The 72,089-nt window shown below is 38.0% G+C and overlaps 1 long non-coding RNA gene across 1 annotated transcript; it reads right to left on the reverse strand.

The window, feature by feature from the left end:
* Positions 1 to 968: 968 nt before the first annotated feature.
* Positions 969 to 59,867, reverse strand: LOC141584252 (uncharacterized). The gene is made up of 4 exons (XR_012517168.1): positions 59,426 to 59,867; positions 29,531 to 29,580; positions 13,564 to 13,618; positions 969 to 5,865 (listed from the first exon to the last, which is right to left on the reverse strand). It is a non-coding gene; the product is annotated as an uncharacterized LOC141584252 (long non-coding RNA).
* Between the last annotated feature and the right edge of the window lie 12,222 nt (positions 59,868 to 72,089).

A 72,089-nucleotide genomic window follows, 5' to 3' on the forward strand; every position in this document is an offset into this window, starting at 1 on the left:
TTTCTGATGAGATTGGTGGTGATGTTAATGATGCCACTTACGATATTGCTTAGCAAAATGTGTTAACATTTGGCAGATCTGCCTAACTTAGGGAACCAGTAGGAGTTTATGAATGAATAAAAGGGGAATAGATATGTAAAACTTTATTGATATGATGTGATTCTACATTGCAACCACCTTTAAGAAATTACCACTTGTCTACTTTTGAAATTCACAAATATACAGAAAGAATATTCACAAATCAAAAAAGAATATTCACAAGTATCTAGAAAGCTAATTTAAATATTCCTCTTCTTTTCAAAGGAATTTCTGCATAAGGCTGGATTTTCTTCATATACTTTAACCGAAACAATAAATGTCAACAAATTGAGAGCAGAAGATATGAGAATTTAGCTGGTTTTTATTCAGTCAGATATTAAAGCAATTTGCAAAAATATTTTTAAATGCCACTTTTCTCATTGTCTGGTTTCCAAAAATATAGCAATTTTTTTTCAAAATATGTAATTTATGTTACCATGTAATTTTTGTTGTGATTTTAAAATTCATTGATAACTACATATTTAAAACTTCTTAGTTTTTATTTTTAAAATCATAACATTGATAAATATAACTTGTAAACAAAAGTTATTTGTAGTGATCAACCATTTTGAAGACTTTGAAGGGGACCTGAGGACAAAATATTTGAGAACCACTCCCACAGGTTTTACTCCATTTGAAAAATAAGATACAACCACATACAGAAAAGTGAATAACATATAGCTATATCACTCAAAAATAATATTAAAGTGAACTTCTGCATAATCTCCAGCATGGTCAAGAACAACATTACAGGTATCCAGAAAGCCCTGTCTGCCTTCCCCAATCACATTCCCCTCTTTCCCATTTTTTATTTTTTCTTAAATATTTTAAAATTGTTTACATATATATATATATATATATATATATATATATATATATATGGTGCTCTATGTGCTTTAATTTATTTAATCTTTATGTCAGCCGTAAGAGGCACTATCATTAACCCACTCTATAATTGAAAAACTTGGGTATAGAGAGGTTAAATCCCTAGTCCAAAGTCAAGTGGTGACTTAATATTTACACCTAAGCAACCTGGTCTAGCATCAAGTTAGCTGGTTACTTTGATCTATAATATACTGTCTCTCTCTAAAACTTTAAATTCTTAACTTGAAGTCCATAGGGCAAAAGTGGTCTTGGTGTTCTGTTTGGCACTTTGGGTTTCTGTGTCAGTTTATTAATAAAATCTTGCTTGCTTTTCAGTGCTTTTAGAAATATCTTAAAATATGCTTTCAGGAAATTTTAGATGCTTTCAATGATAGGCTTGGTCTGATTATCTATCTTTCTTTATGACATGTTAATATGAGATCCCATTCTGTGTTAATATTGAGCCCCTGGAAATGTAATGAATGTTAAAAGATATGCTTGGGGCTTTGATGATATTCAGTATTTTTCTGGGCTTTATAAATAGTGCTTCAAATGGTCAATATCTTTAAGGTCTTCAGTCACTTATTCATTTCCTTTTGCCAAAAGAACTTTAAGCATCACATTTTCACAATACCTTTCAAAACTTTCTAAAACCATTCCCTGGGCTATAAACTATAGCTCAATGTCTGTAAGTATATATATCTATGATTGCAGTACTTTATGCTTACCCACAGAGAAATTTATCTGCAATTTTTCTCCATTCATTAGACCAAGTTAAATCTCCTGTACTCCTCATTAGTATGGTGTTTTCATTACTCTAAAGAGTTTAATGCCATCTTTAAATGTCCACATCACCCTCCTGACTCCTCCAAGATATTTACTTATTACATGAAACTAGTTAGAGTACTGATCTTCCATGGTGTAAAGTCCTTCATCCATTTAAGGGCACATTTATCCTTACACAAGGCATTTCTCTGTTGATAAATCGACCTTCTTTTCTAGTCACCAGAGACAGTAAGGATAGTCACACTGGAATGCAATTTCCATGATAGATTTTTAAATAAACCCTTTTAAAGGACTTTTGGCTGTTGAGATCATATTCACCAAGTTCCCTCTTTATCTATGAATTTCCTTCTTTCTTTCCTTTCTTCCTTTCTTCCTTCCTTCCTTCCTTCCTTCCTTCCTTCTTCCTTCATTTCTTTTTCTCTTTTTTTCTTTCTGTTTCTTTCTTTCTGTCTTTCTTTCTTTTCTTTTCTTTCTTTCCTCTTTCTTTCTCTCTCTTTCTTTCCTCTTTCTCCCTTTCTTCTTTCTTTCTCTCTCTCTCTCTCTCTCTCTCTCTCTCTCTCTTTCTCTCTCTCTTTCTTTATTTATCTTTCTTTTTCTCTCTTTCTTTCCTTTCTTCCTTTATGAGAGAGAGTCCCAATCTGTGCTCAGGCCGGAGTACAATGGCATGATCATGGCTCACTGCAGCCTCAACCTCTCAGGCTCAAGTGATTCCCCTGTCTCAGCCTGTGGAATTCCTGGGACTAAGGCATGCACAACCATGCCTGGCTATTATTTTATTTTATTTTTGTAGAGACAGAGTCTTGCTATGCCCAGGCTGGTCTTGAACTCCTGGGCTCAAGTGATCCTCCATCTCAGCTTCCCAACTTGTTGGGATTATATGCATGAGCGACTGCATCTGGCTGAATTGATTTTCTTTCACAACTCTCTGATGTATTTGTTGTAAACTTCATTCTTTTCTCTCCATAGGTAAGGTTTTTGTAAATATCCAATGATTTTTACTCTCTGTTATGGGTTCCACTAAAACAGAAAATAGCTTAGTGCTTATACTGCAGAATGGGCTCCTAAATGTACACTGAGAAAGTATCTTCCACAGAGGCACATTCCCTGAAGACCCAGTGTGTTGCCACAATGATCTCATGGTAGTGAAATGCAAGGGGTCTTTATTGCTGTTTTCTTTTGTCCACATTTAGATATTATCAAGAAGTGATTGTGTTACTGTACAGCCACTACTATTTTACCTTTTTTTTGAAGGGAGCTAGTTTGATCAAAATTTTTTGTTTGTTTGTTTCTATATCCATTGAGCAGAAAGAGGCAGAGGTAAAAAAAAAAAAATCATCATAGCTATCCAGTGACCCTTTAAATGAGGCTTGCATCAACTCATTCTCTTACATGACACAAGTGCTGATGATGCCCCCACTGAGTCAGAGGCCACCGATCCAATAGCCCCTAGAAACCCCTGCCCTTCTCTGGCAGGGTTAGGGCTGAGACTAGGCCCTTAGACAATTTGGAGTGACCCATGACTTCAGCTCTCATCCCCTTCAGATCAGCACATATATATATTCAGCACTGTAAGTTTCCAGTACAGTCACCCAGGTCTGGCTCTCAGACCTACTGATATTGCCAACATCAATATCTGTAACAGGTCACTTACTTGTAAGTCCAAAGTGTTGGAAAACCATGCTGAGAATAGGTATTCCACTAACCAGTATTTTCCCAAACATTTTATGTTTCTTAAAGGGAAAGAAAGTGATTACTCCCACCTCTGCTTTAATGGTAAATGAACAAAGTCTTTCTCTGAATGGTCAGAATTTTGTCAAGATTTTGGGAGATGAAGGGAAGGAATACCCAAAGGGCTGGAAAATATAGGAGTAGGATGGCTAAAGAAATCAGAATCACTTAAGAAATATTATGTGGTTAACATGTCTTCATTTATACAAAGGCCTAATTAGCAAGGTGCTCGACACTGGTACCGACCGATTCAACTGGAATAAAGAAAACAGAATTGTTGAAGTTGAAGGTTTACATTAGACACAAGAGGAAATTATCTTACTAGAAGTAGTAGTATCTACTAACAAGATAAATATGTGGTCATCTTAGTCCCCCAAAAATTCCTTTTTTTTTTTTTTTTTTTTTTTTTTTTTAAGAGAGGGAATCTTGCTCTGTCCCCCAGACTGCAGTGCAGTGGTGCTATCACAACTCACTGCAGCCTAGAACTCCTGGGCTCAAGAGATCCTCCCACCTCAGCCTTCCTGGTAGCTGGAACTACATGCACATGCCAGTCACCATCCCCAGTTAATCTTTTATTATTTTATAGAGATGAGATCTCACTATGTTGCCTGGGCTACTTCGAACTCCCTGCCTCAAGCAATCCTCTCTTTCAGCCTCCCAAAACACTGAGATTACGGGCATAATCCATCATGCCTGAGACCCCCAAATTATTTATTTTGGCCTTAGGCCTTGTTATGGCCTCAGCACAGTCCACTTGGCCCATGAACTACAGCAGTCATGAAGCTCTGGAGTAGTCAGTCAAATTGACCACTGACCAAATGAATAAATAGCCACTGTCGATGCTAAGTAGATAATTACAACTATTTCTTCATAAATCCCCAAATCCCATTTTTGCTTAAGTTTTCCAGAAATGTTAGTTAATGATAGATACACAGTTCAAATTTTCTACATTATTTCAGTTTTCCAATTGATAGAGATAGAAATGCAGTCCAACCTATTGTTAAATAATTCAAAGGGTGGTTAAAAGCCTAAAAGAGGACACCTTGCACAAAGAGAGAGATGGCTGGATTTTGTCTGAAAATATTTGAGAAAGGCTGCCTGAAGATTGAAAACTGGAATAAATGACTTCTGCCATTTCTAGCAGCCTTATCATTCTGCAGTCTATATGTTGGCTTTCAACACAAATAATAACAGTTGACTGACTGTTGACTTAAAGCAATATGTGGGTCTGCATCTGCATTTCCTCTCCCTGGACCCTTCTTCCCCTTCTCTGACTTCTGGGTCAGGTATATGTCTTCACTTGTGTGAGGAGGGGCCCTGGCTTCTGCAGGATGTCCATGCTACCATGACAGAGCAGGAAGAGGGGACAGGAGTTTCAATCAGTCCCTGTGCCTTTGTGTCTGGCTCCACGCACTTGAGCTCCAGCTCTCCTCCACTTTGTAACTGCCTTAGGCCATTTGGGCTTCTGTAACAAACTACCATATACTGGGAAGCTTATAAACAACAGAAGTTTGTGTCTCACAGTTCTGGGGGCTGGGGAGTCCACCATCAAAGTGCCGGCTGATTCAGTGTCTGGTGAGACATCTTTGGAAGTGGGGAGAGAGCTCTCTACAATTTCTTTCATGAAGACAGTAAGTGCATTCATGAGGGCTCCACCCTCATGAACTAATCACCTCCCGAAGACGCCATCTCCTAATACCATCATATTAGGGGTTAGAATTTTAATAAATAAATTTTGTTGGGACACAAACATTCAGTCTATAGCAGTAACCTTCCTATTTGCCCTCTGGACTTCCTGCACTGGCCTCTGACTTGAAATGTAACCAGCTTCCACAGCTGTGAAATCCCTTACAATATACTCATGCATATAAATCTCCTAGTGTTTCTGCTTCTCTGGTTGAACCCTGCCTAGTACACATGATAAAACTCTTCCAAGAAGGTGAGACACCAGGTGAACACTTAATGAGATAAGTAAATGCCTCCACTAAGATTAGAAATGTGCAGTTGGTAGAATCCCACATCCTTCTATAATCAAACCACTTCCTTAAACTTTGCTAGAGCCAAACCATAAGAGATGAACTGATAGAGAAAACTACTTAATCATACTCAAGGTCATTTGGTACCAGCTTTTAAATATTGATAGAGAAATACTCCCATCTCATACATAGGGAAAATAGAAGATCAAAAGCTTAAATAAACTTGAGCCCCTGGCTGCATTAAAGGGAGTTCAAGGTTGAGATTTTATAATATCCATATGGTTCGAGTTAGAGTTGGATGGATGGAGGAAAGCTGTGATGGTTATCAGACTGACTTCCTGGATTCAGATGGAAGGAAGTCATATATATGGTGTATGCTAGATACTTGCTGATTTCATTCTCTATTCTGGGCAGCAATGACTTCCCACAGAACCTGTAAGAGAAAAACAATCAGAGAACAATGTCACATATAAGTCAGTGTGGGTATACACACATGTGCACGTGCGCATATAACAGCTAACACTTCTATAATCCTTTGGTTGTAGCAACGTAATTAGTCACAAGCATAACTTGTAACTAAGTAATATTATTACAACTGTTTATCAGAGAGGAAAGGAAGTTGTGGGATTAAGTGTCTTGAGACGGTCATGCTGAGGTAACTGATATCTACAGCTTAGTAGCCAATTCAGTCTTGCTCCAGGGCCTCTCTGCCTATTAATTCCACTGTGCAAGTGTATAATCCATGTGGGAGTGCAGGTGTGCAAACCTGACATTTGTAGTTCATAACCTGGCTACAAATTGCTTTTTCAACTACATCTTTGTTCTTTCTTACATGTTCTAGCATTTAAAATTTCCATAACATTCTTGTGTTTAAAAAGATTTTTGAATGTATTTATAATAGCTGTTCTGAACTCCTTAAGTTTATCTCTCTGTTATTTCTGTGTTGGTGTCTATTGACTGAGTCTTTTATGGTTTTAGGTCACATTTTTCATGCCTCTTCACATGTCTGGTGACTTTTTAATGAAAGCTGGACATGGTGACATCACATTGCTGCAAGTATCTCTCTCTCTCTCTCTCTCTCTCTCTCTCTCTCTCTCTCTCTCTGTCTCTCTCTTTTATTGAGATGGAGTCTCGCTCTGTCACCAGGCTGGACTGCGGTGGTGCAATCTTGGCTCACTGCAACATCCACCTCTTGGTTTCAAGTGATTTTCCTGCCTCAGCCTCCTGAGTAGCTAGGACTACAGGTATGTGCCACCACAACCAGCTAATTTTTGTATTTTTAGTACAGATAAGGTTTCACCATGTTGGCCAGGATGGTCTCGATCTCCTGGCTTCATGATTCATCCACCTTGGCCTTCCAAAGTGCTGGGATTACAGATGTGAGCCACCCTACCTGGCCCTCTCTCTGTCTGTTTATATATATATATATATATATATATATATATATATATATATATATATATAAAATGAGAAAGAGTGAGAGAATATATACACACACATATATATAACATATATAATACAACATACATCCATATATTAGCATATATTATATTACTGAATAATATATTTATATATTATGCTTGCATATATTATATTACTTAAAATATATATAAATATAAATATATCTCTTTGGGGTTTTACTTTTCTTTAAGTAGCATTAAATTTTCTTTTGGCAGTGAGTTAAGTCATTTATATGTGAGCTCAATCTTTTTAAAGCTGATTTTAAAACTTGTTAGGATGGGTTTAGGCCAACCTTATTCTAGAAGTAGTTTAGCTTTATTATTGAGATTGGAGTCTCTTGAGTCTCTCCTGAATATTCTGGATGTTTTAGCAGTATACTCCACTAGCTGGATGGATGAACCTCAAAGATGTCCCAGTCCTGTGTGAGCTCTGGGAGTTATTCTGCACATAGCTACCTGCTTTTTGTTGTTTTTCTTCAGTTTTTTATTGCCTAGCCTTGTGGATTCTCATAGTATGCTCATGTTATTTAGGCAAAGACTGGAGAAGATTCGATGCAGATTTGGGGGACTTTTTTTGAGACAGAGTCTCACTGTGTTGCCCAGGCTGGACAGCAATGGCGCAATCGAGGCTCACTGCAACTTTTGCCTTCCAGGTTCAAGCGATTCTCCTGCCTCAGCCTCCTGAGTAGCTGGGATCACAGGCGTGCGTGCACCACCATGTCCAGCTAATTTTTGTATTATTAGTAGAGATGGGGTTTCACAATGTTGGTTAGGCTGGTTTGAACCCCTGACCTTGTGATCCACCCACCTTGGCCTCCCAAAGTGCTGGGATTACAGGCGTGAGCCACTGTGCCCAGCCAGGGGACATTTTTATCTGCATAGCTTGCTTCTCCAGCAACTTGCACCACACATTCCAGTCTCCCGATCTCCCCTGAACTCCAAACTCTGTATCCTTAGCTCAGTGAGAGTGCTATGCTCCTTCTCCCTGTATTGTGGCCTAGAAGGAAGGAAGGTAAGGTAATTCCAGGGGTCACTTCATTTGCATATTTTCTCTCAGGGATCGTAATCCTGTACTGCCCTTTCTAAGATCTGATAACAATCCTTTTCTGTACTCTGCTCTGTTTTCTAGTTGTTTACAGTGAGAAAGCAAATCTGATATTGGTTATTGCATCATGACTAAAAGTGGAATTCAATCACTTTGTTGTAAATGAATTATTAATAGATAAAATAGTTTAAACAAAACTGAGTATGGATGAATTGACATAAAACTACATTGACTAATGCTTTATGTTTGTGTTTTTTCAAAAGCCCATTCTAATGTATATAGCTTACACTGTTTCCTTTCTAGGTTCTCAGTTGGATTATGAGAACTTTTAGGCTTTTAGCATCTTTTCCTGCATGTACGTCATCAAAGGGCCCTGATAAGTGGTTTTGCAAGGCACGTCTGTGGATTTTTACAGATATTTCAACCATATCAATGAGTACTATTTCATGCTCAGATCAACTGTGGATACATATAATGAAAATTTACTGGTCTGTATTTTTCTCTCAGTCCAACCATCCCAGGAGATTGATGAAAAATGAAATAAATCCTGTCAGCATTTTTACAGCTCTTAGGGGCAAAAACCATTACACTTTTAAAGAAAACAAGAAGTGTATTTAGTGGTCAAGGGACCAGAAGAGCTAGAGGTACTCCAAGAACCTCACCTATCCTAAGACACAGATGTCCTGGCTGCTGCATAGTGTTCCTAGGCACCTCTTTAGCTGAATGCTTGGATATCAAAGGGGAGTTCCCTAGAAATGGAACAAAACTGATCATTCAAGGAGAAGGCTCTGAAAGGAGGTCAGGTGTCTGAAAATCTGGAACTACTTGTCAATCTCACTCCTACTTTGAAAGAGTTTTCTTTGTATGGAAAGTACTTTCCTATTATCTTTGAGCATTCAGTAGGTGCCCAATACATGCTTGTTAAATAAATCATTGTGAAGGGTGAGCTTAGGCCCATGTAAACATCTCCCAGCCTTGTGCACACTCTTCCTCTTAGGTTTTAATTTGTTTTTTTCTCACCAAACAAATAGAGGCCTTTTTATGAGAGGATCATTTTCTAAAAAGTACCCAGAAATCAAATGTAAAGTGGATACTTGGCAAGTTAACTAACATTTCCCAATGCTATGGGGACAGTGTTACTTATTTATATTTATTTATTTGTTTGTTTGTTTGTTTATTTTGAGACAGTGTTGTTTTGTTGCCCAGGCTGGAGTACAGTGGTATGATTTCAGCTTATTGCAACCTCTGCCTCTCCGGTTGAAGCAATTCTCATGCCTCAGCCTCCCAAGTAGTTGGGACTACAGGCACGTGCCACCATGCCCAGCTCATTTTTTGTGTGTGTTTTTAGGAGAGACAGGGTTTTGCTATGTTGGCCAGCCTGGGTCTCCAACTCCTGAGCTCGGGCAATCCACTGCCTCGGCCTCACAATAGTGTTCTTTATAATCCAAGTCAAACTGCCATCTCTGTAATCTATCACCTGGACTGAAGAAGAGCCTAAGGGGCACTGTGTTGCCATACATTGAGTTGCCACATTAGCACTTGTGTCCAAGTATGCTGTAGGTACATCGAAGATGCCGTGCAAGCAGTTTAGATGCAAAGTCAGAATCACCAGCTTTTCTGTCATTCCCGAGAGTGGGGTTTGGGGGAATCAGTCAGTTACGAAGCACTTCAGAACTCCTGGGAGATATCAATAAAATGAGACATCCGTGTATAAAATATAATTATATAGCTCCCAGTAGGGTTCTTTTGAAAGACAATAACCCATTTAACATTTTGAAATGGCTTGCCCAGACAGCATTCTTTGGAACATCTTCAGCTTTTCTTGACCTCCATCTCAAAGGTCTTCCAGCTTTTAAATAATTCCACAGTTCTCTGGACTTCGTGAGGAAAGCACCTAAGAGGTCTCATTGTTACAAATGAGATTTTTTTCAGAATTTCAGATTGCTGGTATCAAAAATGCAATGAAACAAAATGTGGCTTAAACTTGTTCTTCACTGGTCACGTTCTCTTATTCCATGTCTTCCTTACACATTCAGAGCATGACTGTAGATCCAACTAGACTGGGCTATTTCTTAATCTATATTCTTGTCTTTGGAAATGAAATGTGAAAGTGTACCATGACTGCTACTGATTGCGGCCTGCTTATACAAATACTTCACAGTTGCCCAATGCACACTTAGAAATCATTTGAGCAACAGAAATTAAATCAAGCAGGAATGTGTGATTATATGAAATATAGTTTTAGTTAGAAGGCCTGGATCAAAGCCCTGGAATTAGTAGTTCCTTAGTCATGGAAGGTGGCTCCATAGATAGATAGTCTAATCATGGTCTCTTTATGTAATGGGTGGAATACTTCCCACTTTATGTACTACATAGGATTAGTAAGAAGATTAAATAAAATCACATATAGCATGCATATATTTCTCTATATATGTGTGTTTGTATCCCCTATTCACATTAGCTAGGCAATAGTTTCCAATTTTTTCAGGAATTTCATAAAACAATTTTTATATAAGTAATTTATTGGTAGTGAAGTAGATAAGAGTAATAATCATGATGATGATGATGACGAATAACTACCATTTTACCATTTTTGTGGTACCCCTTTAAATGCTTTTCATACATTATTTTCTTTAATCTTAGCTTGTCTAGTTGAGAAGATCACTTTTCCCCAGTCACACATACACATCATGGAATAGTATGCAGCCATAAAAAAGGTTGAGTTTATGTCCTTTGCAGGGACATGGATGAATCTGGAAACCATCATTGTCAGCAAACTGACACAAGAACAGAAAACCAAACACCGCATGTTCTCACTCATAAATGGGTGTTGAACAATGAAAACATGTGGACACAGGGAGGGGTACATCACACACCGGGGCCTATTGGGGTGCAGGGGGATTAGGGGATGGAGAGCAGGGAGTGGGGAGATTGAGGAGGGATAGCATTAGGAGAAATACCTAATGTAGATGACAGGGTGATGGATGCAGCAAACCACCGTGACACATGTATACCTACGTAACAAACCTGCATGATCTGCACATGTACCCCAGAACTTGAAGCATAATTTATAAAGAAAAGAAAAAAAAAGTGAGCATCTCAATGGAAAAAAAAAAAAGAAAAAAAAAAAAACTTTTCTCCAGTCACACAGCCAGAAAGCCCAGCCGAGATTCACACTCAGGTCTTATTGGGGTCTACATTTGTGTTCTGTATACTACTGTGCCCCTCTCTCTCCCTGTCTGGTAGAGCCAAAAGAATCAGCAAGAAAATAAGGAAGAGTAGTTTGAGACATATTTAAAAATAAATTCACAATACAGGAAGGATCTCTTGCCCAATCATTAAAGAATAATAAATTAATAAATTATGCAAGTAACATATGTCAATATAAATATGGAGTGTGACTAGAAACCAATGACAAAAAGTAAAATTTACTTGATTGGAGACAAGAATCCTTTAAAAAATAAATCTTGGCCTGCTGCAGTGGCTCACGCCTGTAATCTCAGTGTTTTGGCAGGTCGAGGCAGGCAGATCATGAAGTCAAGAGAAAGAGACTATCCTGGCCAACATGGTGAAACCCCATCTCTACTAAAATTACAAAAAAATTAGCCAGGTATAGTGGCGTGTGCCTGTAGTCCCAGCTACTCAGGAGGCTGAGGCAGGAGAATCACTTGAACCCGGGAGGCAGAGGTTGAAGTGAGCCCAGATGACACCACTGCCCTCCAGCCTGGCAACAGAGTGAGACTCCACCTCAAAAATAAATAAATAAATAAATAAATAAATCTTGAATAAAAGGAAATACACAAATCAAAATTACAGAACTTCTAGAAAAACATGCTTATAGAAACCATGTTAAAATTTTTAGGAAACAGCTAAAAGAAAGAAAATAAAAGCAATAAACACACAATTCAAAAGTTAAGAAAACACACAAAGACACTAAAAAGTCAAAACAAGGAAAGAGTAAGAAATACAAGTGGAAAAATCAGTAAATTAGAGAGAGGAAAAAAAAGAAAAATGCCCAGCTTATTTGTTGTTTATAGTTTAAAACCCAGGATGTATGTGTCTGATATGCAACAGGGGCTTTTCAGGGCCCTGGCCACTTAAATAGTTGCATGCTCTCATCAGAGCAAATTGGTTAGGAGAAAGCATGAAAGGCAAAAGCATCCCCACCCTTCCCCAAACTCTACTCCAAGCATAAGCAGAGCCCGAATGGTGTCTCTGAATGTGCACCCTTATGGGTCCTGGCAGCAAAAGATCACAAGATTTTGGAGGCCAGTTAGAAGAATTATAACCCCCAGGGTATAGAGTACTGTAACTATTCAAACAAGCCAGCAAATAAAAATTTTGTCTGGATTATAGCACAGTTAAAACCGGTAATAGAGAGTTAACCTCAGAGGCAACCATAGAATACATAAAATAGCTTCGATTGATGATTTCATTACATGAGAACTTTCAAGCTAATGGTAAAGAAAAAAATTAATGAATTTTTCAATTGCTTTACTTAAAAAGGAATTAAGTGCCAGGCATGAAATTGTACAAGTGCCTGTTTCTTGGCATGAGTTTTAGAATAATGCTTGTGAAAGTCTGACTTTATGTTAGGTTTCAAATTAATTTTACATGTAAATTAAATTTTATAGGGAAAGAAAATTTCCTTTTATACTTGGGCAGTTTTTAAAAGACTGAATTTTAAAGTGAGTTTCAAGGACAATGGTAAAATCCTTAAGACAAGGGCCTTGCTAAAACATGTTCCTTGTACTAAAACAAATGAAACAACTTGATTTTCTTGCTGGAAAGCATTTGGTTTGGTTTTAAATATCTTATTAGGAAATAGTGCAGGGTCTTGAGCTATAAGAATATATAGACTTTCACTATAAAATGAAACCATTTTTAAATTTACAATAACTTTCTGATTCTAGTATGTCTTTATTTAACATATGTTATAACAAATTAATACGTTGTCATAAATATGATCTCTTTTCTCTCTATATATATATATGTGTGTGTATACAAATATAACTACCATTATAGTTATATATATATGTGTGTGTGTGTGTGCATGCATGTGTGTATACACACAGACATATAAACACACATATGCAAAATTTTAATTCATGTATATGTATTGTAATATACATATTCCAATATAATAGTACTTGGTCATAAATATTACCCCAAGTGTTAATGAATTGTAGATATCTGATTAGTATGAACTTAAACATAATCACAGATACTTCAAAATACAATATTATCTGCTTTTTGAAAGTCACAGACTTTACTTTAGAGCTGTTGTCTATACAGGGTAAAATTTAAACATCAGAGGAATAGATATTAACTTGTTGATATGATTTGAGTTGTGCTTCAACTCACTTTTCTCCTCAAAACTATGTCCTGAACTCAAGTATCATAGCAACTGAAATTAAATGTATGGGTAGAGCATTGCAATTCTCTGGCTAGAGCTTCTTTAAAATGAAATTGCTTTGGAGAAGGATTAGCTCATTGATTTATTAGGATCTTGTCATGAATTATTTATGTATCAGAGGCTTTCTATTATACTAGATAACTTAGGGCCACAAATAGACAGTGTTAAGGGTCTACAGAAAAGGATTTGATGTGAGAGACACATCCTTACCTGTACCATGGGCAGGCCCAGGCACGGCGATGCTTTGCTTGTTAGAATGCTGGCCCTGAGAGGGTAGACAAAAAATGCTAATAAGTCATATCACTGTGGGTGACTTGAAATCATCAAAATACATCTCTTTTATTTCTCTCCAGATGATCTAAAACAGGGATCATTAACTAAAATATTTAGAGGGGACCCCCAGTGACATTCATGAGAGAAGCAGGCCTCATAAAGCTATTACAAACTTGAGAGTGTGCTCAGCTCTAGTTCAATGAGTAGCACCATGTCTTCAGGGTTTACAAAATAACCGGAATGCTGTATCTAATGTGAATTTCCCAAATTTAAAATTTTGGCAATTAATACAAAATATATTTGTATTAGCTGCATAGGTCCTCAAAACTACACCATTAGACTAGAGTTGGTTCTTGGTTTCAATGCCTTATGCTTTTAAAGAGCTTGGTTTCAGGTCTTTTTATATGAATAAAGACAGTGGGGAAGATTAAGTAGTACAGTGGTGAGGGTGTTGTTGATTATTTCTTCATTAATTATAAATTTAAAGGAGGATCTACTGTATTCCAAGCCTAATTCTACTCATTGTGGGTAAAGTGGCAAACAAGTCCCCACCTTTATAGAATTTATATTCTTAGGAGTAGGAGTAGGTGAGGTTGCTATAAAAATGGATAAGGAAAGATGAGAAAGAAATGCCATGAAAAGTGCAGATCCATAGAGTTTTTGAGGGGTCTGAGAGTTTGTTCCTTCTTATTTTGCAGACATGGAAAATGACTCCCACAGAGATCACTGGATTGCTCAGGATGTAGTTAGTTACTGGAAGAATCCAGGCAAGAACCCAGGGCTGTGTTTGCCGTTGTGCAAACTACGCAATTACACAGGGCCCCATGCTTGGTTTCATGCTCTGCTGTCACTGTTAGAAATGATTATCTTGGAACTTGTGATTTGTAACAGAAGCGCAATGCGGTGGTGAAGCTTATGCTGTTCCTTGACACTTTATGTGCCCAGAGCATGTCGCGGTTCTGAGCACAGAATTCTGGTATCTACCACAATGTTTGGAGTTCAAGGAGACTCCAAGTGATTGCAAGGTAAGCCTGTTAGGTTCATTCTGAGTGATTATGAGTGATGGTGGTGGGGGCTCCTGACAGCCCTCTTTCCATTCCAAGGAGAACTTGCTTAAAACACAAAGAGATGAGTGTTCTAAGAAACTCAAACCACCCAGGAACCCTATCGTGTCCTTTACTGTGTGTGTTACTCCCTTGCAGTAGTCAGCCACTTATGATGAACATGATGACATGGAAGGAAAGGGAAACACAGGGCAACTCATCGTTCTTTTTCCTTTGAATCTTTCTTTAGCCATCAGTAACATCAGGTAGGCAGAGCCCGTAGAATGTGTGTGCATCAACAGTTGAAATAAACACAGTCAAGTTTGTTCTGTGCAGTGTTTCCACTGTCCTGATAAGGACAAAATAAATATGCATGTAAAAACTGTGAAACATGAGTTGTTTGATTTCAGTGATTCTGCATACACATCAAATGCTCTTACACTGGCATTTAAAACGCATCACACAAAATTCACTATAATATATATATATATATATATATATATATATATATATATATATATGAAATGAAGTCTCACTCTGTCACCTAGGCTGGAGTACAGTGGCACGATCTCAGCTCACCGTAACCTCCACTTCCTGTGTTCAAGCAATTATCCTGCCTCAGCCTCCCGAGTAGCTGCGACTATGGGTCCACGCCACCATGTTTGGCTAATTTTTTTGCATTTTTAGTAGAGATGGGGTTTCACCGTGTTGACCAGGCTGGTTTCTAATTTCTGAGCTAAGGCAATCCACCAGCCTTGGCCTCCCAAAGTGCTAGGATTACAGACGTGAGCCACTGTGGCCAGTTGATTAAACATTTTGATTTTATTTACTTAGAACCACATTAAACAACATTAAATAGAATTTAAAACCCAATGATGAAGAAGGAAGAAAACTTTATGTCATTTTAGTGCCTTCGATGACTCTTTTCCTGCTTTTTACCAGTGAGCCCTGCATTTTCATTTTGCACTAGCCCTGCAAACGCAGGTTAGAATTCATTCTTTTCACATGTAAGTCATAATGCCTCCCTGAGTGCTGGTTTCATGTTCCAGAATTGAATGGTGATGATTATAAGCCTAGAGCAAGGAAACAAGGAAGCCTTGTTTAAATAGTTTTCACTTTATAAGTTGTCATAATCATAATTTCATAGTAAGTATTAATGCACCCAAATTTGCCCATCTTTTGTCTGTTCTGGCTTTTAATTAATTTAACTCATAGCCCTGCTCATGAGATAAAACGAGGTAGTGTACAAGCAACTCATAAGACAATTTATGTTAATTACTGCTCTTTTGGCTTGATCATCGAAACATGGTTATCTGCTGTTGAAATGAAAGAGCAGTTCTTTGTCTCAGCTGGAAACACATGATCAGGATATAGGGTGCCTTTTCCAAAGAGAGGAGCTTTTCAAGGAGCACAGTGTCATTATTTTGGGAGAATTATTCTGAAGAAACAATATGTACTCTTTTGTCTTCATTTTCAATGCTCTTAACATAAATTTGAAAAGATTTTGATAGGCATTCACATCTTCTATGAAGTAGCATATGAACCTGGATACAATTTGGTTTCCAGAACAGTTGGAAGCATTAGCCTTGTGTATCAGCTTACTAGGTTTGCCAGAATAAGGTAAATACCACAAACTTAATGGTAGTCTTAAACAACAGAAATTTGTTTTCTCATAGTTCTGGAGGCTGGAAGTCTGAGGTGAAGGTGTCAGGAGAGTTGGTTCCTTCTCAGGGCTGTGTAGAGACCCTGTCTTATGACTCTTCCCTCACTTCGGGTGCTTTGCTGGCAATCTTTGGTGTTCTTTGTTATGAACAAGCATCACCCGGATTTCTGCCTTCATCCTCACATGGCTTTCTCCCTGAATGCGTGTCTGTGCCCCCAACTTCCCCTTTTTATAAGAACACCTGTCTTATAAAGTTAGTGTTCAAACTAATGACTTTAACTTGTTTACGTCTGTGAAAACCTTATCTCCAAAGAAGGTCACGTTCCGAGGTACAGGAATTAGGACTTCAACATATCTTTTGAGGGGATACAAGTCCTTGGAAATATTAAACTTGACCAGGACAAGGATTCAAAATCTGCTTCCAGTCTCCATCTGTCTCTGGCTTAATATTGAATTCTTCAGTGGAGGCCAGCCTGTAGAGGCCTCATGAGGCTGACACCAAAGGTCTCCTGTTGACAAAGATCAGGGAAGGATATGTCCGTTCTACTCCAAGACATTGGTCGTCTGAACAGAAGGTCATGCTCCTTTCACCCCACCACACCGTAGTTCCAGGCACGTGTGTGTGTGTGCGTGTGCATGCGTGTGCACACGCTTATTCAAAAGGAGTCAGAAGGACTTGGAAATGTTGCAGCAACTTACCCCCAGAGTACAGTAGACTTGTATGGATAACAAATACCACTCCTACCGCATGGTTTAATTAGGATATTTGACAGAGCATCTAACAGTCCCTGAAACTTGGAGGACATTCAGGAGTTTTTTAATTAAATAAATAAAACTAGTGAGTGGGGCTCTGTTTCTTACATACTTTCTCCAACTTTTCACTTCCTGATCTTTTTTCACTGGAGTCTAGATCATGAGTAGAGGATGGGGATATATTTATACGCTTAGTTCCTGGTCCACAGTAGGTGGAGTCCATCATTATCCCCAACCACTTGTACCCACAACTCATGTGCTTTTCATAAAGAAGGTTGATGCTTGCAGAGCACATCCAAGTTTACTCTGTATAGATCGTCTAGTTTCTTTCTACCCTTGGAAACTGCTTGGACTTAGAGCAATGATTATGTAGGTGTCTTTGTGATCTGCCTGTGACTGAAGTTGACAATCTGTCCTCCTTCCATCTCACTATTTTGCTGCCTAAGCCTTTTTGCTGACCTTGGGTGGCAGGGCAGGTTCTTCACCAAACCCCACTTTTAGACATCTATTCCAAATGAAAGAATGAAGTCAGCATGTTATTTTTCAGCTAAGTTTGACTTCATGAATGGGAAATAGTGTGAAGGCTTTTTATATGCTAATCTTAGTCTAAATTGAAAAACTGTTCACAATTTTTATTCATTCACTCTTTCATTTACATGTATATGTTTGCATACTTATTTGACCATATCCATTTAAATACAAATATATTTATACTTCTTGTAAGTGAAGATTAGACACTAAGATGAAGGCAAAATACAGTTTCCTACATTGGAAGAATGTTCAGGCAGAAATATTTTTCACGATGTTGGAAGTATGGGTCTGGAGTTCAGGAAAGATATTTGAGAGTCAGTCTCTCAAGACGATGGCTGGCCTCTTGATATTAAATGAGATTACCAGGAGGAAAGTGAAGACGGAAGAGCAAAGAAAAGGGACAGTGATAAATCATGATGTTGGGCCAAAAGAGACAAAATTATTCAACTGATCTCTGATTTGGGACTTTGATGTCTTTTTCTGGAATGTAAACAAGTTTGACTTAGTGTTAAAATAAAACCACAGTCCTATCTCTTATAAATTTTGTATGTTTGTAAATCCATGAGAAACTTTTACTACTCACCATGACCGACATCCTCACAACCTAAACTGGTTATGTCTTGAAAGCCAGGGCTAAAAATAATGGCTACAACTTATTTAGTACTTTCTCTTGTTTTAGGCATTAAACTGAACAATATTTACATGTGTAATGCCATTTAATCTTCAAACAAATGATATAAATCTATCAATTATCTCCATTTTTCATCGAAATAACCAGGAATGATGAGGTTAATTTGTCTAATGACAAATTAACTGAAAACTGGCAGAGTGCAGGTTCACACCATCAGCATCTGATGTGAGAACCTGTGCCCTTAACCATGACCCTGAATGGCCTCCCATGCCTGTGTTCTGAAGATTAAGGCAGAGTCTCATACACTTTTCTAATCTCCTGTCTAGACATTATAGAAACTAATGAAAAATAGTTATTATTCAATAACTATTATCCAATGGCACAGACTTTAATTTAAAATGGTTCAAGTGAACATTTTTTAATATAAAGAGGAGGCCAACATAGTAAGCATGGACCCTTGAGTAAACTAGCATCAAGTCTTAAGAAAAACTAGGTGGGCCAGGTGCGGTGGCTCATATGTAACACTTTGGGAGGCTCAGGTAGGGGTATCATTTGCAATCAAGAGTTCAAAACCAGCCTGGCCAACATGGTGAAACCCTGTCTCTACTAAAAATACAAAAATTAGCCGAGCGTGGTGGCATGCACCTGTAATCCCAGCTACTCCGGAGGCTGAGGCAGGAGAATCACTTGAACCTGGGAGGTGGAGGCTGCAGTGAGCCAAGACCGTGTCACTGTACTCCAGGCTGGGTGATAGAGTGAGACTCTGTTTTGAAAAACAAAAAACAAAAAACAAAAAACAAAGAAAAAGAAAGTAAGTTAGGGTTGTAAAAAGGTGCTCATATTGTATCTTCATATTAATAGCAGCTATCCCAGACCTTTACCTCATTAAAGGTCACAACTCCACCCCCATTCCCATCACCCTTACTGTGCAGCCACAGCAGGGGAAAACAGAGTCGTTCATGGGAAATGCAGGTTGCCAGTGTGTTATGTCTTCTGCTTTCCCCACGTCTACCTTCCTTAGGGCTTATTTAGATGGTTATTTATTCTTTTGATCTTTAAAAATTGTATTTATTATTTTATATTTATTTATTTAAGACAGGGTTATGCTATGTCACCCTGGCTGGAGTGCATCAGCATGAACACAGCTCACTGTAGCCTCAACCTTCTGGGCTCAAGTGATCCTCCTGCCTCGGTCTCTCAAAGTGTTAAGACTACAGGCATGAGCCATCAAACTCTGCCAACTTTCCCACTTTTTCTTAAGGAAAAAATGTGCCTGTCTATTTCCAAGGCTTGCCCTTAACACAAATTACATATAAGACTACAATAAATTTTCTAAGTTAAGATGATAAAAATAATTGTAAAGTGTCAGTTCAAGAGGAAATTCAGTGACTTTGTTGAAATCATAGTCATGTCTGTGTTCTCAACATGGAGTCTGGCATACAATAAATCTCCCAAGAGTGCTTTCTGAGGCAAACTGCAGTAAGATGGAGGACAGATTTCTAGCTCAGAGTGTCACCTAGAGAGGGCAGGCTGGATAACAGCCAGAAACTCCGTGCAATTCAAAGAATGCTGGAGACCCAAAGCCTTAGAAGGGAAGGAGAGAAAAAAGCACTGATTCTCAGTGCTTCCTCCCTGTAGTTCCATGTTTGGAAGGTTTTGGGATCTGTGTCTCCATGGATGCTGACAACTAGCTTCTGTTCTTGTTCACATTTAGTTTTGGTGGTATCCTTAGAAATTCTAAGATGTCATCATCCTTATGGTAAAAGGAAAGGTAAAAAGATAATTAATGCATCTTAATCATTTCAAGCATCTCATAAGAGCTCTTCATTATTCAAACTTGCATCAATATTTGGTACTTTTGACATATATATCAATACTTTGAAATACTTCTCTGCACATATTGGGAAAATAGTGAGCAATGACAGTTTGTTGAATGAATTAAAGAAAAAGTGTGTTTCTGAGAGATAAACTAAGACCAGAGACCATTATTCTGTAGTATAGCCAACTGAATCATCTAATTTGATTTTTTCAGCACCCAGGATGCCAGACACAAGGAAAAATCAGTGGTTCACTGACCAAAAATAGGAGATTTGCTAGGTTAAGTGGGGTGGGGCACATGAGATTACTGATGAGAAGGCAGAAGAAAAGGTGGGTCTATGCAAGACAGGAAGTTAAGCCTGAGAGGAGCCCACATGAAAGAATCCCGGGACTGAAGATGGACACTGTCCCAGAGAAGATATGCTGAGAAAGCAGGGTAGACTGGAGACTAGGATTTGAAAGTCCTCATCTCAGAATTAATTACACTAAAGTGGAAGACTTCAGAATATTGATGAGGGGAAAGAGTAGCTATGCATTGTTGATGAAATGGAATTTTGAGAGTGGGTTGTAGGAATCTTTCTGAATGCTCCTTGAGGTTCTTGTCTTCATCGTAGTTAAACATAGGGAGACATGCCTCCTGACTAGTCCATTTCAAGTTATCCTACACAGCATTTCCAGAAGCGAGAAATAAGAGAGGCTGATCGAGGCTTAGTATTCATATTCTCTTATAGGAGTACGTCCATCTGTGCCATGGTGTACACTGACTCCTCTTGGCTAGCCCAGATCTGTTCTTAGCAGTCCAGAAATGTTTTCTTTGGAATATGCTAGTTTTGGAAGATACTCACTGGACTGTGTTTTTGGAATCTGGGACATCTTTGGTTCTTCTCTTAACTCTCAGATGCTAAATTTAATCTCTGCTTAGAAACCACTTACTTTCTTCTCTATATTTTGGCCTCGACTCTTCTCTCTTAACTCCAGGTGACTTTGCTCCCTTCCCTACAGTGGATGAACTCATAGCTGTGGTCTCCTGTCTTCACAGAACTTTATTGTCCATCAAACTCCTTTGGTTTAGCAACACAGTTTAGGCCTGCCTTTCTTTGAGTTTATTCCATTTAGCTATTTTCCAAGACCTTATTCAGTATCTCTCAGGGATCCATTCCTAAAAGCACCTGTTCTTTACTTCTTACTTGGTAAGGTCTAAGAGATGAACTTCAAATATTTGATCTCATCTTAATTCACCTGAGATGAACCCAAGGGGCAGTATGTGTCTATAATGATGGCAACAACAGTACCACTCAAAAAGTAGGGTGTATGTTTTAGGGCAGAAATCTCTTTCCCTGTGTCCTTAGAATAGCTGGAAACACTATGGGTTACAGAGTAAGCCATTGAGGCCTCTCCCTCAGCTATTTCAGAGCAAGACTAGGCTAGCCTAGACAAAGAATTAGTCTGGCAGATAATATTTCTTATAAAATACAGAAGTACAGAATGTCTAATAAGTAAGTTCAAGGATGATTTCTCTTCCTTGAAAATTGCAGCTTTAATCTTTTGACCTTCCTTGGAACATGAAGACAAAGCATATCCGGCAATGGGAAGTCTCCTGTTGTCAGTTTAATGTGTGAGCTCCCCTCCTAATAGGATGCTTGTGTGTATGAAAATGGGGAGCAAAAGGGCTCTGCTGCAAGAGAGAAACTGACTTTGAAATGAGGCCTGCCATCCCAGCAGGCACTCAGGAACCCAGCATTAGCAGGTCTTATCTGTGTTTTAAGAGACAGCTGGTCTAGTGAAGTGAGAAGCGTTTTGTTCTCTAAGCAAAAAGCTTCAGGGAAGAAAAGTTTGGGAAACTGTGAGGTTACTTTGCACATTCAAAATTAGTTGCTTTTACTTTCACATAAATTAATTGTTTTATTCTGTCATTGTGTGTTTTGAATATGTCTGTTTCTAAAACCTTTGTTTGGGGTTTTTTTGTTTCTAAGTATTTATCTAAAATTGTTTTTATTGTGAACCAAATAAACACCTTTGTTTCTTCAGCTTTTCTTTCTTTCTTTTTTTTTTTTTTTTTTTTTTTTTTGGAGATGGGGGCAATGCTGCTGCAGATTAATGCATTTGACTACAAACACATCTACTGCTAACTAGTTTGCAAGGATGAAACTCAACTCTTCGGCCTCATACACCAGAAAAAGACAATGTCCTCTGATGCAGAGCCTGGACAAAGGCATGCAAGCTAGAAATAAGGTTTCTCCTGGCCTCCTTTTATCCTTTATTCTTTACATCTCATTCACAACACGCAATCCACAGTTTGACAAGAGCTGTAGCACTAGATGGATGTATTGTTTCTCTGGATCAACTTTAATCAAAGTGTCGTTAGCAAAATACTAGCTTCTACAGATACTCTAAAATATTCCCCACATAGTTAATTTGAGAAACATAATTGGGAAATTAATTCCAGGCAAATTAGTTTGATAGTATGGGAAATAATGACTTTAAAAAAATCACAATATACATTAGTGAATTAAAGGCTCTGAACAGTCCCACAACAATGAACCCTCTTGAATGTTATCTTTTTGTTTTTTTAAAAAATCAGACAGTGGCATGAAGAACTGGGGTTTTGTGTTTTCTTCTAGAAGAACCACGGTTCTATTCCGTAAGTACTACCTAAATGAATAAAGGTTAGGTTCACCACACTTTTACTAGGTTTACTCTCTTAAGCATTTTTAACCCAGAGTCTCTCAAACCTATTTGAAGAGAAGATCCTTTTTATTTTCTTTTGTATAATATCTATTCATTTCAGATAAAACTCAATTATTAGCTAGCGACATAGACAGTTCTCTGACTCTGTAGAACTGGCTTTATTGAGGTGCACTTTAGCTCTCGTTCATCTGTCTACACTGAGGGGCATCCTGAAGTGTCCTGGAAATTCTTTGTTAAATTAATGGAAGGACTGATATTGAGGAAATGTTCACTACAGACCACTTTCTCTTCATGAAGACTCAGGGAGAATTTTTTCCAAGTCTCAGTATCAGGAAAACTATGATTCTTTTGGGTAACAAGTATGTTTTTATTTTATAGACACTTTAAAATTTTATGGATACTAAACATATTATGTCCTTTGTGCCAGCAGATAGAAGAGTCAGATTTTAAGATACCAGACCTGAGACTCCCAGCATGCAATTTATTTACTAACCTCTCCACTGGCTTAAGTTTTCTTAAACACTTTATTTCACTATCCTCACCTATTTGATTAATATAAAGTTTCCTATTCCAGTGTATGCATTTTATAAATTGGAGTACATTTCTGATAATAAAGAGGGTATAAATACATCCGGGTTAACATTTTCCTTCAACATTTAAATGAATGAATGAGACAATGAGGTGATTAAACTCTCACATAATTCTCTTACATCACACACTATACTAGCTGCTTTGAAGAATATCAAATTCAGAAAAATACTGACATTAGTAGCTTTATAGTTTTAACTTTTACATTTAAGACTATGATCCATTTCAAATTAATTTGTACATGCAGTGTGAAATAGGAATATCTTATCTTTTTCCACATACATAGCCAGTGCTCCAGTACAGTCTGTTGAAAACATCTTTTTACCATTTAATTACACAGGTAGCTGGAGTGGGCTGGACAGTGACCCTCTCTCAAGTTATCAGCAACTGATCTATGGAAAATTTACCTTCTTGGTAAAGTTTTCACAGGAGTGATTAAGTTAAGGGTCTTGAGTTGAGGGGATTGTTCTGCATTATCTGGGTGAATCCCAAATGCCATCATAAACCTTCTTCTAAGAGGCAGAGAAAGATTAGACACACTAGGAAGGCAGAAGGAGATGTGATTATGGGAGGAGACAGAGTGATGTGAAGATGCTATATTGCTGGCTTTAATGGTGGAAGGGACCATGAGCCCAGGAATTAACTTCAAATATGGAAGAGGTAAGGAAGGAATTCTCCCCAACAGAGTACAGAAGTGGCCCTGCCAACACCATGATATTAGCCTATTGACACTAACACTAGACTTCTGGCCACCAGAATTTTTACAGGATTTGAAGAAACTAAAAAAAATCTTTGGCTATGGTATAAATCACAGAGCAGGGAAAATTGAAGCTCAGAAAGGAAGTCCCCCCACCATTTCTACAGGGTGGGAAACAAAACACCCTTTGGAATTAGGGAGAAGTTTAGGGAGCAAGTTAGAGAAGACTACTAAAGGCAGAGACACTACTTGAGTTCCTTGTAAACTAGCCTATGTCATTTCCTGGCTTTGCACCATGATGAAAGGATGTGAAGCAAAATAAACCTCAGACAATTGGAAAGCAGGTGCACTCCACTTTCTGTTTGGAATTATGAGAGTCCCAGAAATCTGCATAGTAAAGCAATGGTCAAGTCGTCATGACCAGGGAAAGTTCTAGCAAGTGGGCTCAAGAGAAGATTCAGGAGAGTTTCAGGGAAAGTAGCTGATTGTTTCTGAGCACCTGAGGAGGCTTCAGGGAAGTACAGTAAGAGCTGAGTAACTGAAGCCAGATTGAACATAAAGAAGCTGCAGAAGGCAGGGAGCTGCCTTCTGGAGGCAATGACTAAGTTCATTGTCTTTAGTGGCTGATGTTGGCATAATACCCAAAAGGCCAGTGAGGCCAGACCAACTTCAGTGGTATCAACTGAGAATGCCTAGTGACATGGCAGGCTCATGCCTAGAAATCTCCTATTCATGCCCATGGGGATTGCTAACTCTTCTCTGGTGCCAGAAGAGGGCACACATGAATCTCTCTGGTAACTTAGATCAACCTAGGAGTTGACAATAGAGATGGGGAAAGGGAATAAACCTCCAAAGACTGAATATGTTCCCCAAAGTGGCTAGGAATTGGAAAGCACTGAAATAATTATTTGATTTTAAAAGTCATTGATTGCTCTAGATTTATTAAAATTGGATAGAATAATATTTTTTTACTTTGTGGAGATTGGAGCTTTAGGAAAGAGTTTAATTTATGTATACATATATATGTGCACTAACAACTGAATTGCCTTTATTCTTTATATATTCTTTATATATATAACAGGGTCAAAATATTTATGTATTTATATATAAACAATATTTAATATACATAATTTATATATATATAAATAAATATATATATTTTTTACCTAAAAATGTTTTATTACACAAGCCACATGTAGGTCCCAGGCCCTGGGGCTCACCCTATAGCCCCAGCCAGTCCCTGGCTCCAAGCCTGGTCCTTGCCCCTGACCCCCGCCTGGAGAGCCAGGGTCTCCTATGGAGTGTGTGTGTCCACGAGTGTGCAGGCACAGGGGCCTCCTGGGCTGCAGCATTCAGGCACGGGGGCAGCACTGAGGTAAATACAGGCATGGGGGAGTGGGGTCCCCAACTGCTCAGGCTCAGGAGCCACAAGGGTCTGCACAGTCCTTTCTGCTGTGGAACATGCGGTAGATGCTGACAGGAGGGAACATGGAGACAGCACCCAGCAGAGAGCCCACCTGGATGGCCACCCTGGCTGCCAGCAATATAAATATATATTTATATAAATATCTATTATATATATCTAATATAATATTATATATTATGTAATATATATAATATATATATCATTATATATTTTATACATTATATATTAGATAGATATATTAGATATATTAGATATTATATAATTATATATTTATATGTAAATATATATAATTTGTACATATAATATATATTAAATATAAATTTAATATATATTCATAATATTTAATATATATAATATTTAATATATATAAATATATGTATAGCAGGGTCAAAACTTGTGCACTAACAACTGAATTGCCTTTATTATTTATATATATTTAAAATATATGTAAATATATATAAATTTATATACATAAATTAATATATATAAATTTAAATATATATTTATATATATATTCTTTTTATATATATAAAGATAAAGGTTTTATATATAAATATAGAATAAAGGCAATTCCGTTGTTAGTGCACAAGTTTTGACCCTGCTATACATACATCTGATTAATTTCTATTACAACTATAAGTAGCTAGCTAACATTTCCATTTTATGGTTAAGGAGTGTGAGGCTTAATGAGTTAAGTAAATTGTCCATGTACACACTGTACATGGATACAGACTTCAAATCTTCACATCCAGGTTCACCCAACTCCAAAGTTTGTGCCTTTTCCATTGTTAACACATTGCCTGGGATGGAGACACCATCATGAAAAACCTATTAACACCGCAGAGAGTTTTCTTCACTTTCCTGAGTTCTCCATCTGTAAAACAAAGGTACTTCCCAAATCAAGCAATGTCTGATTCTATTACATGGTTTCGCAGAGAGAAGTCAGTAATTTATTTCTCTGTAACGTACTTTGAGAGTCACCATCTTAATTATATTAAAGTTGAAATGTGAAACAGTTGAGAAATTGAACCCGAATTCGATGAAAAGTTTGGCATATGACATATTCATTTCTTTTCTTGTTGGTAGAGAGCGGGAACAAGGAGTCAGAAAAGTTTTATCTAGCCACCAGCATTATTCAACTTGAAGGAAGATAAAGTAATTGGAGTTTTGTTTGTTGGTTGGTTTTGGCGGGGCAAGGAAGAGAACTCTGCAATGTTTTGCTCAAAGCAGGTGGTGAGAGCTAACTTTTACCATAACGAAAGTTGTTAGACTTCTGGCAAGTATCAAAATCTCTTTACAACAAACCTCTTATTATATAAAGTTTGTTTTGGAGACACCTGTTCCAAATATAATAGGAATCAAGATGGGAGAGAGAAAATAGAGTTTCTAAATGACTATTCTTATTCTAGAGTCTTCTGTAAGCATTGAGAAAAAGGATATTCTTCAAATGATACAACTAGCTGCAGAGATCTGTTTCTCATTGCTCAAAAAAACCTGTAATTCATAATTAAGCCTTTTCTGTACCCCTACTTATCTTTTCTAATTTTAGGTGGCCTTTTATTTGAAAGAAAAAAATGTCTAAAGGTTATCCTAAAAGGTTGAGAGTTTTGTCTTTCAGAACTTTAAGGAGATTGCTCCACTGTCTTGCTTGCGTTGTTTCTGATTAGAAAGTTGCCATCATCCTTATCTCTGTTTCTCCATATTAATCTGTCTTTTCTCTCTGACTGCTTTTAAGATATTTTCATCATTACTTTTTTTTTTTGGCTGTTATAGGCTGAAACGTGTTCCCTGAAAATTTGCATGTTGAAACCCTAACCGCCAGTGTGATGGAATCAGTGCCCTTTTAAAAAGAGACAGAGAAACCAGAACATTCTCTCTGTTTGTGCATATGGTATCATGGAAAGGTTATGTGAGGACATAGCAAGAAGTTGTCCATCTTCCACCCAAGGAAAGAGTTCTCACTAGACACTGACCCTGCTAACATTTTGATCTTGAACTTCCAGTCTCTAGAACTGTAAGAAAATATCTTTTGATTATGTAAGCAACCCAGTCTACGGTATTTTGCTATGGTAGCCAGAGAAGACCAAGATATTAGTAATCTTTCTGTGCTATTCTTTGCTGTAATGTCCTTTATGTTCTGTGTATTTGGAGTTCATTGAGATTCTTGGACATGCGTGTTTATTGTTTTTTCAAACATGAAAGATTTTTAGCTATCATTTCTTCAAATATATTTTCTTCCAATCCCCCCATCTTTGAGAACTCCAATATTACATATATTAGACTACTTTCACTTGCCCCATAGTTCACTAATGCTCTTCAACTTTTGTTTCAATCTATTTTCTGCTTTATATATAAACCTTTTCTTTTGCAATGTCTAACCTACTGTTAATCCCGCCCATTGTAGTTAGCATCTCTAGAAGTCTTTTTAAAAAATATACTCTTGGCCAGGCACGGTGGCTCACACCTGTAATTCTAGCACTTTGGGAGGCCAAGGTGTATCGGTCACCTGAGGTCAGGAGTTCGAGAACAGCCTGACCAATATGGTGAAACTCTGTTTCTACGAAAAATACAAAACTTAGCCAGGCATGGTGGTGTGCGCCTATAGTCCCAGCTACTAGAGAGGCTGAGACAGAAGACTTTCTCAAAGCCTTGAGGCAGAGGTTGCAGTGAACGCAGATGGTGCCACTGCACTCCATCCTGGGTAACAAAGTGAGACTCCATCTCAAATATATGTATACATATGTGTGTGTGTGTGTGTACATGTATATATATATATATATATATATATATATATATATATATGTCTCTGTTTCACATACTCAATTTTTCTCTATTGAGCATATGGACTGAATATGTACCCCCCAAAATTCATATGTTAAAGCTTTAAACCCTGTACAGTTTGGAGGTATGGCCTCTAAGAGGTTTGGACCTCATAAGGGGATGAAGACACACCTGAGAGCTCTCTCTCTCTCATGCTCTGCCATGTGAAGACACAGTGAGAAAGCAGCCATCTACAAACCAGGAAGAAGGCCCTCACCAGAACCTGATCATGCTGGCAATCAACTTTCATACTTCCCAGCCTCCAGAACTATGAGAAATGAATTCCTGTTGTTTAAGCCACTAAGTTTGTGGCATTCTCTTATAGAATCCTTGACTGACAGAGACAGAATCCAATTGTAATAATATTTTTAATTTTATTGTCTACTAATTCTATCATTTTCAAAGTTTCTGGGTCTCATTCATTGATTCCCCCCCAAATTATGGGTCATGTTTTTAGCTCTTTTGTATGCCTGACAATTTTTACTGGATGCCAGACATTGTGATGTTAACTTGTTTGGTACTAGATATTTTTGTATTTCTATAAAAATGCTTGAATTTTTCTCCAAGACAAAGTTAAATGATTTGGTAATACTTTTATTCTTTTGAGGATTACTTTTCAGCTTTATTATGTGAATCAGAGTAGTCTTAGTTTAGGGCTGATTTCTTCCCACTTGGAGATAATGCCTTTTGTGTTCTCTACTCAATGTCCTGTGAATTATGAGTTTTCTCTTCCCTTGCTAGAATGAACACAAACAATTCCCAACTCTGTGAGTTCCACAGATTGTTCCTTCTAATACTTTAGGGTGTTTTTTCCTCCCGACCCAGGTCATCTTCTTCCACTACTCAACTGTAGATTTGCATGAGATGCTAGGGGATTTCTGAAATTCTCTTTCTATGCATTCTGCCTTCTCCCATGATCCAAACTCTTCTCTCCTGAGCCTCTCCAGGCTTTCAACTGAATGTTCTCTCAGTTCACAGAAATTGCTAACCTCCATTTGGGCTCTCCTTCCATCCCCTATGATGTAGAAACTCTCCCAACTGTAAGCATATGCCTTCATAAGTCTTACCTTGTCTATTTCTTCCCTCTCAGGATTTATAGCCTGTACTGTATATATAATATCTAATATATAATGACCACTGTTTTATGTGTTTTGTCAGGGTTTTTTTCATCTTTCAGTCAGGAGGGTAAATCTGGTTCCTGTTACTCCATCATGGCTGGAAGAAAAGTCAATTTACTTTTACTTACACTTATCCTTGGTTCTCTCTTCATGGACTTTTTCTGGCTTCTGTCCTGGCCTAAACAAATTACGAACAGTGTTTTAGTCAGATTTCTTCAGAGAAACAGAACCAGTAAGATAACTGCATCTATCCATCTGTCCGTCTGCCTATCTATCTCATACATAAATATATGAGAAGGAATTTCTTATGGGAACTGGCTGATGCGATTATGAAGGCTAAGTCCCACTGTATCACTCATGAGCTAAAGAACCAGGAAAGCCTGTTTCATGACTCAGTCCGAGGCTGAAGGCCTGAGATTCTAGGGGGCTGCCAAAGTAACTACAAGACTCAAGGCTAAAGAATCTGGAGTCCTAATGTCCAAAGACAGGAGGAAAAGGGTATCCCATCTCCGAAAGAGTGTGCCAGAGAAAGAGCACACACAAATTCACTTTTCCTCTGCCTTTTTGTTCTATTCAGGTCCTCAATTAATTGGATGGTGTTTTCCCATATTGGGTGAAGGCAGCTCTCCTTCCTTAGTCCACTGACATAAATGTCAGTCTCTTCCAGAAACACTCCTACAGACACATGCCAACCTTTTCCTTTACTAGCTCTCTGGGTATCTCTTAGTCCAATCAAGTTGGCACTGAAAATTAACCATCACATTCAGTAATGTTTAAGTTACATTTGGTCGTAGTTTCATGATTGCTGCTCTTAAATCTCAAACATATATAACTCTGTCATTATTATTATTATTATTAGGTATTTCCATCACAAGATTCTAGTGCTGCATTGTGCACTACGATAGCCACCGTGTTATAGTAAGGATTCAAACTTGAATATTTCCCTCCAGAAACCAGTAACTTACTAGAAGGGTAAAACAAAACATCAAAAAACATGGTAGAATACAAAAGAGAGAGAAATGAAATTACAAGTCAAAACAGGTGGATGTTTTGTTTAACTTGGCAACAGGGAACCACTGCAGTTTGGAAAAGTTTGAAAGCCTTCCAGAAGAAGAGGGGCTATTGAGTACTTATTTTGTGTCTAGTCCAAGTTGAGATGCCCTGTAAGTGTAAAATATACACTCGATTTCAAAGACTTAAAAGAAAAAAGTAAAATATCTTCTTAATAATTTGTTATATTTACTGCATTTTGATTGAATATATTTTGCACATAATTTCATCTTTCTTTTTACCTTTTTGTTCTTATTTTAAATGAATGTACTAGATAATTTAAAAGTTATATATGTAGCTTGCATTATGTTCCTATTGGATAGTGCTTTCCAGAACACTTTCAAAGTCATTTGGAAACATCTACTCCTTAGGATAGTTGCTATGTCATTGACATGTTAAGAACAGAAAATGTGTGACAATGAAATGGAGAGAAATGTAAATCAATGATTAAGTTGTCATTTGTTTCTCTGAGAAGATGCCCACAGTGACCTTTGCAAAACTTTGTCACTATTCTCTGGGCCCCATTGGCTACATTGCCACTCTCAGGGGATAACCTTTTTCTAGTCCTGCATTTTCCTCTGTCTGTGTCAGCCGAAATATTCTTCCAAGACAGTGGATCTCAAAGTGTAGTCTCCGCTCCAGCAGCATCTAAGCTACTTGGGAATTTGCTAGATATGCAAAATTTTATGCATTTATGATTTGAAAACTCTTGCAGGTGGAGCCCAGAAATCAGTGTTTTCATGAGCACTCCCTTTAATTTTGATGCACGAGAATTATTGAGAACCATTGCTCTAAGGGCTCATATTTAACATACTAAACACATCATCTTCCAGGTCACCAACCTACTCCTCTTCCTGATGTTCTTATTTCTATTCATCTTTCTCCTTGTCGCCAAGGTGCAAAACATCAGTGTCATCTTCACTTCATCCTTGTTTTCAATGTCTAGATTCAATAAGTCATCAACTCCTACTAGATTTACTTCCAACTGCCTTAGCTCGGATTGAATTGAATACAACTCATTCAGTGTTTCCAATTTTTTTTTTCTCTCTCTCTCTCTCTCTCTTTTTGCTCTCATTGCTGTTATGTCCTGGCCAAATTGAACTACTTCTTTCTGTAATACTCTTCCCAAAGAGCATTGTTCTACTTTTTCTGCAAAGTCCTAGCCACTGGTTAGAAAGCATTCCTCATTCTTGAGAATCTACCTTATATCCAAATATTACTTGGATAAATATTATTTTGTTCTTAAAGGTAAGTTCCAAAGACACTTCTGGGAGGTTTTCAAACTTTTCCAACCCACAGTGGTTCCCTGTTGCCAAGTTAAACAAAATATCCATCCCTGTTGACTTTTAATTTTATTTCTATCTCTTTCGTAGTCTACCATGTATTTTGATATTAGTGCACAAGTTTTGCCCTTCTAGTAAATTATAAGTTTCTTGATGGAAGGATTCAAGTTTGATTTATCTTATCTCCTAGGAAATGGGAAACAGAGAATATTTCTTATGTATACTCTCATCCAGGGCCTTCATTATTTTTATTCTTGTGCCACAAATATTCTTCCCCCAAATGACTCTTTTCCTCACTTTCTTTAAGTCTCTCCTCAAGTATCACCTCTCAGAGAGACCTTTTTTCTCTTCCTATCCTATTGCCTTACTTTTTCTTCATACCACTTACTCCTACTGGATATATATATACACACATAAGTATATTTCAAATAGCTTGAATTAGAATTATTTATTGAATGAATGAATAATATTTTTAATTCCTAAGCTTCAACCACTGCATCTTTAATATACGGATGATTAGACCTACATACCGGAAGTTTGGAAGAATAAATTAGGTGACAGAAATTCAACACAAAACACCACATTTAAAACATTGCAGCTTATGGAAACTGGAAACTATGATTATCATTATCATTGTTATTCTATTAATACGTGCTGTTTTGGGGCTCCTGCCCTTTCTCCTTGATAGATTTTATGATATCTGAGTGCAATGACTTTGGCGCGTCTTTGTACATCAAAAAGAGATATCTGGGGCCTGGCACAGTGGCTCACACCTATAATCCCAGCACTTTGGGAGGCTGAGGGCGTGGATCACCTGAGGTCAGGAATTTGAGACCAGCCTGACCAACATGGTGAAACCCCATCTCTACTAAAAATACAAAATTAGCTGAGCGTGGTGGCAGATGCCTGTAATCCCAGCTACTCAGGAGGCTGAGGCAGAAGAATTGCTTGAACCCGGGAGGCAGAGGTTGCAGTGAGTAGAGACTGTGCCATTGCACTCTAGCCTGGGCAACAAGAGCAAAATTCCATTTAAAAAAAAAAAAGAGAGAGAGAGATATCTGGTAAGTAAGTAATCTGGTAAATAATTGCTGACTGCATGATGACCTCAGCATATCATGCAACCTATCTGGATTTCAGTTTCTTGATGTGCAAACAAGGGAATTAGTCTCCCAAGTCCTTTTGGGCAGCACTTTTTCACTGAACAACTTGTTAAAAACTGCATCGTCTGATAGTTTTGGGATGGAGGTTAGAATCAAAAGACTGTGCTCCTTTTAGTGGTATATTCTTTCCTACTTCATATCTTTACAATATTCTCAGTGAGAGACAGACACAGCCTTCTTAGATTTGATGTTTACCAAAAGGCTCTAAATATCCTCTCCTTCTTTTCTATATAAAAATACATATATATAATTTTCTCCACTTCCTCTTGATTAAACACAGTTCTTCTTTCTGCCTTTCTGGATTTTACTCCCAACATATTCTTATGATAAGTAAACCAACTTTTTATAAACCACATTTGGTGTGAATTGTGCTGCACAGTGTTTCTGAGAAGTTTCTGACAATCGAGGTTCATTACAGCCTTCTAAATTAGGTATCCTCCATGTGAGAGCATAAACAATTGTTCTCAGAGCTGGGCTAGAATTCTGTCTTTGCTGGTTCTAAATCTCTGTGTGTTTATTGAGCAAACATGTGCTCCTCTCTGCTGTAATTTTAGTGAACTTTTTGCCAGTTCCTGCAGATCTTACATTCTGTCTGGCTGACTAATGATATCTTCCCTTTTTTCTTGAGCCATCCTATGATTTCATCACATAAATGGTAGCTCAGTTTCTTCCCCTGAATACTCAGAATGCTGCCTTTTATATAGATTGCCGCAAGCATCAGTTGAATGGCATCTGACTTGTAATTTATTTGACCTGTCTGAAGATGGAAAAGCAGAGGCACATTTCTGTAGAGAAAGAAGTTTTGCTTCTTGGAAAATGTTATTCTAAGATCAACCAGAAACATTATTATCCCTTCAGAATAATTCAAAGAGTCGGTGAGATAACCCCAAATGGCTATTTAGATCAGGCAACTAATAGAAAACCAGAGAAGAGAGCTGAGAAGAGAATATGGTGAAAAACACCTCAAAGGGCTAGCCATGTTTGAGTCAGACAATTGTTGCCATGCTAAACCACATGGACCCAGTATTGCCAACACTTCTGGTTTTTCAAGAGAAGGTGAAAATGTAGATTTTAATATGAATTTTTCTGATTTTCAGAGATTGGCAATGAATTAAGTAAGAATGCAAACAGCATTATTTGAGTGCTGAACACATGTCTGTGTCCAAAGGCTAATAGTTTGTAATCTCTGATCTGTGTGTTTTCATAGATTTTTTTAGGTAAAGTTATTAAACAGAATAATTTTATTTTCTGCTAAGTTTTCATGGAGAAATGCATCTCTCAGGATCAAATGTTTTCCAGAGGTATTTCCATTTTTTTCAGAACTTAAAAGGCTTACCTCAGTTGCCTATGATGTTCAAGACAGTATGAAGATGCAGAGCTGAGGCACTGTCTTCCTCTTTTTTCAAGGAGCTCATTATTCAGTTAGGAGAAATCGACAGAATATCTTCCTCCACATAAAGTGCTATTTCTTACAACCATGACAAATGAAAATGTCAGGAAACAATTTGTAAACATTACAAAAATTGTTCAGGAATTCAGGGCTGAGCATGGTGGCTCATGCCTGTAATCTCAGCACTTTGGGAGGCCAAGGCAGGAGGTTTGCTTGAGCTCAGGAGTTTGAGACTACCCTAAGGAACATGGCAAAACCCCACCTCTACAAATAAAAAATAGAACAAAAAAATTAGCTGTGTGTGGTTGTATGTGCCTGTAGTCCCAGCTACTCAAAAGGCTGAGGTGGAAGGATCAGTTAATCCCAAGAGGTTGAGGCTGCCATGAGCTGAGATTACAGCACTGCATTCCAGTCTGGGTGATATAGTGATACATTCTCTAAAAAAAAAAAAAAAAAAAAAAAAAAAAATTCAAAGCAAGAGGGGGAGAGAATATATGGCTGTGTTGATCAGGGTAGACATTTTGAAGCAGAAAGCATGGATTTGGACATAGATAAAAAGACAGGAGAGAATTGCAGAGAGGGAGCAAAACTGCAAAGATGGGATTGCATGTGACACTATTTGTGAGTAAATAAGAACACCAGTCTCTTGGTAGTTAAAAGTTTTATGCTGAGGAGTAAGGTGGTGAAATTCGTATTCTAAATCTGGCAAAAACAAAACAAAACAAAACAAAAACAAAAACAACAACAAAAACAAAAACAAAACAAAACAAAACACTTTGAAAACATGAAATAAGAAACCAAAGAATTTGGGGTGTCTAGTCTTGGCTATGAAGAGGAACACATCAGCCTTTTAGGTTGCTTCTATCTAATATTAATACTTTATTCTGAATTAATTGTTTTCCTTTAGACTTTGTGCTTAACAGACAATTATCTGATTCTCACTTGACATTCCTGTGAGCTGGTGAGATTAGCCATAAAAGACAACACCTGGGTCACAGAAACTTTTGATTTATATTATTTTGACACAGCTGATTTTACTCTTTTTTCCAAGGATGTTGACACACTTAATTAAATATGTATTACATATATATAATATATATTGGGGTATGTGTGTATATGTGAATATATACATATAATATTTAGTAATAAAATGATGCCAAAATTTTCCAGGTAAAAATTTATTAAGCCAGCTTATTGTTTAATTATCTCTAAAAGCAGTCAAATAATTTTGAATTCTTATCTTTTACCATTTTTGTCTTACTATAATTATTTTCAGTGGGCTCAATTGTACTATGGATTTTACTCGATCACTTTTGAACTTCAAATTAACTTTTATCAGATATGTCTTTTCATTGAGAGTTTTCTCTTTTATAGTTATTTCTACTAAGTCTGATTTTCTAAAGTCAAAATTTGCTACTCTAAATTTTATGTTTAATTTTTTTCCTATAAATATTTTGATAATAACAAAATTCATAGGTTAGTCTAGCTATTTATACTTCTATTCTATGTTATCTCCATTAAATCTATTTTTGGATTTCATGATGTTATGAATTAAGAGACGATTAGCTTGTTTTTCTTTCTTAGTAAGTCTATTACATAATGGTCAACAGTTGCATCTAGACATTTCTGTCTGGATTAGATTTCTTTTTTTTTTTTAGAATGAAAAATTCTGTTACTATGCTGTCAACAAGCATATAAATAAAAGCTCAGTATCACTAATTATTAGAGAAATGCCAATAAAAATCCCAGTGAGATTTAATCTGACATTAGAATGTCAAAAAACAACATGCTAGTGAGGTTGCAAAGAAAAGGGAACACTTATGTACTGTTGGTGAGAGAGTAAATTAATTCAACTTTCGTGGAAAGCAGTGTGGTTATTCTTCTAAGAGCTAAAAGCAGAACTACCATTTGACCCAGCAACCTCATTACTGGGTATATACTTAGAGAAATAGAAATCACTCTAGCATAAAGACACATACACATGAATGTTCACTGCAGCACTGTTCATAATAGCAAAGACATGGAATTAACTAAAATGCCCATAAATTACAGATAGGATAAAGAAAATGTGGTACATATACACCATAGAATACTATGCAAGCTACTAAAAAAATGAGATGATGTCTTTTATGAGAACATGGATGGAGCTGGAGGCCATCATCCTCAGCCAACTAACGCAGGAAGAGAAAACCAAATGCTGCATGTTGTCATTTATGGGAGCTAAATAATGAGAACTTATGAACACAAAGAAGGAAATAACAGACATGGGGGTCTACTTAAGAGTTGTGGGTGGAAGGTGGGAGAGGAACAGAATATATAACTATTGGGTACTGGGTCTAATACTTGGGCAATGAAATAATCCATACAACAAAACCCCATGACCTGAATGTACCTATTTAACAAACCTTCACATGTCTCCCCGAACCTAAAATAATCATTGAAAAAATTATGTTATTAATCAGTTTCTTCATGAACTTCTGATCAGATTAAGTACCATGCAGTCACTGTCCCTGACATTGGTGGAACAGAGAACAAACAACAGGATCAAAGCAGGATTGAAGGTACTGTTTCATGGGCAGCTACCTGAAACCTGAGACTCCCTGGTTTTAGGTGGTTATCTTGGGCTCATTTGTTCAGCAAGTATTTATTGAGAACCTACATGTGTAAGACATAACACTTTGCAAATATGAGGGTGAGGCTGTTCCCATAAACCCTGTGCTCATGGAGCTCTCAGTCCAGTAGGGAAGACAATACGGTGGTCAATTACCGTAATGTTTGATGGATATTATGACAGGAAAAATGCTAGGTGCAATGGAAGTGCAGAAACATAATGTAGCCTGAGGGCTGGGAGGCCCCTCTAAAAGAATGATGTTGGGGTTGAGGCCTAAAGGATGAATAGCAGCTGGCCAGAGGAAAAAAAAGAAAATGTGGAGAGTAACAGCATTCCAGGAAGCTCTGTCACTGCTAGAGCCATAGAGTGGGAGGAGAGTGGATCTGATGAGGTAGGAGAGAGGACGAGATCAGATCATACTGAGCTTTGTAAGCTATTTTAGAGTTTCAAATTTATCTAAAACACACTATGAAGCCATTAAAGTATTTTTAAAAGAAGTGTGAGATGTGAAACTCTGAGAACAGTATGGAGAATTTGTTGAAGACCACAGGCTGGAAGCAGAGAGGCCAGTGAAGGTTGACTACCACGATGATGGTGAGAAATGACGTTTTTGTGGCCAGGAGAGTGAAAGTGAGAATGGAGGGAGTAGAGTAACTTGAATAATATTTATTTATTTATTTATTTATTTATTTATTTATTTATTTTTATAATTTCAACTTTTGTTTTAGATTTAGATTCAGGAGGGATATATGCAGATTTGTTACATGGGTACATTGGGTGATGCTGGGGTGAAGGATATAAATTATCTGTTCACCCACATAGTGAGCATAGTACCCAAGAGTTAGTTTTTCAACACTTGCCCCACTCTCTTCTCTCCCTTACAGTGTATCCAGTGTCTGCTTTTGCCATCTTTACGTCTATAAGTGTCCAATGTTTGGCTCACAGTTATAATTGAGAACATGTGGTATTTCGTTTTCTGTTTCTGCATTAATTCATTTTTGATAATGGCCTCCAGCTGTATCCATGTTGCTTCGAAGGACATGATTTCATATCTTTCATGGCTACATAGTATTCTATGGTATATATGGACCACATTTTCTTTGTCCAATCAACCACTGATGGTCACTTAGGTTTATTACATGTCTTTGCTACCATGAATAGCACCATGATAAATAACAAGTGCACGTGTCTTTTTTTCCTTTGGGTTTGTACCCAGTAATGGGATTGCTGAGTCAAATGACCTCTGTCTTAAGTTCTTTCAGAAATCTCCAAACTTCTTTCCAAAGTGGCTGAACTAATATACATAGAATAATTTTTAAAAGGTAAAATTGATTAGACACTTGATTAGCTGCAATGGGGAATGAGTGAAGGAGGAAACACACATTGGTGTTGAGCTCCAGGTGTTTGCCTTGCACAGGGAAAATTGAAGGAAATATTTGCTAATGTAGAAATCTGTAGAAATATTGGGTTTGGGGAATAATATAATATCAGGTTTAGAAATGTATGGTTTAGTGTTTCCATGAGAAAAGAGTTTAATTATAATTGATTATGATAGTTGATGACAGTTTAGTGATGTTTAGTGGATAGTGGAAATAAGACTGAGGCATTCTTGAGGGAGATGACTCCATATGACTGATAATGAAAGCCACCAGCATGGATAAGGACACCCTGGGTAGATGAGAAGAATGGGAAAGGCATTGGGCCTATGGCAGAACTCAGAATCACCAGTGCCTGAAGTTTAGGTAGAGGAAGAGGATTCTACAGAGGATAATGAAGCATGAACAGAGGTAGGAAGACAACCAGGCAGGAGTGATGTCAGGAAATCAAAGAATGATAAAAGTGCCAAAATTTTGCTGAAAGGTCAAGCGAAGTTGAAGTCTGAAGAAGATGTGTGTTTGATTTAACGACACTTTGTTGGTAATAGGATTTTGGTGGAGCAGGAAACCGGATTGAGGAGTGAATAGGATATGTGGAAGTGAAAACAATGAATTCAAGAAGTTTGCTTGAAAAGAAGCACACAAGAAATAGAGCCACAGCTGGTGTAGGACAAAGATGAAGACGTTTGTTGTGAAAAGATACAAGGATATATTTCAAGCATGACGTATAGAAGTCCCTAAAGATGGAGAGGATGAAGCTACAGAAAAAGAGTAGGCGGTTGGGAACCAAAGCACAGTTGTGTGATGACCCTTAAGTTTCAAACAAGCAAACAAGTTTTTGTCAGTTATCTTCATGGCCCCCTGAAACTCAACTTGACATTTTTCTCTTGGCTCTGTGCTCAGATTCTTAACTCTATGTTTTCTGTATTTTGGAATCACTGGAAATTCTGATTGAGCCTCCTACTCTCTCTTTTCATTCTCAATCTCTATAGTAAATGCTGCCTCCCTTTGCCCTTGTGAATCCATAAATATGTCACTTCTTCATGTTTCTCATCAAAGGAGACAGATGCTGAAGCCAGATGACTGTGGGTTCAATATGGATGTCATCACTCATTTCTGTTGTTTCACTTTGAACAATAACCTAATCTGAGCCCTGGTTTTCTTATTCATAAAGATATACATATATATGAGACAAAGTCTTACTCTGTTGTCTAGACTGGAGTGCAGAGCAACTATCATAGCTTATTGTAGCCTCCAACTCCTGGGCTCAGGCGATCCTCCTGTCTCAGTTTGCTGAGTAGTTAGGACCACAAACATGGACCACCACACGGGATAATTTTTAAGTTTTTTTTTTTTTTTTTTTTTTTTTTTTTGAGATGGAGTTTCCCTTTATTGCCCAGACTAGAGTGCAGTGGTACAATCTTGGCTCACTGCAACCTCCACCTGCTGAATTAAAGCAATTCTTGTGCCTCGACCTCCTGAATAGGTGAAATTATAGACTTGTGCCACCACATCCAACTAATTTTTGTATTTTTAGTAGAGACAGGGTTTCACCATGTTGCCAGGTTGATCTTGAACTCCTGACCTCAAGTGATCTGCCCACCTCGGACTCCCAAAGAGCTGGGATTACAGGCATAAGCCACCATGTCAAGGCAATTTTAATTTTTTTTTTTTTTTTTTTGCAGAGATGGAGTCTCCCTGTGTTTCCCAGGATGGTCTTGAACTGGCTGCAATTCTCTTGTCTCAGTCTCCCAAAGTGTTGGGTTTACAGACCTGAGAGACGGTGCCTGGCCAAGGATATAATTTTTTGAAAATTAAGTAAGAGAACATTGTAGGCCTTAAATGTGTTTATTTCTGTCTGTTCCCTTATAAAAAAAAAGTTATCTCTCTCAATTGGCAATCACCTATGTGATCTACATAAGCATCTCTGAGGTTCTCATTCAGTCTTATTCAGTTCTCATTCTTATTTTATCCTAATGTTGCTTTTTTCCTCACAATACTGGTTATCCCACAAGTCTCAACCATTATGGATCATCTGTTTGCCACCCTTTAAATCAAACTTTTGGGGGCAGGAAGAAAGCAAGCTTGAGGGTGGGGAGGGGAGAATTAGGGCCAAGTTGTTTCCAAATCTGTACTCTTAAAACAGCAAAGAATCAGGAAATAGCATGCGTTAGACAGAAACAGAAATTCAATCCTGGTTTCAACAGTGGAGGACATATTGACCATTTTAAACAATATTGTTTGATCTTGTTTATTATTTTACAAAACGAATATTAAAAGTCTTTAGTAAGGATTTGAGGAACTTGAACAAGGAATTCTTGAAATGAGAATTGTGAGCCTGTGATTAAATTTATTTGTGTGTATAATATGTTGATTTCTGGGATAGAGATTAAAACTTGGGAGCAGCCAAGGACCTGTTAGCATAAACAAATATCTCATAGAGAATCATTCGTTTGTCATGTGGTCCGGATCAAATCCCCTTTTTCTCAATGGGAGTAGGAATTTTACACATCACAGTGAGATGCTAGTAAAAGGTGCATATAAATAATGTCTTCAAAAGTGATTTTACAGGCAACAAAATTGACCACTCCCCTCATTTAAAAAACTCTGGCTTATTTACAGATGTACCATTTCATTATATGAATTCTCACTTCAGTTCATAATCCTTCTTTTTGGTAATTAACCTGTGTTTCCATATAGCTTTAAAAGGGGATCTTCAACGGCATTTTACATAATATTTCAACTCCTAGACTATGGAATAAGCTCTTGAGTGTTCATAATAGAGGTCTCTTGAATTAGAAGCAAAGTAGAAAGTCTTGACTATTCCTATCGCCGTTTTGTTGGAGACCATGGAAATGCTGGAGCACCTTCTTTCTGGCACTTTTATTGAAGGGACTAACTGTTCTGACTCACGATAAATAAAACTGAAGATGGAAGGGAAAAAATTAAATCCTGGGAAATCAGAAAATAAAATGTAGGAAAAGCAGTTGTAGTGCATGACACTACAGAGTGTGTCAAGCTGTTTTTGTTTAAAATAACACACAAAATGCAGCTTAAAAAAAAATGTAGGTGTTGAAAAGCATTTCCTTTTTGGGGTGGGTGTGGTTGGCTTCTATTCACTCCCTCCAGAGCTGTGAACTCTCTCTCACTTGGAGACTCGTCTCCTCTCACTACATCTCATTTCCAAACTTCATGAAAAACGAGGTGTCAGACACTGAAGTAATTTCAATTTGGCTAACAGTCAAAGAAACTAAACTACTGATTGCTTTGTAAGTCTCTGTCCTGAACAGAGCAATTGAACACTATGGGATTGTTTATTTCAGGATAGAAAATTCAATCTATGGCTTTAAAAGTAATTGGAAAGTCCTTAAATTGGTCAAACTCAATGTCGGTTACTTTCATGCTATCCTGTACACATTGCCCTGTGAAATTATTTCAGGGTACCCAAGCTCTATTTTCCATTTCAGCTCTGATTTGTACTTGCAAACATGTTCTCTCTTTTCCTCTTATTTTTTTCCTACACCTCTGTACTCTAAGGGCTATCAATTTTTTCTGGATTAAAATTATGGAAAAGGGATCTTGGTAAGGCAAAGAGGCTGCAAAAGGGATGAGAGGATACAAAAATGCTGCTGAAAACAGGCATTCTTGAAAAAATGCAGTTTTAGAGAAAGAGGGCAGGCTCATGGTCTAGCTGTCAATTTGAGATTTCCAGCTCTCCAAATCTGATTAAGTTTGCCTTGAATGTCCTTCCAAGATTTTTGTGTTTCTGAGAGGGTTTCATGCCATCTCATGGTGACCTCTAATTTGGGCTTTTTGCCTCTGCTGAGTTATCCTTGTTGGCTTTGTGTCTTATAATGTTTGTTTATCTCTCCAACTCTCCAACGGTGTCTCCCAGAGGTGCATGTAACCATCGCTCCTGATTTCTACAACAAATCTATTTGCTAAGAGCCTTCTTATAGACAGAAAAAATTTGCCAAAAGTTAGATATTTAAATTTTAGAAGCAGAAAAAAACATTGCGTAGACTGTCAGACCTCTTCATTCATAAAGATCCTGTAGCAAATCTCCCACATTTCTGGAACAAGAGAACTCCCTCTTGCCACCCTCTTCTCTCCTTTTGACTCTTTTCTGCTCCATCTCTCTAAGGAGAAAAAAAAAAAAAGTCTTCCCATTTTAAGTATTTCCAACCTATATCATTACATAAAAAAGTCTTTTTGCACATCTAGCTATTCAGATGATGATTTGAAATTTCCATTTGGTTTTTACATATCTTTAAAAGAAACTTTATAAGAATCTTTAGATTCTTCCAGGTACTTAGCGGGAAACAGGATGGGAAGTAGGGTTGGGAGAGTGGGGATCTACACATCTTCTTGTCTCTAATAACTAAGGATGTTGTGTTAGTAGTGATATAGTCCCAGTGTTTACCACTCTAGTGTGGGGTCTCATTCTGTCACCCAGCGTACAGTACAGTGGCATGATCTCAGCTCATTGCAACCTCTGCCTCCTGGGTTCAAGCGATTCTCCTGCCTCAGCCTCCCAAGTAGCTGGGATTACAGGTGTGCACCACCACACCCAGCTAATTTTTGTATTTTTAGTAGTGACATTTTTGCCATGTTGGCCAGGCTGGTCTCGAACTCCTGACCTCAAGTGACCCACCTGTCTCAGTCTCTCAAAGTGCTGGATTACAGGCACCTGGTCGTCCTGGGTTTTTTTTTCTGTTAGCTTTGTGGTTTTAGCCTTTATGATTTCATCTATGATCTGGCTTGATGTGTATGTGTGTGTGTGTGTGTGTGTGTGTGTGTGTGTGTGAATCAAGGATTTGTTTGTTTATTTCCATGTGGATATTTACTTGTTTAAGCCCCATTTGTTAAAAATACTGTCTAAACCAATTGACTGAACAAATATGAGTCTATTTCTGGGCTCTTCATTTCTTCTGTCGAACTGTGAGTCTATTCTGACTCATATATCCTGATTATATCTTACTGTGTTGATTATGATAGTAAATTTTAAATTCAAGTAAAGTAAGTCTTCTAATTTTGCTCTTTTCCAAGATTATTTTGGCACTCTTAGGTCTTTTTCATTTCTACATAAATTTCTAAATCACCTTCTCAAATTCTTTTTCTAAAGCCTTCTGAGATTGGGATTGGGATTGCATAGAATCTGTAGAAAAATTTGTAGAGAATTGACACCTTGAAAAGGTTAAGTCTGGCAGTTCATTAAACATGGTATAGCTCTTTCTTTATCTAGGTCTTTTTATTATCTTCCCAATGTTTTACAGTTTTCAGAATAGAAATTTTACATGTTTCGTTGAATCTATTCCTAAATATTTTACAATTTTGATGTTATCTTAAAGCCATTTTAAAAAAGATGTTGCGTTTTGCATTGTTTGCCCCTAGTGTATAAAAGGAAAAATTTTTTTTCTTTACTGACTTTACATTCTGTGACCTTACTAAAATCTCTTATTTACTTTCATATTTATATTATGGATTTCTTTCTATTTTCTATGTACATAATCGAGTTTTCTGTAAGTAAAAAGTGATCCACTACCTAGGAATACAGCTAACTGAACAGGTGAAAGAGCTCTAAAAGGAGAACTACGAAACACCATGAAATATGGATTGCAAGAATCAATACCGTTAAAATGACCAAACTGCCCAAAGTAATTTACAGATTCAATATTATTTCTATAAACTACCATTATTATTGTTCACAGGATTAGAAAAATCTATTCTAAAATTCATATGGTACAAAAAAGAGCCAGAATAGCTGAAGCAATCCTAAGCAAAAAGAGCAAAGCTGATGGCAACACAGTACTCAACTTCAAACTCTAAGACTATAGTAACCAGCATGGTACTGGTACAAAAGCCAAATAGATCAATGGAAGATAATAGAAAACTCAGAAATAAAGCTGCAGTGTTACAACCATCTAATCTTTGACAAAGCTGACAAAAACAAGCAATGGAGAAAGCACTTCCTATTTAAAAAATGGGTGAGAATAACTGGCTAGGCATATTCAGAAGAATGAAACTGGACCCTTACCTATTACCATACAGAAAATTAACTTATGATGGTTTAAATATTTAAATGTAGGCTTCAAACTATAAAAATCCTAGCATAAAACCTAGGAATTACCCTCCTTCACTCTGGCCCTGGCAAATAATTTTTGGCTAAGTCCCCAAAAGCAACTGCAAAGAAACTCAAAAATTGACAAGTAGCAACAAATTTAACTGAAGAACTCTGCACACTCTATCAATAGAGTAAACAGACAACCTACAGAGTGGGAGAATATATTCACAAACCATGCATCTGACAAAGGTCTAATATTCAGAATCTATAAGGAACATAAACAAATCAACAGGCAAAAATCCAATAGTCTTTAAAAAATGAGCAAAGGATGTGTACAGACACTTCTCAAAAAAAAGGGGGGCATACAAATGGCCAACAAACATATGAAAAAATGCTAATCATCAGTAATCATCAGAGAAATGCAAATTGAAACCACAGTGAGATACTGTCTCACAGCAGTCAGAATGGCCATTGTTAAAAAGTCAAAAAAATAACAGATGCTGATGAGGCTGTGGAGGAAAAGGAATGCTTACACACTGTTGATAGGAATATAAATTAGTTCAGTAACTGTGGAAAGCAGCTTGGAAATGTCAAAGAAACTTAAACCACAGCTACCATTCAGCAATGCTGTAAGTGGGTATATCATGATACCAAAAACATTCATGCACTCGTAAGTTCATAGCCAAACTATTTATAATAGTAAAGACATAAAATCAACCTAGGCGTCCATCAATTGCAGATTGGATAAAGAAGATGTGGTATATATACACCATGAAATACTATGCATCCATAAAAAAGAATGAAGTCATGTCCTTTGCAGCAACCTGAATGCAGTTGGAGGCTATTATCCTAAGCACATTAATGCAAAATCAGAAAACTAAGTATCTTATGTTCTCACTTATAAGTGGAAGCTAAACATTGAGCACTGTTTAACTTCTACTTTTAAGTGAGAACATAAGATACTTAGTTTTCTGATTTTGCATTAATTTGCTTAGGATAATAGCCTCCAGCTGCATTCAAGTTGCTGCAAGTAAACATGGGAACAACAGACACTGTGAATTACTAGATGGAGGAGGTAGAGAGAAAAGCATGGGTTAAAAAATTACCTGTTGGGTACTAGGCTGATTACCTGGATGCAATCCATCCATATAACAAATCTGCATGTGTACACCCTGTGTCTAAAATAAAAGTTGAATTTTTATTAAAGAGTAATCTACTTCTTCCATTCTAATCTATGTGCATTAATTTTTTTTCTTGCAGTGTTCAACGGTCTAATACGTCCAGTATAATACTGAATAGAAATAGAACCCACTTTTGACTTTCTTACATTTTCAAAAGTTGTTTTAGGTTTTCTACTTCATTGAATTCTTCTCTTTTCTTTTTTTTTTTTTTTTTTTTTTTTTTTGAGACGGAGTTTCGCTCTTGTTACCCAGGCTGGAGTGCAATGGCACGATCTCGGCTCACCGCAACCTCCGCCTCCTGGGTTCAGGCAATTCTCCTGCCTCAGCCTCCTGAGTAGCTGGGATTACAGGCACCCACCACCATGCCCAGCTAATTTTTTGTATTTTTAGTAGAGATGGGGTTTCACCATGTTGACCACGATGGTCTTGATTTCTTGACCTCGTGATCCACCCGCCTCGGCCTCCCAAAGTGCTGGGATTACAGGCTTGAGCCACCGCGCCTGGCCTGCTCTTTTCTATTTCATATTTTTACTCATTTTAGATTTAATTCAATCATCTTTTTCCAACTTTTTAGACTGATAGCTTGGAATATTGAATTTAAATGTCAATTAAAATGTATATAAATATAAAAGCACTTAAAGCTGTGAATTTCTTCTATGCACTGCTTTAGCCTAAATCCCAGATATTACAATGCTGTACTTTTATTACCATTAGGTTGAAAATATTTTATGTTTCCTCTGATTTCTTCCTTGACCCACAGGATATTTAACAGTGTGTTAATTATTTTCCAAGTACTTGGGGTTTAATAAATATATTATTGTTATTGATTTTAATTTAACTCTATGTGGTCTGAATACAAAGTTTAAACTTTGAGCGTATTAATGCTTATTTTATTTCACTGCTTGTAGTCTTTGGTAAACATTCTATAGACAGAAGAAGTGTTCCATAGTTATTGGATTATTTGTTCTATAAGTGTCAATTAGGTTGTGATAATTAATCATGTTTAAATCTTCTCTATCCTTGCTTGTTTCTTGTTAAGTTCTAGCATTTGCTGAAGCAATTACTAAAATCTGTAATCAAGGATTTAGCTTTTACTCTCTAATTTTGTCAGTTTTTTTTTAGCTATTATGAAAGTTTGTTATTGGATACCTACTCATCCATAATTGCTGCTTTTTCCTGATTGACTGTTTTAACATTTTAAAATATCTTTCCTTATTGCTGATGATATTTCATATCTCAAGGCTTATTTTGTCTGATCTCATAGCCACTCTAGCTTTCTTATCTGACTTTTTATGATATATCTCTTTGTATTCTTTTATTTTCAACTTCTCTGTGCCCTTACATTTGAATTGCTCCTCATATATGCCAATGAATTGAGTCTTTTTCCAATTTCAGTTCACTTACAATATCCATCTTTTAATTGGATTGTTTCAATTTTATTTAATATAATTACTTACACAGTTGGATTAATGTCTACAATTTTTTCTAGTTGTCCCATTGCTTTCAAAATCTTACTCTTTTTCTTGCCTTTTTCAAATAGCTGTACTTTGTGAGATTCATTTTTAGTTTCTCTAATGGTTTTTAGTTTATTTCTTTGCACTATTTAATTAGTTACAATATATTATATCTATACATGTTGTATGCCCCACAATATGGTACTATAATTTATTCTGTAAACAGTCATATACATTTTCCAGAAAATAATACAAGAAAAAAATTATAGCTTTTTATGTTTACCCACATTTTTACCATTTCCAGGACTTCTCATTTCTTCATTTAGAGACATGTTTCCATCTGATGTCATTTCCCTTCGGCTAAATAACTTCATTTTGCATATCTTAAAATTAAGGCCTGCTGGCAATGAAATCTACTTTTGCATTACATGTAAAAGTCTTTGTGTTACATTCATTTTTCACGAATATTTTCTTTTTTTAAATACTTTAAGTTCTGGGGTACATGTGAAGAGCATGTAGCATTGTTTCATAGGTATACGCATGCCATGGGGGTTTGCTACATCTAGTTTTCTTTGAGTATAGAATTCTGTGTTGACTTTTTTTATTTTTAAGCATTTTGAAGAAACCATTAAATTGGTTTCTGACCTCTATTGTGGCTAATGACCTCTATTGTGGCTAATGTTATAGACATAAACTGCTAATATGGTATGGCAATATTTCAATTACTACAATATCTTGAATTGTAATAATCCCTATGTGTCAAGGCCAGGGCCAGGTGGAGAAAATATAATCATGGGGGCGGTTTCTTTCATACTGTTCTCAGGGTAATGAACATGTCTCACAAGATCTGATGGTTATATAAATGGTAGTTCCCCTGCACAAGCTCTCTTGCCTGACACATGTAACATGGGACTTTGTTCCTCCTTTGCCTTCAGCCCTGATTGTGAGGCTTCCCAAGCCATGTAGAACTGCGAGTCTCATTAAACTTCTCTTTCTTTATAAATTTATCCAGTCTTGGGTATGTCTTTATTAGCAATGTGAGAACAGACCATTACAACTCTCATTCTTCTGTCATTTCTTGTTGTGCACTGTGTCGTATTTTTCTGACTTCCTTCAAGAATTTTTTTATTATACTTTAAGTTTTGGGGTACATATGCAGAACATGCAGGTTTGTTACATAGGTATACATGTTCCTTGGTAGTTTGTGGCATCCATCCCCCTGTCACCTATATTAGGTATTTCTCCTAACATTATCCCTCTCCAATCCCCCTATCTCTGCTATACTCCCTAACCCCCTCAACCCTGACAGCCCCAGTGAGTGATGTGTCCCTCCCTGTGTCCATGTGTTCTCAGTGTTCAGCACACACTTATGAGTGAGAACATGGGGTGTTTGGTTTTCTGTTCCTGTGTCAGTCTGATAAGAATGATGGTTTCCAGATTCACCCATGTTCCTGTAAAGGACATGAACTCATCCTTTTTATGGCTGCATAGTATTCCATGGTATATATGTACCACATTTTCTTTATGCAGTGTATCTTTGATGGGAATTTGGGTTGGTTCCAAGTCTTTGCTATTGTAAACAGTGCTGCAGTAAACACATGTGTGCATGTGTCTTTATAATTGAATGTTTTATAATCCTTTGGGTATATACCCAATAATGGGATTGCTGGGTCAAATGGTATTTCTATTTCTAGATCCTTGAGGAATCACCACACTGTCTTCCACAATCATTGAACTAATTTCCACTCCCACCAACAGTGTAAAATCATTTCTATTTCTCCATATCTTCTTCAGCATCCGTTGTCTCCTGATTTTTTAATGATCACCATTCTAACTGGCATGAGATGGTATCTCATTGTGGTTTTGATTTGCATTTCTCTAATGACCAGTGAAGATGAGTTTATATATATATATATGTTTGTTTGCTGTTTAAATGTCTTATTTTGAAAAGTGTCTGTTCATATTCTTCACCCACTTTTTGATTTTTTTTTGTCAATTTGTGTAAGTTCTTTGTAAATTCTGGTTATTAGTCCTTCGTCAGATGGGTAGATTGCAAAATTTTTTTTCCATTCTGTTGGTTGCTGGTTCACTCTAATGGTACTTTCTTTTACTGTGTAGAAGCTCTTAAGTTTAATTAGGTCCCATTTGACTTCTTTTGGCTTTTGTTGCCATTGTTTTTGGTGTTTTAGTCACGAAGTCCTTGCCTATGCCTATGTCCTGAATAGTATTTTTGCATCTATGTTGATCATGAATATTGGCCTGAAGTTTTCTTTTTTAGTTGTGTCTCTGCCAGGTTTTGATATCAGGATGATACTGGTCTCATAAAACGAGTTAGAGAGGATTCTCTTTTTTAGTATTGTTTGGAATAGTTTCAGAAGGAATGGTACCAGCTCCTCTTTGTACCTCTGGTAGAATTTAGCTGTGAACCCATCTGATCTGGACTTTTTTGGTTGGTAGGCTATTCATGGCTGTCACAACTCCAAACCTTGTTATTGGTCTATTCTGGGATTCAACTTCTTGCTGATTTAGTTTTGGGAGGATGTAAGTGTCCAGGAATTTATTCCTTTCTTTTAGATTTACTGATACATATGCATAGAGCTGTCTGTAGTAATCTCTCATGGTAGTGTGTATTTCTGTGGAATCGATGATAATATCCCCTTTATCATTTCTTATTGCATCTATTCAATTCTTCTCTCTTTTTTTCTTTATTAGTCTGGCTAGTGGTCAATCTATTTTGTTGATCTTTTCAAAAAAACAGCTCCTGACTTCGTGTCTCTATATCCTTCAGTTGTGCTCTGATCTTAGTTATTTCTTGTCTTTTGCTAGCTTTTGAATTTGTTTGCTCTTAATTCTCTAGTTCTTTTAATCATGACGTGAGGGTGTCTATTTTAGATCTTTCCTCACTTCTCATGTGGGCATTTAGTGCTATAAATTTCCTTCTAGACACTGCTTTAAATGTGTCCCAGAGATTCTGGTATGTTGTGTCTTCATTCTCATTGGATTTGAAGAACATCTTTATTTCTGCCTTTATTTGATGATTTATCCAGTAGTCATTCAGGAGCAGGTTGTTCAGTTTCCATGTAGTTGTGCAGTTTTGAGTGAGTTTCTTAATCCTAAGTTCTAATTTGATTGCACTGTGGTCTGAGAGACTGGTTGTTATGATTTCCATTCTTTTTCATTTGCTGAGGAATGATTTACTTACAATTATGTGGTCAATTTTAGTGTAAGTGTGAAGTGGTGCTAAGAAGAATGTATATTCTGTAGATTTGGAGTGGAGAGTTCTGTAAATGTCTATTATATCTGCTTGGTCTAGATCAGAGTTCAAGTCCTGGATATCCTTGTTAATTTTCTGTCTTGTTGATCTGTACAATATTGACAGTAGAGAGTTAAAGCCTCCCACTATTATTGTGTGGGAGTCTAAGTCTCTTTGTAGGTTATTAAGAACTTGCTTTATGAATCTGGGTGCTCTTGTATTGGGTGCATATATATTTAGGAAAGTTAGCTCTTCTTGTTGCATTGATCCTTTTACATTATGTAATGCCCTTCTTTATCTCCTTTGACCTTTGTTGGTTTGTCTGTTTTATCAGAGACTAGGATTGAAACCCCAGCTTTTTTTTTTTGCTCTCCATTTGCTTGGTAAATCTTCATCACTTTATTTTGAGGCTATGTGTGTCTTTGCATGTGAGATGGGTCTTCTGAATACAGCACACCAATGAGTCTTGACTCTTTATCCAATTTGCCAGTCTGTGTCTTTTGATTGGGGCATTTAGCCCATTTATATTTAAGGTTAATATTGTTATGTGTGAATTTGGTCCTGCCATTTTGATGCTAGCTGGTTGTTTTGGTTGTTTTGCCTGTTAGTGGATGCAGTCTCTTCATAGTGTTGATGGTCTTTACAATTTGGCATGTTTTTGCAGTGACTGGCACTTGTTCCTTTCCATGTTTAGTGTTGCCTTCAGGAGCTCTTGTAAGGCAGGCCTGGTGTTGAAATCTCTCAGCAGTTGCTTTTCTGTAAAGGATTTTATTTCTCCTTCACTTATGAAGCTTAGTTTGACTGGATTTGAAAATCTGGGTTGAAAATTCTTTTCTTTAAGGATGTTCGGTATTGGACCCCACTCTCTTCTGGCTTGTAGGGTTTCTTCCAAGAGCTCCTCTGTAAGTCTGATGGGCTTCCTTTTGTGGGTAACCTGACCTTTCTCTCTGGCTTCCCTTAGCATTTTTTCAACCTGGTGAATCTAAGGATTATGTGCCTTAGGGCTCTTCTCAAGGAATATCTTCATGGTGTTCTCTGTATTTCCTGAATTTGAATGTTGGCCTGCCTTGCTAGGTTGGGGATATTCTCCTGGATAATATCCTCAAAAGTGTTTTCCAACTTGGCTTGATTCTCCCTGTCACATTCAGGTACACCACTCAAACGTAGATTTGGTCTTTTCACATAATCCTGTATTTCTTGGAGGCTTTGTTCATTTTTTTCACTCTATTTTTTCTCTAATCCTGCCTTCTCACTTTATTTCATTGAGTTGATTTTCAATCCCTAATATCCTTTCTTCCACTTGATTGATTCAGCTATTGAAACTTGTATGTGTTTCATGAAGTTCTTGTGCTGTGTTTTTCAACTCCATCGAGTCATTTATCTTCTTCTCTAAACTACTTATTCTAGTTAGAATTTCATCTAACCTTTTCCCAAGATTCTTAGTTTCCTTGCATTGGGTTAGAACATGCTCCTTTAGCTTGGAGAATTTTGTTATTACCCACCTTCTAAAGCTTGCTTCTGTCAATTCATCAGTCATTCTCCATCCAGTTTTGTTACCTTGCTGGTGAGGAGTTGTGATCCTTTGGAGGAGAAAAGGCATTCTTGTTTTTGGTGATTTCAGCCTTTTTGCACTGGTTTCTTCCCATCTTCACGGACTTATCTGCCTTCAGTCTTTGAAATTGAATGGGGTCTCTGGGTGGACATCCTGTCTTTTGATGTTGAAACTATTTCTTTCTGTTTTTAAGTTTTCCTTCTAACAAGCCCCTCTGCTGCAGGTCTGCTGGAAGTCTACTCCAGACTCTGCTTGCCTGGGAATCACTCACAGGGGCTGCAGAACAGCAAAGATTGCTTCCTGTTTCTTCTTCTGGTAGCTTCATCCTGAAGGGTACCCACCAGATGTCAGCCAGAGCTCTCCTGTATGAGGTGTCTCTTAGAACACACAGGGGTCATGGAGCCACTTAAGCAGGTAGTCTGTCCTTTATCAGAGTTCAAGTGCTGTGCTGGGAGATCCATTGCTCTCTGCAGAGCTCAGTTGTAAATGTGGAGATCACTCGCCTCTGTATCATTCTTGCTGTGAACTGCAGATAGGAGATGTTCCTATTTAGTCATCTTGGCAGAAGTCCCCCAAGATTTTTTTTTAATCCTTTATCTATCCAGTTTGATTATGATGTACTGAGGTAGGGCTCTGTGTGTGTGTGTGTGTGTGTGTGTGTGTGTGTGTGTGTGTGTCTTTATCTGTAAGATATACTGTGTGAGGTTCACTGCACTTCTTTGATCTCTATGTCAGTGTTTTTGACCAAATTTTGAAGCTTTACAGTAAATGTTTCATAACCATTTCCCCATTCTCTCCTTTTCTTATCTCTTCTGGAGCTCCAGTTAAACATATATTATAGTTTTTAGGTTCCAGAGGTTCTATGCATTTTGTTGTTGTTGTTAATCCTGTACTCTCTTCTCTTGAGGCACAGATAACTTTTATTGCTCTGTCTTCGAATTCACCTAGTCTTTCTTCTACCATCTCTAATGTGCTATTAAGTCTATCCAATGGATATTTTATTTCCAATATTATATTTTCCAGTTCTAGAACTTCTTTTGTATTCTTTATATTTTTCATTTCATTTCTATCATTTCCTGTAAATTCATTTTTTTATGGCCATTTACAACTAAACTGGGTGATTGCAGCAGGTGTCCCAATCAATCAAGGTTTACTGAGTCTGCTTGAGAATGCCCCTGGGAAAACACAAGTCACAGGTGGATCTGTGGCCATTTGTTCCAAAGGAGTTGTCAGGAGGTTTAGTATTTGTATTAGTTCATTTTCATGCTGCTAATAAAGTCATATCTGAGACTGGGGTTAAAAAAAAAAGAAGTTTGATTGGACTTGCAGTTCCACATGTCTGGGAGGCCTCAAAATCATGATGGGAAGTGAAAGGTACTTCTTACATGGTGGTGGCAGGAGAATGTGAGGAAGAAGCAAAAATGGAAACCTCTGCTAAACCCATCAGATCTCACGAGACTTACTGAGAAGAATAGCATGGTAAAAACAGGCCCCCATGATTCAGTTACCTTCCCCTGGGTCTTTCCCACAACACATGAGACTTCTGGGAGATACAATTCAAGTTAAGATTTGGGTGGGGACATAGCCAAACCATATCAGTATTTATACATTTTCCTTAAATAGGTTGGGGTGCATGGTGGGGCACAGTGGGAAAAATGGTTACATACTCATGAGACTTTAGCTAGTGTCCAGTAAATCTACATTATACATAAGATAAGGTGACCATCTGAAGAAAATGGGAATAGAGGAAGCAGATACTCAATGAGGGGTGAAGGAATAATTAATAGCATTGTGCCTTTTTTGTGTACCTGGGAACATAAACTAGTAGTCAACATTATCAGTGTGAAGTCTTTGAAAAGGGTGGGTTCTGTAAGACCTTAGGGATGAAAGCCTAATGATGATAATATGGTTAGGCTTTGTGTCCCCACCCACATCTCACCTTCAATTATAATCTCCATAATCCTCATGTGTCAAGGGAGAAACTAGTTGGAGGTAATTGGATCATGGGGGTGGTTTCCCCTATGTTGTTCTTATAATAGTGATTGAGTTCTCACAAGTTCTGATGTTTTTATAAATGTTTGGTATTTCCTTCTGTGTTCATTCTCCCTCCTACCACCTTGTGAAGAAGGTACCTTGCTTCCCCTTCACTTTCTACCATGATTATAAGTTTCCTGAGTTCTCCCCAGCCATGAGAGACTGTGATTTAATTAAACCTCTTCTTTCTAAATTACCTAGTCTTGGGTACTTCTTTATAGCAGTGTGAGAATGGACTACTACAGATGGTTAGTGAGGGAGGGATATAACAAAGCATGTCCAACCTCTCATTCCATCATAGCTTGGAACTCAGTTTTCAAGGTTTCTTTGGAGTACCCTTCACCAAGAGGGGGTCTATTCAGTCAGTTGGGAGCAAGAGTTTTCTTTCTTTCTCACCCTTTTTGACTTTAGGTCTTTGATTACATTGTAACTGTTTTCTTGAAGTTCTTGTCTCTTTATTACAAATTATTAGTTATCTCGGGATCTGTTTTATTGACTGTTTTTTCTTCTCTTCTATGAGTAACATTTTCCTTTTTCTTTACACTTCTAGTAATCTTTATTGAATAATTTTTCTAAGAGTTTGCAGGGCTGTAATAACACAATAGCATGAACTAGGTGGCTTAAACAACAGAAATTATTTTCTCACAATTCTGGAAGCTACAAATCCAAGACTATGGTGACAGTGGGTTGGGTTCCTCCTGAAACCTTTGTCCTTAGCTTGCAGATGGCTGCCTTCTCATTGTGTCATCACAGGGTCATCCCTCTATCTGTTCTTGTCTGTATCCTAATCTCCTCTTCATGTAAGGACACCAGCAGATTATATTAGAGCCCACTTTGAAGACAATATCTTAACCTAATTATCTCTTTAAATGTTCTATCAGTTACATTCTGAAGTAGTGAAGATAGGGGGTTCAACATACAAATTTTGAGGGAGCATAGTTCTGCCCATAACAATGTATATCATGCAATATACATTTTAGAACTCTCAATTCTGTTATCCCTCTCTCTGAAAATACTGGTTTTTGTTTTAAAAAGCAGTAATCCTGGCAGAAAACAAATTAAAACTGTTGCTCCAGAAGTAGGCAGCAGCTGAAATCACCCATCAATTTTTGTTTATTTTTATGTTTTAGTCTTCCTGTTGTTTCTTTTTGCTAAACTACTTGAAGTCTCCCTTACACAGGCATTAATAAGGCTTCAGCTAAGGAACTGAGGGTCTCTCTTGTTATTATAAAGTCACCAGTCCCACTCCCATAATAACCCATGAATCCATTAACCCATTAATCTTACACTTGAATGGATTAACCCATTCAAGAGGACTCTGCCCTCATAAATCATTCACCTCTTAAAGGCCCCATATCTCAATACTACCACATTGAAGATTAAATTCCAACATGATAATTGGAGGGGACAAATACTCAAACTACAGAATATATAAAATATGTGTATGTAGCTTCATGATAAATTCTATTTTACTTTATCTTATATAATTTTTATAAGTAAAATAAAATATCAAGCTTGTAAAAGAAAATAAATGCTGATTTAATATAATACTTCTAAACAAATATTCTCAAAACACTTTAAATGAATACTTGAACTTAACTTTTATTCTTTGATTATGTGCACACAAAATTCTAACCAGAAATTCTTAAGAATGTTTCCTTCAAATAATTTACTATTACTATTGATACTAACCTTTGTTTACACAAGCAAATAGAGCAAAGAATATTTGTCACCTAAGCTCTTTTTAAATTGGCTTTTATGGAACTTTGTTCCAGAGAAGGAATCTCAGATAAGACTTTATTAAAGCTGAGCCCACGCATGGGTTTACACTCTCAAACACCACCAAGCTGAGTACATTTCCCTCCTGTTGAGGTCCCAAGACAACTTGGGGTCCAAGAGCCTGTTAGAAAGTGACATTCTTTACTTACTACAGGTCAGAAACCCTGTACAGGGACTGTGTAGACAAAGTATGAGGCCAGTTTTTCTCAAAGAGCTTTTATTGACTCTTCAAGTCAAGTTTGATTCCCTAAACAAAAGCAAGCCATTTCAGTCAAAGCCTTGGTAAAACAACCAGTTTCTCATTTGTGTTCTGTTACCAAGAAGCAAAACAAAACAAAACAGAATAACAGATTCTTATTTTATTTATGCAAATAACTATTTTGCCATGAGTTAGGATGCTCACAAATATTAATAGTTGTCAAATTCTGGAGAAATCAGGTAGAGAGAAACAAATATGCTCCAACTTTTGTTCACAAGAGCATACTTTACTCAATTGTTAAATGATGTCAATAGCTCAAGAGAAATGTTTCCTTGACTTCAAAAAACATAACAAAGGATCAGCAACATTTTAAGCAAAGAGTCAAAAAGATTACTTTAGTCTTCTATTAGTTCAGTCCATGAAGTTAACTCTTGTTCTGCTTGATATTCATGAACATTTCAGCTCTCTCTGAGAGCCCTGAAAATTTTTCTCTCTATTTTAATGTTACAATTTCCAAAGTTATTAGAAACCTGCATTTAAGAGCACCTGTCAAAGTTCCATAGCTGACTATAACCCACTTTCTAAAGAGGACCAAAATAGAACAACTGTCCATGGAATGGCTGACAAAAAGTCTTAGTTAGGACAGCCACTATTAAAGCCACAATTGCCAAGGAAATTTTGGTTACCTCTGTGGCATACAATGATTTTATGTAACAATTATAATTATTAATAGCAAACACTAAGCTCTATGAGAATTGTAGGAGTTTCACATAATTTTGGAACACATACCAATAACATATTTATACAAATACAGCCCAAAGAAAGCCAACTTCATATTTTACAATGCTTCCTGCAGAACTTTTATACCAAATAAGCCAAATTTTACTGTTGCATTAGTGTACTATTAATGTTAAAGCCAATTCTTAATAAAACCTTATAGACAAATTTATTCAATCTTAATCAGTTTGACCATAAGGTAAGATTCTTATAAACTTTTTTCCCTCACCTCCCCAGCAAAGTGGATTGTAAAACTCTTATAAACCTTTATAATTTTGGTGAAAGAGCAGATCAGTGCTCTAAGAAAAACCTTATGTGCTTATATTCCAATGTTCAATTTATGGGAAAATTGAATAATACCTTTAACTTTAGCCAATATGTTCACATTCAGAATTTCTTTTACAAGATTAACTTTTTACAAACTTTCCACAATTTGCTTAAACCTTTAACTTTATCTTATTTAATTTAAGACAATCCTTCAACCTTGAAATCTAGGCAAAATAAATCCATATTCCCATGCCTTCTTATAATCTTTTACCAAAAACACATTTCACTTTTCCTACATACCTTGCATGTATGTCATGATAGTGAGTTCTTATTTTTATTTATTTTTTTATTTTTCAAAGATTGCTCTAGTCATGTGAACAAAGAGGCATTCTACTTTTTACTTTTCTGACAAACTTTTGATTTAAGCATTCATTATTTTAAGTCATTAATCTAAGCTCTTTTGTATTACCACACACAACACATATAAATACATAGACAGAAGAAGATGCAGTAGTTGTAAGATGTTTCATTTGCCAGTTTCCTAATTGGATTACTGGTTTCAGCATGGAGCCCTTGGAAGAACAGAGCCAGGAAAGCATACAGTTTGTATAGCCTAATAAATAGGCACAGCTGGAAGGCAAAACAGACCTGCAAAATTAAGAGTCCAATTTTTATACTAGATCCTGGATCCCCCAAGAAAGGGAATCAGTCCATCTCCCATGGGAGCCTTATCTTTCAGTGAAATCCAGGGACATATGCATACTTCTTAGGTGGCCAAGAGCATGCTTACTCTTATCCATATGAGCCAAAAGGTGAGTATTCCACCCCATAACTGCTATTAGCCATCCCCCAAAGTATATTTCCTACTTAGTTATTACACACTAAACTCTCCTATAATGCAAAGTAATTTCTGATACCGTCCAAAGTCAAAAATGTCAGATAACAAAATGCAAAACAGAACAAACCTTAGATTTTGAGAAGGATCTATCAACTTTCAATTCCTGGGGTTTCATGAGGAAAACAGTTTTTTTTTTTTCCCAAAATAGGGTCTGTGGTACCTCCTGTTTTCTCCAAGGAGTCCCAGACTGTTAAGAGCTTGAATATCTACTTTTAATCAAGCTTACTTTTAACTATAGCACTCTTTTTTTAAAAAAAAGTTATTTTAAATTTCTTATTACCCAACTATAGCCAGGCCAAATGGCCACTACTTCTGGCTTTTCAACTTTACTAACAAACCTCCCAGGTGCTCAGAGAAAGGAAAATTCAAGATGGTTCAGGGAGGGAAAAGGAATTTAAAAATGGCAAAGGTCATGCAGATATCAAATCAGAAAGGACTCATTTCAAAATCTGGAAATTGAACCCAGGCCACTGTCATAAAATGGCAAAGCCTTAGCTGCTGAGCTACAACTTAGGTGGTTTCCATTGTACTTCCCAGAAGGAGGCTACAGAAGTCAATTTTGAGCTTGCAAAGACTTTTAACTGCTCTAGACAACTTTTAGGGCTAGCTCATGAACCTCAATATTCCTATTCCCTGCAAGGCAGAGACCAAGAGAAAGTACCAACACATGATTACAAGATGAGGCTCCAAAGAACATTTTTCAATATGTCGTTTCTGGGCAAGATGATTGCTCTGAGTAACAAAAAAGATGAAAAAGGGAAAGGAGAGTGCATTAGTCTGGTCTAACGGTGCTATAAAGAAATATCTGAGACTGGTCAATTCACAAAGAAAAGAAATTTAATTGACTCAGTTCTGCATGGCTAGAGAGGCCTCAGAAAACTTATAATCATGGTGAAAGGCACCTATTCACAGGGTGGCAGGAGAGAGAATGAGTGCCGAGGAAAGGCCGAAGCCCCTCATAAAACCATCGTATCTCATGAGAACTCACTTATATCAAGATAACAGCATGGGGGATTCAGTTCTCTCCATCTGGTCTTGCCCTTGACATGTGAGGATTATTACAAGTCAAGGTGAGATTTGGGAAAGAACACAGAGCCAAATCATATTATTCTGCCCCCAGCCCCTCCCAAATCTCATGTCCTCATATTTCAAAATACAATTATGCCCTTCCAATAGTCTCCCAAAGTCTTAACTCATTCTGGCATTAACCCAAACTTTTATGCTCTGCTTCCTCTTGAATGCTTTGCTGCTTAGAAATTTCTTCTGCCAGATACCCTAAATCATCTCTCTCAAGTTCATCTCTAGGGCAGGAGCAAAATCTTGCCAGTATCTTTGCTAAAGCATACTAAGAGTTACTTTTACTCCAGTTCCCAACAAGTTCCTCATCTCCATCTGACACCACTTCAGCCTGGACTTCATTGTTCATATCACTATAAGCATTTTAGTCAAAGCCATTCAACATGTTTCTAGGAAGTTCCAAAGTTTCCCACTTTTCCCTGTTTTCTTCTGAGCCCTCCAAACTGTTCCAACCTCTGCCTGCTACCCAGTTCCAAAGTCACTTCCACATTTTTGGATATCCTTATAGCATCACCCCACTCCTGGTACCAATTTACTGTATTAGTCCCTTCTCACACTGCTGTAAAGAAATACCCAACACTGGATAATTTATAAAGAAAAGAGGTTAAATTTACTCACAGTTCTGTATGGCTGGGGAGGCCTCAAAAAACTTACAATCATGGTGGTAGGCACCTTATCACAGGGCTGTAAGAGAGAGAATAAGTGCAGAGCAAAGGGGTAAGACCCTTATAAAACCATCAGATCTCATGAAAACTCACTCACTATCATGACAACAGCATGGGGGAACCACCCCCACGATTCCATTTTCTCCATCTGTTTCCACCCTTGATGCATGGGGATTATTGCAATTCAAGGTGACATCTGGGTGGAAACACAGAGCCAAACCATATCAGAACAAAAAAGAGAGAGAGGGCAGCATTGCCTGTAGCAGGGTGGGGAAGAGGAAATGTTCCGGGAGGCCAGAGAAAGACTCACCCATCTCAACAACACTGAATCAAAAGTTCAAGTGACCACTTGTCAGTCATGAAGGGACCTTTTACAGCAGTTTCATAAGTTCTCATGGTCCCCTTTTGGGGAGGAAAAAGCTCCCCATATCCCATGATCCTGTATATGCCAAATTCTGTCAACCATAGCCAACAGCAAAGAGTGCAAGACAGAGTCATCCAAAGAGAATGGTGGTTAACATCTCATAGTGCCAAACTCATTTTTAGCTGACAGGACTTTACTGAGAGGAACCTCTAACACCCCAAATCTTAGGACAGGCTCTAACCTTCCTAAGTTTTTATTCGAACCCAAGTTCAGTCTTACCTTTTGTTAAGAGGGACCTTTAACTCTCTCTGTCTTAGGAGAAGCTCTAACTCACCTAAGTTGGGCCTCTAACTCAATCCTATCCCTTTTCTGGGTACCCAACCACTTATCCAAAGCCAATCAGTACTGCAATATTTCCTTCGAATCAGGGGTCTCTTCAGTAAAGTCCCTTTATGGTCACTAGAAACATGTTACCCCAAAGGGGTCCCAATCCAGATCCCTAGAGAGGGTTCTTGGATCTCACACAAGAAAGAATTTGAGATGAGTCCATCGAGTAAAGTGAAAGCAAGTTTATTAGGAAAGCAAAGGAATAAAAGAATGACTACTCCATAGGCAGAGCACCTTGAGGGCTGCTGGTTATCCATTTTTATGGTTATTTCTTGGTTATATGCTAAACAAGAGGTGGATTGTTCATACCTCCCCATTTTAGACCATATTGGGTAACTTCCTGACGTTGCCATGATATTCGTAAGTTGTCATGGTGCCAGTGGGAGTGTAGCAGTGAGGACTACCAAAAGTCACTCTCATTGTCATCTTGGTTTTGCTGAGTTTTAGCCAGCTTTTTTACTGCAACCTGTTTTATCAGCAAGGTCTTTATTACCGTATCTTGTGCTGATCTCCTATCTCATTCTGTGACTAAGAATGCCTTAACCTTCTGGGAATTCAGCCCAGTAAGTCTCAGTCTTATTTTATTTAGCTCCTATTCAAGATGGAGTTGCTCTGGTTCAAATGTCTCTGACAATCATAACTTTTATCAATTTATGAAAACATTCCATTTCTTATTGTAATTATAACTTCACCTTCTCTGGCTAGGAATGCCATAAGCATAGTTTCTTTTACGTTTACCATTTGTCTAATACTCTCTTGTTTTTTACATTTGATGTTTCTTTGTCCGTTTGATTTATATATTAGGAGTCTGATAGCCCAGGTCGTTTTATGTTTACTATGGATATTCGGCCTTTTTTTTCTGTTTACTTTCGTTGTTGTCTTAACTAATTTACCTGTTTTTTCTTCTCTTATTTTGTTTTATACTACTCCTTTTCGACCTTTCTTAATATTTATCTTATTTTATTACATCTTGGTTTCTGTTTTATTCCCATCAGTCACATATCTTTGTTCTGGAGCATCTATTATTTTATGATTCTCTTTCCTTGGTTCTCCATGTTCATCATCAATCATCTCACTCTCAACAATTTGAACTCTTTTATTTTTTACTTGACACTCTGAGAAATATTTAAGTCACTATTCCACAGGACCAATTCATTTTTTGTATCACCAGTTTTATTCATTAATACTTCTGATTCACATATTCATTTTAATTCTGTATAGTTATGGAACATTTTTTACATTTTAAAGTTAAGAATGTTTCTTTTTTTTTTATCTCTGTCTTCATCTTAATGAATTTTCTCCTTGCAATTTTCTGCTCTTTTTTCATAGTTGCCATGTAGTCCTGCTTCCTTTAATGACATTAAGAAAAAGTCATCATAAATTTTTTCTTTCTGATTTAAAGTTATTTTTCAAATACAAGATTTTTCTCTGAATCTTTGGAAGTATGTTTACATTACTGTCTAACTCAATGTTGTTTCTCTAAAGATTTGTGTTTTTATATATTCTTGCATGTGATCTATCCAAATTTGATACATCCAAATCTAAGATTTTGCCACAGACAGGAAGCAGATGTCTTTGGTCCTGCTTAGAACCCACCTGAAAGTTGACAGCTTACCCATTTTATCTAACCTGAAGAGCAGCGCTTCCCCTCTAAAAATATTTGAAAACACAATAGAAAGCCATCTCTCAGAAAAAGTTCATCAATAAACTGTTTGAAGTTAAGGGAATGAATTAGATAATCACTCAAGAACTCATCCATCCCCCCAAGTTTTTCAAACTTTCCTCCTTGCTATAACTTATCAGTTGACTGGTTCCCTCTCACAACACCAACCTGGTGCGTTCCAAGCACTTAGAACACCATGTGCCTTGCCTAGGAGCTCTGTGGAAAGTGACGTTTGTTTGAACTGGATGACATCATTTCCTGGAGAATTCGAGGAGTTAAAGTTTTTAAAAAAAATTCTCTAACACTTTCAAAATGAGCAAACTTTTTCACATCATTCTTTGCTTTGGGATTAGCACTGCTAAGACAGCTGCAATAGCAACAGAAATTTAAACCCCAACAAACCACATAGTTAAATAACAACTTTCTACTTTTCAAAACTCAGGGGGAAACTATGCACAAGTCACAACTTGTCATTTGCTACAGTAACTGGAATGTAGTGAGGTGAACTTCAGGTAAGCATCCCACTGAAACAAGGTCAGATTGTAGGCGTCTATGAATACACAGTTAAAAGGAAGCTCAGTGGGACAGACAACGTTTATTGTAATGCAGTTTGCTTCCATTGACCTTCATACTGGCTAAAATCAGAAACCTGGAAAAATAGGTTTTGCATTTTGGGAGGTCTTACAATTTCCTTGGAAAGAGATTTTTTTTTTTTTTAGCTTAATTTGTCATCTATTGTTCGATGAGACTCTAAACTTGCAAACTGCAAATCCTGACTGCGAGTAGGTGTTTCTGGGGAGGATGAAGTGAGAAAGGCATCAATGTGGTTTGGGAAAAGAGGGATGTGAATTTCAGAGCAGCAAAATGACTGTTTAAACCCACTTCAGAGAGAAGGAAGTGGCTTAGTGACAAACATCTCAGGTGTGGGAAGTGAACTGAAATGCTTTGATTCCGTAGTGTGGAAAGAACAAAAGGGTTCTTTGCTTATCATTCAGCTGCCTCAGACTCCTCCACCCTTTCCCTCTTCCTGCCTCCCTCTCGTGTTCTGTAAGCTCAGTCCTTTGGAAAGTAAACTCTTGCTGTTCCAGCATTTAACGTCATGCCATTGCTCAGCAATGATCAGGATCTGAAAAATATCTCATCAGCAATTTAAACATTAATCATAGGTTTTTGAACTTTAAATAGATGCTTGAACTCTAGTAAATCTTGAGTTAGATAAATAAAAATGCACACAAGAGGTTTCAGTTGTCATTCAAATGCTCACAGTTTATTTGGTCTCTGGGGCTCTGCAGCCTGTAAGAAAGAAGGAATTCTTTGCATTTTGGTACTTCTGGGTAAAGAGAGGTTGCGAAGAACACGTAAGGTGCATAAGCTCACATTATGCATCTTCTGTGAATTTCAGGGAAATGTGAGGCTAGATGTTTGATCAGTCTTTAGCTCTTTTCCTCTGCCACTCTAATTCATACCCATTGATGAGTCAGAAGCAGACTCTCAGAAAAGAGTACTGAAGCCATAGCCCAGAAGTTTTATTTAGTGTTATGTGTTACTTTTATTAAAGAAACCATGGAGAATTTTTTGAACCAAAGGAAGACTATCATGTGGTTGGCTAGAAATGAAGATAAAAGGTTTCTCCAGAAGGCAGGAGGCAAACTCACAACATTTCCTCCCTGTTGCTAAGTTATGTAAGGAGCAAGATCATAATCAGAATGTTTCTTTGGTGAGCATGGAGCTTAATTTAAAAAAGAATTCAGATGATCTCATAAAGAGTCCTTCAACTGAAAGAGGAATAGCCTTGCCTGTGTATAAGGCATTTATAGTTCCACTGACCAAGAGTCCTCTCACTGGGCTGTACCAAATAAATATCCAACAAAGTTTTGTGTGATATGCAGGTTATCTGATGGTTATACATTTTATTTTCTTTACAAACTCAAAATTTCATAGGATCATGAGCAAAGGCATAGTTCAACAATTCGATTTGATTTATACAAAGAAATTAAAAACCTCCCAAAAAATAAAACACAAAAACATATCTTTTCATAAACTTCTTCAAGAGCACATGAATCCAAATCACGTGTCTAAGGATAAAATAGTGACGTGGGAAGAAATGTACAGGGAGGGATAATTTGGTTGGAATCTACAAGAACGGAGGGAAGTGCTCTCTAGACTCTCTTACATACATAGTGCTATGCTGACCTGCATACCCACTGATGTGGTATTCTCTCATGATGCCAGTGCCTTATAATCAGGAGGGAGGTTCCCAGCATGGTCTTTTCAATAATGGAGATGGATTTGAGTTAATGTATTATCCATACCCTCTTGTTTGGTCCCCCTTGTGGCTTTCAAATAGGATTTCTGAGCAGCTAGGACACAGTCTGTGGTCATGGAGCAGTATTAGGCTAACAATTGTTCAAAATCTAATTTTTGGCCTCCATGGTGAGGGGATACACCCAGCTGAGAAAACGGCCATATAAATAAAGTAGGTTCAGCAGGTAAGAGCCTATCTATGTGGCAGAGGCTCTCAAACTTCCGTATGTATTCACTGCCCCAAAGAGGGTGCTCAGAATGCAGACATCAAGATGACTCCTAGAGATTCAGAAAGTTAGATATTGGGTGCAGAATTTTGCATTTTTAACCAGCAATCCAAGTGAATCTGCAGCAGGTGGTCCTCTTCGATTCATTCTAGAAGTTTAGTTGACTTTTGCCTCTCCTCTTTGGCTCAGGTCCCTTTGAATGAGGCCCATTTACAGTGTTTAATCTGATTTTATTTTGATGAAGCCAGTTTTAGATCACAGTTTACTTCTAGAATGCTCTTACTGTTATTCAAAATAGTATCATTTGGCAACGTGGAAATAATTTTGAGAAGAAGGAACATAAAGAGCTTTTGAAAAGAAAACCAGATCATAAGATGGCTTATTAAGCAGCAAGAATAGATTCAACTTTGAAGCTACAGAGCATTTCAGCAAATGGTCTCAGTGAGGAAATGATTAATGGAGATTTGGGGAACCAAGGGAAACGAAACGAGCCTTGTACTGCTGTCAATAGTTGGATCAAGAATGCTTTTTCTGTGAGAAGACCTTGTGACACAGGGAGAGCCAGATGACTGGGAGTTTAGTGTTCACATCACAGACTTTTATTCACTTATGTAGAAACCATTCCCGCTGAATTCTAGTTTCCAAAGCTGTGGAGAACATCCAGGAAAAAAAAATTGCCTGGATTTATAGGAAGTCAAAAACCTTGGCATCAGCGTATTTGGATCTTAGGTTAGAACAGCTGAGAGATCAATTTGTGTTCGCCATTATTAGAAAACACGGGGTGGTTAATTATTTAATAAGGGTCTTAGAGGGAGATGGGCTTAGACGAGCACGTGGAATCTGGTGGATAATTTGGAAAGAGCAACCTACTGGTACAGAGGTATAGCCCCTCTTCCTACACAATGGTCATTTTCGTTAAAACAAAACAAAACACACAAATCGCACATCCCTGGAAAGTTGACCAATTACGCAAAATGACCAAGAGGCACAACGACTAGCAGCAGCAACAGCAGAAAATGCCCTGGTATCTGTTCTCACTACAGTTGAATTCGGACAGTCACCTTAGGGAGTGAGGACGAATACCTAATAATAAAATGAAGAAAAACATGACTGAGGCAGGCAGTCTGAGCCAGCGGTGCGTAACATCTGGAAAGAGGAAAATTTTCCTTTTGGGAACTGGGGCCAGGGCCTGCAGTGCCTCTAGGTTTCCCTCTGGTGGTCACGTCTAGCACTGCATGGTCTTTTCCAGGCTTCTCTTGCAGAGTTCTTCCCGGCCTTGGAAAACAAGACTTCCCTGCATCCCATTCCTTTCCTGCCCTGCTCTCTCCTGTTAAATCTGACAAGCCAGTAGTTCTTAAACACTTTTAGCCGTGCACTCTTTTCTTCAAACAGCACTTCATGCCGAAGCCCAGTGCATAAAAGAGAAGAGATAGAAGTAGAGCTGCTTAGCATAGGGTGGGGTGGGCCCTGCTGCCACAGCCATTTGGCCGCCACCTGGAGGCAGCCCCAGGAAGCACGGTTGGGCCGCCTCCCACGTCAAGTCCCTGGATTCATGTTAGTCATCTTAAGGGATATATTTGCATTTAAACAGGGCCATCTTGAAAATAATACACTTTCATCAGAACTTTTTAGGTCGGAATTAACAGAAATGTAACTCCAGCTAATCAAAGCAAAAATGAGAATCTTTTGCTAAGGGATCTTGAAGCTACAAAGGTGTGATCTGAAATAGGACCAGATGCAGGTGCCCGGAGGATGCAAATGGGCAATAGTGTTTTTCCTTATCTCAGGTCTTTGTTATAATTTGCAGATTTGTAGGTTTTATCTCCTACAAGGTTTCCCAACAAAGCTGGGAAACATGCCCTCCAGATGGTAGACTTAACTCGACTCATAAAAAAGAGAGAACATCTTTTCCTCTTTGGCAGAATCTTTGTCCTTTCCTCACGGCCCCTCCCAACCCATCTAAAAGGCCACCAAACGTCTCTGGACAGGACCCAGGTCCATCACATCATCAGGTATTGAGGTGTGTGTTTAATCCCAGAGGATTGAGTCCCACGGGGAATGAGTGCATTGGCAATCCTTCCTATTGCAGAACATTCAACTTTCTTTTCCTTCTTTTTTTTTTTTTTAATTGGAACTTGCTCTGTCACCCAAGTTGGAGTGCAGTGGCATGATCTTGGCTCACTGCAGCCTCCACCTCGCAGGTTCAAGCGATTCTCCTGCCTCAGACTCCTGTGTAGCTGGGACTACAGGTGCCTGTCACCACACGCAGCTAGTTTTTGTATTTTTAGTAGAGACGGGGTTTTGCCATGTCTGCCACGCTGGTCCTGTATTCCTGACCTCAAATGATCTGCCTGCTTCAACCTTCCGAAGTGCTGAGATTACAGGTGTGAGCCACGAAGCTGAGCCTTTGTTTTTTCTTTTTTCTTAAAAGAAACAGATCATTTAAAGTAAAAGACTGGTGGGAATTCAGGCTCCAAGGCTCACAGCATCATTAAAGCGGCAGCTCTGTTTCTCTGCTGTTGGCTCCGCCTTACTTCTCTCTTCTGCTTTGTCCTGTAAACCAAAAATAAAATACTGAGGCCCCGCAACCATCTGCATGGACTTCCTCCTCAGCCAGGGCACTCTTAAAACGTAACCGGAAAGACTACTTCAGGCCATGTTGGGAAGTAGGGGCTTGGCATGCCTCATTAAACCTCTCCGGCGTTAATATCAACACAGAATTGCGTTGATTAGAGTCTGATTAGAGTCATTTTACAACCTATTTTTTTCTGAAGCCTACTACCTGAAGGCTTCCTCTGTAAATAAGAACTCTGGTCTCCATGATCCTTTATCATAACCCAGACATTCCTTTCTACTAACCCCAGATCTTTAGATAAACTCAACCAATTGTCAACCAGAAAAATTTTAAATCTACCTATAAGTTGGAAGCTCCCCGCCACACAGCCTTTTTAAAATCTACCTACAAGCTGGAACCCCCTCACCCTCTGTTTAACCTTTCTGGACCAAACCAATATATTTCTTAAATGTATTTGATTTAAGTCTATACCTCCCTAAAATGTATAAAACCAAGCTGCACCCTGACCACCTTGAGCACATGCTCTCAGGACCTCCCAAGGGCTGTGTCACAGGCCAAGGTCACTCATATTTGGCTCTTCAAATATTTCACAGAGTTTGACTCTTTTTGTCAACAGTGTGCTGACTAACTACCCCCGAGCTAGTGAGATGGCTGCGGGGAATGCCCAGGGCCATGTACCCATGTGCGCTCTTACTCATATTACCTAGTGAGAGACCTGGACGTCCCTCTGACTAGATCAACCCAGCAATGTGCACAGCCCTCAGCCCATCACTGCTGCTGGGGACTGAGGGGTCACCAACTGACTCAGCTCAGTCAGGGTATGCGCCTGTGGCCAGCAATGCCTCAAGGAATAGGACACTCCGAGTCTGGGAATCAAGGGGTCATGGGAAATGGACAACCTGCCCCACACTTCAGTGAGGGAACTGTATCGATCAGTATTTCACCAAGCAGAATCACTAGGACACAGAAATCCAAGAAGATAGACTCTCTGATTCCATTTTGTGAATAAGGAAACCAAGCTTAAAGGATTTGAGTAATTCACCCAAGGTTGCACAGGCGAACTCGCCCTAAGTCCCCTCATCACGTGCCCGCCTGCCTGTCTTCTTTCCTTCCTTCCTTCCTCTTTCTTTCTTTTTCTTTCTTTTTTCTTTTTCCTTCCATCCTTCCTTTCCTTCTTTCCTTCTTCCCTTCTTTCCTTCTTCTCTTCCTTCCTTCCTCTCTCTCTCTCATCTCTCTCTCTTGAGAGTCTTGCTCTGTCACAGAGGCCAGAGTGCAGTGGCCCAATCATGGCCCACTGCTGCCTTGCCTTCCCAGGCTTAAGCAATCTTTCCATTCAGCCTCCTGAATAGCTGGGACTACAGGCATGTGGCAATACACCTGACTTTTTTTTTTTTTTTTTTTTTTTGTATTCTTTTGTAAAGAAGGGGTTTTACCATGTTGCCCAGGCTGGTCTTGAACTCCTGAGCTCAAGCCATCTGCCTGTCTTGTCTTCCCAAAGTGCTGGGAATACAGATGTGAGCCACCATGCCTGGCCCTGTACACATTCCTAATCAAGCCCACAATTCTCTCAATGTCCTGATAGAAAAGAAACCGTGAGCTCCCTGGAAAGGAGATCACATTAGACACATTTTTGCATGTGTTCTGTCCACTTTTGAGGAATAGCCATAAGCCTAGAAAGCCTTGGAAGCCTTGGCCAATTTTTGAATGAAGGAGCTGGGTGAGGAAGCTGTGAACTTCAGGAGCAGATCTTCCCTGAGATTTTTCCATCAGATCAGATCAGGGAGCATTATTACCAAAGGGAAGAGAACAGAAAGGACTGACGTAAAACATCAGCAAGACCCCTGAATATCCCAAAGAAATACCTGGATTGGCAAATAGCAAGAGCGACCTGCAGGTGAGACAGCAGCTCCCAGCTCTTCTTCAGGAAAAGAAAGTTATGCATCCCCGCCGGAGGCTGAAATCAAAGGCAGCTCAAGGGTGCATCTGTGGCTTCCTTAGGTTCTCCACTCCACCTCTCCTTACAGCGTTTGCCCTTTTGATTGTTCTCCAGTTTTCTGGGGTTTACTTATTTCTTTTTTCTTTTTCTTTTTCCTTTTTTTTTTTTTTTTTTTTTTTTTTTGAGATGGAGTTTTGCTCTTGTTGCCCAGGCTGGAGTGCAGTGGCATGATCTCGGCTCACTGCAACCTCCGCTTTTAGGATTCAAGCAATTCTCCTGCCTCGGGCTTCGGAGCAGCTGGGATAACAGGCACCTGCCACCATGCTTGGCTAATGTTTGTATCTTTAGTAGATACGGGGTTTCATCATGTTGGCCAAGCTGGTGTCGAACTTCTGACCTCAGCTGATCCACCCACCTAAGCCTCCCAAAGTGCTGGGATTACAGGCATGAGCCACCGCAACCAGCCATTCTGGTGTTTATTTCTGCCTAATTACTTTGTGATCCAAATAGTTGATTAGAGTCCACGCAGTCAGTGCTTTCTTTGCTAACATGTTATCCTTGCTGCTGCCAAATACAACAGATTATTAAAAATTAAAATGCCTGCAATGGTAGCATCTAAGATATATTTGAGGGCCGTGACAGTGACATAATGAAAAAGACATGTATGTCCATGGGAAGACGTTACCCACTGACTGCCTCTTTTTCCCCAGAGACCCTTTTTAGTTGATGCCCTAAGTGTGAAACTGCTCAGAAGGCCCTGAAGGATTCCTGAGTACACCTCCAGGGGCTGATGGGAGTGTGAGTGTGTGTGAGTGTGTATGTCTGCACGTTCGTAGAGGAGCCACACTCCATGTCCCTCCCACTCCACATCCATTCTCCTTCATCAACTCCAGAGATCCACCAAATGCAGCATCAGCATAGCACATGCTATAATCTGGATGTCTGTACCCCTTCCCAAATTTATATAGTAAAATCTTCACCCCCACTAAGGTGATGGTATCAGGACATAAGGCCTTTGGGAAGCAATTAGATTATAGGATAGCTCTAATCATGGCAGTGGAGCCCTTGTAAATGAGGTTAATGTTCTTATAAAAGAGACCTCAGAGGTCAGGCGTGGTTCATGCCTGTAATCCCAGAACTTTGGGAGGCTGAGGCGGGTGGATCACTTGAGATCAGGAGTTCGAGACCAACCTGGCCAACATGGCGAAATCCTGTCTCTACTAAAAACACAAAAAATAGCTGTGTGTGGTGGCACGTGCCTGTAATCCCAGCTACTCAGGAGGCTGAGACAGGAGCACCACTTGAAGCAGGGAAATGGAGGTTGCAATGAGCCGAGATTGCATTACTACATTCCAGGCTGAGCGACAAAGTGAGACTCTGTCTAAAGGAAAAAAAAAAAAAAAAGAGTGACCCCAGAGTGATCCCCGTCCCCTGTGAGAACAGAGGGAGAAGACAGCTGTCAATGAGAAAGCAGGCTTTCACCAGACACCAAATCTGCTGGGGCTTTGATCTTGGACTTTGCAACCTCCAGTACTGTGAGAAATAAATTTCTGTTTAAAACCCACCCAGTCTATGGTATTTTGTCATGGCAGCCTGAACAGACTAAGACAGCACATTTCACCTATATCAGAAACCTTTCTGAATAACTCTTGTGTTGTCATCTGTATGAGCAATGGGGAACATTATTTGTGATTTTATAAAGAGTCACAGAGAGACTGCATAAAGAAAATTAAACAGAAAGAGGCACTGGGCCATTTAAAGTCTTTTTCCTCCCTAAAGAAATCTTGACCAAGGTAGGTTGATTCACAGACAGGAAGACAACTCTCTGTCTTTTCCATATCTTATCTGTTCCACCTGGAGACAGAAACTAATGATCGGTGGTAAATGGTTAGCTGATGTTTCTGTATTGACTTGTGGTTTGCAGCAGCCTTTCTTCCTTTCCTTTGTGACATCATTTTCCTGTTCATTTCCCACAGTCGCATATGTGGGTTTATGTGATGCACACTCACCCAACAAATGGAAGAAATTATGTACCATGTTGGAGAGCTTTCAGGAATAGAATTTGGAAGAAAGGGTCAATACTGCAAGCATCCATAAAGTAAAACGGATGATGAGATAACTGATGAAGAATGCTTCCTAGCCCGAGATGAAAAAACTGTGCTCACTGAATGTTTTGAGTGAATGATGGGGGTTCTCTCCATTGCCCGTGGTCTTCCTGCTCCCCACTATACACTTCTGGGTCAGTGGGCATGTTGGGCTACTGGACAGAAGTTTATTCCACAGTGCCCAAAGTGTTGATCAGGATTTAATAGCCACCAAGAAAACTCATTTCCACCAGCAAGAGAGAAGAATGCTTATTTGAGGTAGTGTGGTTTGAGCGAGCCATAAGAAATCCTGGAACTTTGGAGTACTGCTGCAATTCCTATGAAGGTAGAAAAGAATGTTTGGGATGTTTTACTTGGCCAAAAAGTCTTCACACTGGAAGCTGCTTCCCAAGGTAGCTTTGGCTCACTATAAAACTATAACCTAAGAACCTCCCTCTCCCATAACTCTGAGAGCAGCCTGGAATTTCAAGAGTGTCAGAAGTGCTCCTGACTGATAGCTCTTATACCAAAGGAAGATACCAAGAGCTGTACTTTTGTTGACTTTCTGTGTTATGAGGAGCACCTCTGGTGGTGGCTTCCTGAAATTCTCTTCTACACTATTGGATGTTTCAGCTTGATAGTCAAGAATCAGGCACTTTGCAATGTTTTATTTCAGTTTGATGTCTATTCATTTCTCATGTTCTTCATGCAGAGATGATGCACTTGCAGCAATGAGAAACTTACGTGTTGAACTCACCACTTTAAGCCCATCATCCAAGCAATTTTCACTCAGCACTTATATGACTGTAGAAAAGCGTAACCTCTTTTTCAGAGTCTAAGTTATAGTTCTCAAAAGGGTATATGAAATAAGCCATTTTGTTATTACATGGTATCCATGAAGACTCAGGGACATTGGAGACACATGGGATGCAGTGATATTTGGTCATGGTTGTCAGCACAGTCATCATTATACTCTGGAGAAACAGCAGTAGAAATGAGAAAACCAAAGACTTAGGCTCCAACCTACTGGTGTATTTAAATGTCTGAAGGGAATTCAGTTTTCCAGTACTTATGACA

The sequence above is a fragment of the Saimiri boliviensis genome, chromosome 4, assembly GCF_048565385.1.
Source record: "Saimiri boliviensis isolate mSaiBol1 chromosome 4, mSaiBol1.pri, whole genome shotgun sequence".
NCBI classification, from domain to species: domain Eukaryota; kingdom Metazoa; phylum Chordata; class Mammalia; order Primates; family Cebidae; genus Saimiri; species Saimiri boliviensis.